Source organism: Corvus moneduloides, chromosome 2, assembly GCF_009650955.1.
Source record: "Corvus moneduloides isolate bCorMon1 chromosome 2, bCorMon1.pri, whole genome shotgun sequence".
In the NCBI taxonomy this organism is placed as follows: Eukaryota; Metazoa; Chordata; class Aves; order Passeriformes; family Corvidae; genus Corvus; species Corvus moneduloides.
In genome coordinates this window covers 118,851,501-118,916,152 of record NC_045477.1, presented here as the reverse complement: position 1 = coordinate 118,916,152, position 64,652 = coordinate 118,851,501, and the positions used below count along the sequence as shown (strand labels likewise).

Below are 64,652 nucleotides of genomic sequence, written 5' to 3'. Positions count from 1 at the left end.
CTTTCTGCTAAACTGAAATTTTAATAACTGATTTCCTGCTCTGAGGTGAAGAATTAGGAAATGTATGTCCTGTTTCAGCCATATCAGTACAATATCTCATCCCAAATGGGCCCAAACTGGTTGTTTTACTTCAACAGCAAACTGCTACTGGCTAGCAATTCTCTGCCTCAGGCTCCAGGCCCATCAATATTCATACTAAAATTCCCACAGTAGGAGAGAGCCAATTAAAACCTGACAGATATATGTAATAATCAAGGTATTGCTTTCAAATTTTCAGGGAAGAAAAGTTTCAGAGCAGCTTTATTCACCTGCAGAAAGAGAGAAAAAGACCTGTCAGTGGCATTTAGAGCCTGTACAACACTTTGTACAGCTCTGCCTTGCTCTGTACTTTTAATTTACTGTTTACATCCTTCCATTTGATTCTGGAAGCTTCTAGGAGGGTTCTGCAGCTGCTGTGTCCTGCCAGCCACTTCCTGATTGACAGGTGTTTGATTTCAAAGAAGCTGCATGTTCAGTAATTATGTGCCTGCTGATGGGGGGTGCTGGACCGGGTTTGTCTGCTCTGTAAGGACGCTTCTTCCACTGGGAGATGGGAGCAGAGCAAACAGAGCTTTTGGTAATTTCTGTGGCTGCTGGGAAATGGCAGAAACTCTCCTCCAAGCAGTGGGGCTGTGCAACACCAAGGCTGATGAACCACTGGGCCTGACCTCCAGCACCCTGGAGAAATTTCCCTTGGCATGATGGTGGTGACAGCCTAGACAGGGCTTGGCCAGGGGGATGTTGTGTCCGAGCCTCTCCCAGGGCTGTGGGCGGTGGGAGGTGTGTGGAGGTCCAAGTGCCATGTCCATGGAAGGAGGAGGTGTGCAGATTATTCCCTGTTCAGGAGGGACAATGGGATATCAGCTGGAACTCCTCAGAGGTGAGAGCCTGAACCTGAGGTGGAGGGATGTCAGGGGCTGTGCTGGGTGGAGCAGTGGAGGACACCCTTGAGGGGAGTTGCTGAAGTTCATGATTTCTGACAGCAGCAGTAATGTTCCTCGTCCCTGCTCAGACCTAAGTGCACAGTGTGTCAGCATGCAGGGCTACGTGTGAGCGTGCAGGACACTGCTGGGAGCTTTGGGTGTACTGGAGGTGCGGGAATGTCCAGAGCTGCTGGTGGTGATGGCACCAAAGAGTCCCTGGGGAAGGACTGGAGGACAAACAAATGAAGCAGAATCGCAGACTTCACAAGCAGAATTTTAATTAACCCCCTAGCAGTCAGCAATTCAGTTTGCACATCTGACAGCTTTACAACACAGACTGGAGAATTGCATCAAACTACAGATATTTACATGGCAATTGCTATGGTCATGAGTTCAGGTTTTTGGGTTGTTCAAAAAGTCAGTGATCTTGTACAGAAAGCAGGAAATGTAAAGGTGCTCCTGCCCTGAAGATTCAACTGTTCCATGTAATCACATCCAGTGGATGGATGTTGTGTTCAGACCAGAAGTTAACTTAAGAGCATCCCTCAACAGAGATGATAGAGGTTCTAATATCATCTAAAATAATCCATCCCAGGAGTGGGTGGGAAGACAGCAAGTAGAGAAAGGAGAAAGGGAGGAAGTTGCGGTGTGTTCTGTAGTGCTGCCTCTCACGATCACAGAAATAAGGGCAGCCATGGGACCATGTGCCCTCTCCATAGCTGAGCTGGGCCCATGTCTGGTTGTGAAGAAGAAAGCCCACCTGGTTTCCCAGTTGGGATGTTTATCTGTAGTAAATCTAACATCCTGAGCCTTTAAAATAATGGATATTCTAGAGACGATGAAGAGAAAGTAAAGTATATAACATGTCCCATATGCCAGTTCAGCATGGAATATTGCATCAAAATTACTTCATCCAAAAGTGACATTTCTTTACCTAAAGTGACTGTACTTCTGGACATCTGTTAGAGAATATTGTGCATTATCATTGTGGGAGGCTGCTCTTGGCCACCCAGCCAGGATGATGGCACCGACAAATGATTCTTTAAGGAACCAAGGGACACCTCCAAACCATCCGCCCTTGTCCTTGGGAGGGAATTCCACTTGCTGGCTGTTCACTGGGAACACCCCGCAGCTGGTCCAAACAGCTCCAGGAGGTTCCCCAAACACCTGGACGACAACCTCTTGGTACAGGGACTCGAGGAGCCGGCTCGGACAGGTGCCCTCTGTGATTTGTTGCTCGTTCCCAGAGAGGCTCTCGTGGCTGACGTGGGATTGTCTTGGCCACAGCAGCCGCCGGGTTTCAGATCTCTGCTGCTTTGCCTGCGCCCGTCTGGCTCCCGAGATGGGCCAGGCACAGGTGAGCATGGCTGGGAAAGCAGCATTTTTATTAATGTGTCCACGGCAAAGCTGTTGTCCCAAAAAGGATTCTTTCACCCAGTGTGCAAGAAGCCAATCCCCACACAGAGTTCAAGTATTTCCTTTATTTACTGTTCTGCACAGAAAGAGGTGCTGGGTGGCAAATGCGCAAAGCTAGCACGGCAACTATCAAACTTTTCACTATTTATACATTTTAGCAAAAACGGGATTAATGTTCATTGGCTACCAATTGTGTGGCTCTCTTATTAATTTAATACAGTATTTCTTTTTAAAATTATATTTTTATAGTATCTTGTCTAAACATTTAGATGTTACATTTATAGTATATGTAATCTGTAATGCTCCATATAATATATTACATATAGGTATTATATTATCTTACAATATTCATAATATATTATTTCTCAATATTTATTATATATTGACATTATAAATATTAAATAATACACAATATTTACATTTGTATTTTAATAGTGTTTTGTTTTGGTATGTATTAAATATTAATATAATCTTTTATCATGTTATTGACTAATATTGATCAGCAATAACATATTAATAATTAATATTAGTATCTTGACATTAATATCTTAATATTTTTCTTCTACTGGTTAAAAGATTTCCTTGCTCCTTATGCTAACTAGTCCTTCTCTGTGCTCGGTCTGTCTCTTCTTTTGAAGAGTTTCCTTTGTTCTCGCTGGGTTTCTGGGGTCACTGAGCTGGGGGTCGGTGGTCGCCGTCTCCCCGTGCCTGAAGCACTTTTATCCCCGGTCAGAGCCGATTTCAGCACAGCTGCTGAGTTGGCTTTATGAGTTTCTTCCTCATCTGGGAAGTTCTGCCGAATGTCCTTGTGGCCTGTCCCTCCTGCATCCTTGGTGTCCCCTCTGAGCAGGAGCTCCTTCTCCCCAGGCTTTGGGCACCTGCCCTTAGCTCTGACACCACTGGTGCCTGTCAAGCCCTAAGCCTCAGCCAGGAGATTCTCCCGACAAGGAACTGATGTCCCTGACACCTGGACATCAAAGGCAGCCCGTGTGGCTCCCTCAGGACGCCGGGCAGGCTCCGGGCCGGCCGCCACCTGCGGGGCCCGGCCTGGCGCGGGCAGCGGTCACTGATTGTCCGGCCGTGGCCGCAGGCAGGGGCAGCGGAGCAGCGCCCGCAGCGCCCGCAGCGCCCGCCTGAAGCGGGACGGGCGATTCTTGGGGGCCGCCGGCCGCTGCCCGAGGGCTCCCGGCGGGGGAGCTGAGGGGCCTGGGGGGCAGCAGGGGCTGTGCGGGGCAGGGCCCTGGCTCTGTGCCCCTGCTGCCCTCCCCTGCTCAGCCGAGGCCCGAGAAGCCGCGGCCTTGGCCGAGTCCTGGGGAGCAGCGTCGGGGTCCTGCAGCAGCTGTGGGTACTTGGGGTTGACCCAGATGGTGTGGATGGCGATCTGTTCCCAGTCCTCCTGCGACACCTCTGTGTCTCTCTTGTGTCCCCTTTGGGACAGCTCTGGGTCTCGTCCAACTTCGCCTTCGGACAGCTCTCGGTCAATTGAGTGTTCCCATTGGGGAAGCACTTTGTCACTGTCATTTTCTTCTTGGGACAGCTCTTGGATTCCCATGTCCAGCCACTTGAGTAACTCTTGGTGTCTCTCAAATTCCCAGTGGTACAGCTGTGGGTCTATCTCACCTTCTGATCGCGACAGGTCTCTTTTGTCTTCCCGTTTGTACAGCTCTTGGACATCCACATCTCCCCTTTGGGAAGGCTCCTGGCACCTCACATCTCTCCCGTGGGACAGCTCTTGGTCTTCCTCCACTTCCCATTGGGACACATCTTGGTATTTCTCATCTTCCCACTGCTCCAGCTCTTGGACATTCTCATTTCCCCACTGCGAAGTCTCCTGATATTTCTCATCTTCCCACTGCTCCAGCTCTTGGACATTCTCATTTCCCCACTGCGAAGGCTCCTGATATTTCTCATCTTCCCACTGCTCCAGCTCTTGGACATTCTCATTTCCCCACTGCGAAGGCTCCTGATATTTCTCGTCTTCCCACTGCTCCAGCTCTTGGACACTCTCATTTCCCCACTGGGGCAGTTCCTGGCCCATGTAGGGCTCCCACTCTCTCTCCTCCCTGGCCAAGTCCCACCCCACAGTCTGTGGCCCTGGCAGCTCTGTCCCCCCCACTGCCCCCTCCCACTGCTCCCCGAGGGCTTCCAGCCACCCAGGGCAGAGGCTGCGGGGGCAGCAGGGGCAGTGCAGGGCACGGCCCTGGCTCTGTGCCTCGGCTGGGGGGGAAGGAGGCGACTGCCTTGGCACAGCCACCAGCCCAGCCCTGGCCCCAAGGGAGCTGCCTCTGGCCCCATCCCAGCTCCGTCTTTCCCCTCTCCCTCCGGGGCTGGCCATCACCTGCGGCCTCATCCACAGGCCTGGCTACTCCATGGCAGGGGGGGAGTTGGGGTTCACCTCCTCTCTGAGCATCTCCATCACGCACTGCCACAGAGGCTCTCAGGGGAGCTGCTTCCTCGTGGCAGAGCGGCTCTCCTGGGACTGGGCACCCCAGGGCTGGGCTCTGTGCCCCTTAGATACCCCTCTGGCAGGGCAGGGCTGTGTCATGTCACAATGGCCTCTGGGCACCACCATGTCCCGCATCACCAAGGGCCCTGACACAACGCGCCTGTGTCACAAAGGGCCACCCCGGCACCCCAACAACAGCTGACCCCACTGAAGTGGCATGGAGCAGCCCCGGACTCGGGCACTTGTAGCCCCTGATGTGCCCAGGCCCCTGTGAGGGGGGCTTTCCTTAGGGACAGTGGCCCAGGAGAGGCATTCAGTGGCCCACCAATGACACCAGTGTCAAACTCAGGGGTTTTGTTGGATTTCGTACGACAAAAGCTTCCCCTTTCCTTGGTGTTACTGAGTGATGCTGTTTGCACACTAAGCAACAATTGCAAAGAGTTACGTGAACAGCCCTGCACATCATTTCATGCAATAAAGAACCCTTTTAATTCCCCTTGTGGGCACTGGGCTTTGGCTACCAATGGGCCCAGCTTTCTCCCCCAGACAAGAAAGATCACAGAATCTTTGTGTCCAGGAGGCCGAGGCCTACTTACCTGCCTTGTGGCAGAATTACAAAGCCCAGTGAACAAAATTGCCACACTTCCCCTCAATACCAAGCTAGCATTGCATGATGACACCCCTTAATGTCACCCTTGGGGCTCTGGCATCAGCCTTCATGTCCCTGTGGGAACAGCTACAGAGATCACGAGACCTTTTCCCCCACCCCAGCTTCACAGTGAAGGGTGAATGCAAGCTGCCCTTCTCCTCCTGCTGCCTCCTCTCCTGAGGATGGCAAAGTAACCAGGAGGAGACAGCCCATTCTGTGTTTCATTGTGTCTGCAGCCTGCAATATCAGTTCAGAGCGAAGTACTTTCTGAAAACCATGCTGGATGACTGTTGTTATCAGGAGGTTTGTGATAAAGGAAGGAAATTGGATAGTAAATAAAAGTTTCAGAATTCTTTATTTCTGTCCCATTCCTTTTCAGGAAGTTCCACTTTGCTTTTCAGAGTGCCACCTTCTCAGTTTAGTGCTATTTGTGTCCTCCCTCCTCTTCTGACTTTCTTTGCCTGCTCTGTTTCTTTCATAGTGTCTGTCTGTGTATCTGTGGCACCTCCCAGCCAAAGACCCTCCCCTGATTTTTTTCCCAGTCCATGTGCTAAAACAACCCTTGACTAAGTTATGAAGGCTGGTTGTGTAATGTCATTGTAAGACCTTGCTCCACTTGGCTTTCAGCCCCTTCAGAGCTTTGTCTAAAGAGCAGGAACTTCTTTTCCTTGCTGGAAACTGGAATTCCAGACCATTGCAGTGTGTGCCATGGAGCACAGAGGGCAATTCCCGAGGCTTCCGGGGCGCTGTTTCTGCCGTGCCTCGCAGGGGAGCTGTGCAGGTGCAGGTGACAAGGTCCCGAAGCTGAGTGGGCTCCCAGAGCAAACAGCAAAGGCTTCTTTGCTGGACATTCCCAAGCACAGCCCCAGCTCGAAGCAGAGGGAAGAAGAAAAGGGAAGCGAGGAGCTGGCAGAACCCGGGAATGCTTGTGGCTGGAAGGGACCCTGCGCAGGTGTTAGGATCCCATGAGGGAGAGATGCCTCTGCCCGAATGAAAGTGCAAAGGAGACCATATGAGGACAACACAGGGATTTTATTTACCAAGAAAGGGAAGGTACAGAGATAAAAAGCCAGCACAACAACTATCAAAACTTTTTCACTATTTATACATTTTAGCACTGAATTCAACACCTGATTACAGGCTACATGGAATAAAGGAAGTTGCTGTGAGACTCGGAGATTATAAAGGGTCCAAAGATACACATTCCAGACAGAACAGTGACAGAAATGTTTATTCAAAGCATCTTAACACATCCTTTTACAAACAAAAATATTGCAGGCTTACCACACTAAGTCATCTATTCCAAAATTTCAGTTTTGGGGTCTTTTCCTTTAGTTGTACCCAATTCCTCTGTTTCCTCTGGTTCATCCTCCTAAATCAGTAATTTCTGTGGATTAGAAGGAAAAACAGGGCAAAGAGATGCATTTTATTATAAAACACTGGAAAGTAATCCCAGTAATCTGAAACATAACTCTAAGATTCTGCTGTCCACCTCAGCCCTCCTCACCCACTGCCTTTCAATGGCAATACTTGAATTTAAGTTGTTTACGTCGTTTGTCAGCTGGCAGACAGACTCAGTACACACACACTGACTGCCAGCCAGCCCATGTGTAACTCTGGAACAGCCAAAGAATGTCTCCTGCTTAGATGATATCATAAGGAATGCAAAACAAGGAGGAGGGAATCTCTGTGTGAAAAAAAAAAATGATGGTAAAGGGGCAGGGAAGACCAGGCTGCAAGAAAATAGGTTTTATTACATCTGGTCGTCACAGGATGTGTATTTTCTTCAAATCATTCCTTCTTAGTATAACTTAATCTTGCTAAACATAAAGACAAGGGGAACAATATGTTGCCTCATTAATTATGGCTGGCGACCTGTGCTGAAAAATGTTTAAAATCATCCGACTCCTTGATTCTGGAAATAAAGTGTTGGAAGGAACTTTGAGAACATCTATCACTTTGCTATGTTTTCATCTGCCTCTATGCCATATCTGACAGATACCTGGGATCATTTGTTCTCAAAAACACCCTACAAAAGCCACTGGGAAACCAGAACCGCTTTGTTGCAGTGGGCCAGAAAATTTATTAGAATCAAGTTCAGTCCAAATGGTTATTTGAGTCCAAAGGTCTTTGAGACAAAGCAGGCTCAATGCACTTTCGCCAAATCCAAAGCAGTGCTATAACCTGCTGAGATTTCTGCTGGATTTGACCCAAGCCCAGAGATCCTGTAAGATGTCAGTCCTACACACCAGGTCAGCCAGCTGCCTGCTCTGCCCTGAAGCTAGCGAGCACCTTCAGAGGAGAAAATTGAGAGACTGCAAGAGCTGACCTAAATGTTTAGTGCATACCTCCAGGCATTTTCATATAGTTTAAGAGATTCTCTGATCCCTAAAGACAGTGGTTTGCTTGGATTTATTGTAAAATGGACTGACTACAAATGGATAAATTTATCTGGTATTTTCATACATCAGATAGCCAAGCTTGTAAATTTTAAGAATAAATACAAACAACACAATTGGGTGGAGGCATATAAGCTAAATATGAGTAAACATGGAGGCATCCCTGTTGCTTCTTGTAATTGTGAGTTTAAAACAGGCTTCTGAACAACCTGGAAGAAAACCTGAGCATCTGAATTCAAATCTCTTTGGTTTGTAGGAGAAAAAAACCAACTAGAGGCTATTCAAACCATAATGCATAATAACACCTAAAATTTGTTTCTTTGTATTTGTTTAGCCTGCTTTTGAACTACAATTGAGAGAATTAAGAATATACAGTTGCATTCATTACAGAAAAGTGAAGTGCTTGAAACTGCCTAAACTTCTCAGGATCTGACATATTCTCTCATTTTTGTAAAAAAAAAAAAAACAAAACACAGTTTGGAAATGCAATCTCTTACAAATTCAGCTCTGCAAGTGTTGTCAAGTGTATATGCACTAAAGTGTCACTTTTAATTTGTACTGTTGCAGTATGTGAGTTCTGCTTCTCACAGTTCACCTCTCCAGAGAGCTGCCCTCCTTATGAAAGGTACAGATTCCCATGGTCTCCCAGCAGCAGCATGGCTTCAGCTGATTGACATCCATAATTTCAAACCCTGACTATTAATTAAAGAATGAGCACACATGCCCCATTTCTTACCTTGATCCTACTGACCTTGGTTTACTTCTTCCTCTCTTCCCTCACCTTCCCCTCCATTGCTTGCTGGGTTAAAATCCTCACTGGAGGGCTCATGACCCCCACCCTCTGCAGTGACTGCAATATGAGAAATTAGAAATACCAAAGAAAATCAACTTTACAAATTTGCACTCAGCCTTTGTTTTCATGTAATGCCAGCTAACTCCTACTGAAGGCTGCAGTTGTTGTTCACATGAGAAATCCCACAAAATCGTCTCTGTTTATTACCAAGTTTATATAATAAGCCATGACATAGAGTAAAATAGCTCACAGGCTTCCCAAGACAGTTTATCTCATGCTATGTGAAATAAAACAGATACATACATACATATTGTGCAGTTTATGAATGGACTTGGAAGTTCCAAACATTCAATACATGGAAAATCATAGGAAAAACAAAATAAAACACAAAACCTCTCTCACATCACTTGGTATTAAACCTGTAAAACGATGGTCACCATAGTGAAAGCATGGAGTTTCCAGATGTTTCCAGAACAAACCTGTAACTGAAGGAATTTTCTCTTCTTCAGTTACTGCTCCTTCTGCTTCTCTGGGGGCTGGCTCTTCCTCATGGGGAGACCAGGGTGTTAATTTGGTAATTTCTGATGCTTTCCATTTTGGTTCAACAGGTAATGGTGGTTCATCCTCTTCTTCCTCCTCTTTTTCCTGGAAGAGAATTCATGAAATCCAGTATCTCATTGCTACAGACAGTAACTAAGATGATGGGTTAGTCTACTAAAACCTCCTTATCTGGGATCAAAATGGCAATGACTGGGAAGTATTTACAGGTGGAGGAACTTCAGCAGCTGCAAATCTTGGACAAAAACTACACTTTGAACCTTGATGAAGTTCAGTTGACAATTACTGATGATTGATATCTGATGCTTTGTCTGGTAGATGCTTCACTGTCTCACACAGTAACAGACTGAAAAACCAGTTGTTTCTGCCTAAATCTTTGCTTAGGGAGGACATTTGAAAGGATCTAGGAAGCAGTAAGGTAGTGCACAAAGCTTATGGTTTTGAAATGTGAAGATATTTTTTTACATTTGAAAAAATCATGCTTTTTCTACAAATATGAAGGAGTCAATAATTGAATCATTGTCTGTATTATTAGCTAATCTTTTCTCTTTTTTTTTATGGGCTTTGTTCTGCAATTACTTCAACTAAACCAAAAGGGCAAAATTTAATCTTACTTTAGTGACAGCACTGTCCCTTGCTTTACAAAGCTCATCCAAGAATTCCCAGCTGAACTAAGGAAATACACATTACTTTGGATACTCCTATCAATCTGATACTTAATTTGAGGATTTCTTGCTTTTAGCCTGAAAAAAGCAAAACAGTCTCCAAGCTTTGCAAATCTCTATCACAAGTGACAGGACTTTGATGATTTTTATTTTATCCTTCAGAAATGATTGCTGCATCAGAGAATTTTATGATGTGTAATGGCAACTAATGTCACGTAAGAGGTAGCAAACTCTAAGCTAAAATGTGGCATTTTTTCTTGAAATCAAACAGTAATATTAAAATATATTTCTTACTTCTGTAGCTATTTTTGCATCATATTAATCAGGAATGTTTCAAAACATTAATGCATAAAGGAGAAGGGAAAACACACTTTGACACCACTTTGATACTCCCTACAACTATTAGAAGCCATGGATATTAAGTTCCTAACAGGACCAAGACAACAATAGGATATATTTCCCAAACATGAATCTGCTGGAAATTACCATTTGTATGCATAGCACCAAGCAGTTCAGAAATACAGGAAATATTGTTCATTATTTTCTGATGTTCAGAAGAAAATGTCACAGAAGCTAAATATGCAGACAAATATATCTGTATTCCCCTGTGATTTGAAACTTCAAATGTTTTGGGAAGGTTCTGATTCTTTTTAAGCAGAAAGGATTCATATCTGCAAGCAGTGCAAAATCACACCTTGTAGTTTTCAAAGCTTACACAGTAGAGAACATGAAAAAAAAAGGCAAAATGAAACCTCATTTAGTTCTTAAGAATGCACAAGTTTCCACCCTTTTTTACTCATAAGATCTACTTTAACATCACTGTCTGTAAGGCATTTTACATATTCCTCAACAATAGATTTGATTTACTGAGTTCTCTGATACTCACTACAACTTGCACTATTTCTTTTACCTGCTCTGGTTCTATGTATTCACCATGCTGCTCACATCCCATATCAAAGATGAATTTGCCAGGACCTAAAGGCTGCATAAAGACATAAAAACATCAGCAGAACTGAACAGTTAATCCATTCTAAGCACGGAAATGTAAAATACCCTTTACTAAAAATTCCATGCAATAGTCAGTAACACTACAGTTTGCAAGTGATGTTGCAAAGAAACTTGGCATTGTGTCCTACAGATTAATTCAGTTTCATGTGTTACACTTATGGTACAAGAAATACTACAAAAGATCAGAAGCCTAGCTTCTTATTTTAAGAGGAAATAGGTCATATTAAGGCAATTCCATGCTAACTGTTCAGATGAATAGAAAGTGTTCCTGCACACTTACCTTACCATTGAGAAACCTGCCCTTAAATCTATGGTTTAGGTGGATAAGTTCAGCTGGTCCTTCCTGGATTCCATTTACCCAAGCACCAACATACTTAGATCCTGTGTCTTTATAGACATATGTGCCTTGCCCATGCCTAAGGAGAAAATTATTTTGTTTTATACCAGTGAGTATTAAGAATTTAGGATGTTGTTATAATTAAGGTATAAAACCAGTAATAATTAAGCAGCTGAAACTACTCTAGCTGGACTAAATTGCCAAGGTCACCCCTGGATGTCATTTGCTGCAGTCAGACATGCTCTGAAAATAATCTTTGCATTTTAATGCCACTGGGTGACTTGAAACATCCCTGTGAGAACGAAACAAACCTCTTGTTGTCAGCCCATTCTCCAGTATAAGTGTCTCCATTTGCATACAGATACTCTCCATAGCCCTGTCTCTGGTCATGCATCCAGTCTCCTTCAAGGACAAAAGGATAAAAGCAGTGTGAGACCTGGTTTATTTCTTTGTCTGATACAGTGGCCAGTTTGTAACATTATCATACAAGTATCAGAGAAGGAAAAGAAAGCTATGATACTGTTGGAATTCCTCACTATTCCTTACACCACTCCTTACTCTAGAGTCCCTTGCTCTTTTTTCATCAGTCTGTTCCTCTCCACATGTATTTATGCTGCTGCCTGACCTCCCTCTCCATTTTTCCATCATTATCTGTCTCTGTTATTACTTTCTATTACCATTATGAAAACATAACAACCCAGTCCTATCTTTAAATGGGGTAATGTATTACAGCTGCATTAGATAATGTGACTTTTCCACATAAATTTTAAAGAGGAACTACTTTGACTTATTTGGTAAAGTTGTCCTGTCAGTCATGGGGCACATATATTCAGAAGGATGCTAGATGGTGTGTCTTAATTATTCTTCTAATCAAGCTAAAAAGTAGTTAAAAAAAAAAAAATCACAGTGCTTATGTTCCTGCACGGCAAGGTCGGGCTGTGCTTTTTGCTCTCAGCTTTTAGCCCTCACAAGGTGAATGTCTTTTTTTCCCTAGCTTAGAAAGGAGGGGGGAAATATTGTCCCTTGAAACTTAACTGATCTGAGTATTTCAGGTACTCTCCAGCAAGCAGGGAAACTGTGAATGTCAACTTCTCCAAACTTCAGAGGTGTCCCAATCCCTAAATAAGGACTCTGATAAGCAGCCAATTTTTTTAACGACAGATCTAATAAATGCCCTAAACTAAATCCCCATAAATAAACCCCAAGCTTCTCAGAACTACTACTAGAAAGGGAATAAGAGGACAGTATCTTGTAGCAAATGTATCTTCTTAAAATAAGACATTCTCCAATTCACTATCTCTTTTCATTTGTGGCGGAGGAGGAGTGAGAGGGGAACGTGTCCTTTTGGCTACAGAAATCCTTGCAACTGTGTTCAGTGTTTTACCTGCATATTTTGATCCATCTGGATAAAAAAATACACCTTTTCCATGCTTCTTGTTTTCAAGGTAGTCCCCAGTGTAGAGAGCACCGTTTTTAAACCTGTAGGTCCCCTGAAACACATTTGGTACAGACGAAATACCTGTCAGCTCTCACCCTTGGTTCAATACAGTGCCCAAATAACACAACTGCAGAAGCAGAACCACGACCAGGGTCGGTGTCTTACACGTCCACTCCTCAAACCATGCTTGTATTCCCCTTCGTAGGTGTCACCATTGGGCAGCCGTGCCTTCCCAAATCCATGCCGCTCCCCTTCGGAATTGCGATCGCCTTCATATTCCTGATAAACGCGGAGGGAAAACGGTTAAAGGGCTGGGCCTGACTGAATCCAACCTCATCACACAGAGGGACTCAGGTGTTTGTGGAAAGCTGCTCCAGCTCGGCTTCAGTCAGACCCCGGCACCCCAAGCCTTCTTGCCGCACAACTGAAAAGCGTGGATGCGTGCTTTCGAACCCATGGAAAAAGCGGGGCAGGTCGCACCTGGAACGACACAGCCGCTCTCCCGAAACCCCCTGCCCGGGGAGCTGCCCCTCGGGACCTCTCCTCGGCCCGGCCCGGCGGGCACTGAGCGCCTCATCCCCGGGGACGTTCCCTTTCCCTCTGCCTTCCCCGCTGCCCGCCCGCTCCTCCCGGGCCCCCGCGCACCCCGATGTCCGCCCCGGCCTCCCCGGACTCGTCGCCCTCCTCAGAGCCCAGGTCCGACATGGCCGCGGCGTCGCCGTCGCTGTGACAACCGAGCGAGGCCGCGGCGGGGCCGCCCCTCAGCGCGGCCTGGGCCCGGCCCCGGCCCCCGAGCACAGGGAAATAAACTCTCCGACCTGTTTGTTAGAAAGTCGGCACTAAAGATTCCGTCTTGAAGGAACATGGGGATAGCTCCCCAGAACGTGCGTGTCAGTCGCCAAAACTTTTACCTAGTTATTCATTTCAGCAAAGAGATTAGTGTTCATTGGCTTACAATTTACGTAATTGTCTTCATTAATTAGTGTTCTGCCTTCTATTCGTTATTGATTTCTTGCTTCTCATGCTAATTAGTCCGCGTTTTTCAGTATTTTTATAATCTTTCTCCCAGATAGGGCACCTCTGCTTTATGTAATGTGGTTTATAAATTCTGTTCCGTTCTCAACAATAAATTCCCTTCCCAGGCTCTACTAACTTCCTTCTCGAGGTCTGAGAGCACTAAAGTATGTCAAGCCCTAAACTTTTAATTGGTTTTTCTAACACGTGGACATCACCCAGAGCTTGCCCATCAGCTGCTAACTATTTCACTGATTAAGCCTCTTCTCAACATTTTCCCCCCACTGTTGCACAGACTCATTTTAAAACAGTGCCAGGCTCTGTTCAGTGGTGCCCAGTATGAGGAGCAATGGCTGTAAAATAAAATACAAGACGTTCCACCTCAACACGAAGAAGAACTTCTTCACATTGAGGGTGGCAGAGCTCTGGAACAGCTGCCCAGGGAGGTTGTGGAGTCTCCCTCTCTGGAGACATTCCAAACCCACCTGGACGTGTTCCTGTGTCACCTGCTCTGGGTGGCCCTGCCTTGGCAGGGCGTTGGACTGGGTGATTTCCCGAAGTCACTCCAACCCTCTGCCTCTTCCCCTCAGTTTTTCCCACCAAGTGCCTTTTGTGTGTTGAAACTGGTGATGTCTTGGATGTGACCTGAGACCCCTCAGCCTTCCGAGAGCTCCCAGTAGTTAAGCTGGTCTGGCCTGAAAACAACATTTTAGATTTTAAACCTCATCCTTCAGCTAGATTCTTTTATTTTTGGGCAGTTTATTGATGTTCAGAAATACCAGTCCACTTCCTGTCTTCTCTCTTACAGGACTCCGGCGAGTCACCTCACCATCACTTTGCACAGTAATTTAATGGCCAAGGATTCACAAGGCAAGGATATGCTTTGTGAAAAGCAGTGAGCTAGACAAGCACTGGGCAGAGCAGGTGACACTTCTGAGGAAGGCAGGATTGGCAAGTAGTTGGAAAATGTGGTGGGGGTCACCTTATGCCCTAGATCAAAGCTTCTCCACCCAAACCAGAAGAAAAACAGGGTCATCGCTACACAAAGAAACACCATATTCAGGTGAGTTTTCAGAGGTAGGAATCTAAATAGCCAGTATTTAGATAATGAAAGAATACTAATAAGGTGTCACTTCTGTGGCAAGTGTCTTTTTGTCTTCACCTGGGTAAAGATGCAAAAAGAGGAGACTATTGCTAAATACCTCTGTGTTCACAGGAACCAGCTTCTGAGTTAATGTCCATAGGAACCAGCTTCCGAGTTAACGTCCAGTTACTCATTTGAGAGCACCTTCCCTTTGAAACAGTTAAGAACACTGAAATTAAATTTTGTTAGCTGGTAGAGCACTAAGAAGCTATACATTCATTGACTCCAAACTGTATGGTTATTTCTCTTTCCTGCATATTCCCAGCATTTGACTAGGGAAGCCTAATTTGCATAATGTACTGTTAATAAGCAATTGCAGAATATGCAAGCTACTGCTCTGCTGAGCTCCTGCAGAGCTGACATGAGTGCACATTCTCTGAAACACAATCTGTGCAGTTCCTTCTTTCTGACTCTTGATGATGCCTCTGTTTCTCCCTTGCACCCAAGACTGGCTAAATTCTTTTATCTACAATAAGGTAATGTCTCTAATTATAAAAGTGCTCACTTGGTCTGTGCGTGGTGTATTCATTCTAAGCAGACACTACAGCTCAGAATGATAAGGGAATTTATGTTTGGAATGCATAGGGAGGTGCTCCCTGTTAAACAAAAGTAACCAGATGTGTCTTTTGGCCTGGAAGGTGACGTGGCCCAGGGAACAGCTGTGACACAAACAGGAAGCAGCGACAAGATATCAGAGTCACTCCCCTGGATGACCACTAATAATGATCCTTAACAGCTCTTGCTTATTATTTCAGAGTTCTGAAGGAAGAAAAGGGTCTGAAGGAGCTCAGTTTTCTTGGGAAACAGCTAACTCTTTCTTTATAAAAGTTAAACTGCTTAGCACCTAGAAGTGGCAGAAAGAGCAAATGTATTTATGACAGGATCATTTCACTTAAATAAGGGAGGCATCAGGTAAAGTTTTCTATACCTAGAAACTGTCTTGTGAGAACAACTACAACTTATAAGGATATGTATAATTAATGACAAGAAGAATTTATCTTGTAGTTTCTTGTCTTCCCATTGAATTTGGGTGTATTTCAATGTCGATTAAAGTTAAGCTTCAGGTATGTCACTTTTGAAAGGAGGGCTGCTATCATCCTTATTTTCCTGTTCTTTTCCCTTTTCTGTCAAAGGACCAATATTCTTAAGGTCCTGCTGATCTTGTATACAAATTTCATTTGTCCAAAGTCCCGAGAGGGTGATTTGTGCTGATTATCTGCTCTCCCCTTGCTGCTGGCTGAGCTGGCAGCTGCCTGCACTGACTGCCAGTCACCCTGGCAGGGACAGCAGAAGCTGCTACAGCTGTGAGTGGCTCCTGGTTTGAGCCTGACAGAAGCCCCATAGGGAGCCAGAGCTCCCCTGAAACCCAAAGCCACTGCTGCCAGAGGTGCTTAAAAACAGAGAAAGACAATGACACAGGGATGGAGAAGGCTGCTGGAAACATGACCCCAGAAGGTGCCTCCTGTGGAAGAGGACAGCCCCAGATGTCCTTTTATCCTGCCTTGCAGGTCCTCACTTTGATTTTAACCAGAGAGCTCCTCTGCAGAGAGAAATGGCCAAAAAGCATTTTTAAGGCCAGTTATGCTCCTGTTTCTCCTTGGACTTTACCCTCTGTTGGGAGGGGGAGACTTTCAGCAGTGCAGGGGTTTTGCAGGGAAAATGTTGCTGTGGCACACCTGTGAAACAGCCTGAAGGCTTCCTTCCAGCACTGACCAAGTTCTGAGAACACACATCGCACAATGAACATTAGAAACGACAGGACTGTTTGTTGACCTCTACGTGTCAATCAGTGTCTTGCTTCAAAGGGGTGATTAAAATACAGCAGGGTGCACACACAGCCTCTGAGATGGTAAAGGCAGCATCCTGCTTAATTCCCACTCAGTGCACTTTGGAATTCCTGCCCTCCAGGAGCTCGCTGCTCTCTGCCTCTGTTCTACCATACATCCTTCTTCCAGGGCCACTGCCTCTGTGAGGCAGCTTTTCTCCACCCTGCCAGCAGTGTGGCCTTTTCATCTTCTGCCATCAAAATTAACAGGATGAGTGGAGATAACTTGCCTGACTCACAGGTTGGTTTCCTCACTTCACACATTACTCAATCATTCCTGACAGAGTTGGTTACTCTGGGAGGGCCAGTCCTTGGCACTCAAGTCAGTTTGAGTTTTGCTCTGGGCTCGATTGAGATGCAAGTGATCCTTCACTGCTTTTGGTAGGGCAGATCTGGGCAGGATTACGTCTTTTGACAAGACTTTAAAGAACAGAGATCTGCAAGGAAATATTTTTTTTATCTCTTAGAAGACAGTAATTTACATCTTTCTCCTTATAAAAATGTAATTCATAGCTGGTGACAGACACTAGCAAAGTGTAAACAGGAGCTGTCAGGAAAAACTTAATGAAATCAGTTCTGTTCCTCCTGAAATTTAAATGTAAACCAGATTGTTTTCAACAGCCTTTTGGAGGAAAAATGTGGGATTAGGGAATTGAAATCATATCCTAAGGGGAGTTCTTGCTTGGGAATATACATTTCAGGTCTTTTTATTATTCTGCAATATATACTATCAGACACACTCAAAGAATTCAACATATTTTCTTAGGTTATGGGAACAAACGGTGGACAAAGTGGAATTTACTGTCACTAACTTCCATATACTGGTTTTTTTTCCATCCAACTCGGAATTAAGCAAGATTCTGAAATGTCAAAATCCTTTGCAAAATGGAAACTTCTCTCTGCACAGGCCTTTTTAAGCTCTTTACTGGCAAAATGAAATCTGCTTACTCTGTGTGTATACCAAGTAAAGATAACCTCTTTCTGTGCTCATAACTAAGCCAGAAAAACAAGCAAATGACCTTTCTTGCCACTCAGTTTACAACTGCCTACTCCAAGTACAATTAACATTGTATAGCCTGAAGGCAGGATGATTCAAAAAGCTAAGTTTGTGTGAAATCCATTCTTGAAATACAGATAATGCTTTTTTTGTCTCTTGGCTAAATATGATCTTTCATTTCCCTCCTGCAGATTGTCCTAGGGAAAGTGTTCTGCTGTATTTATATCCTGCCTCCCATTTCTCTGACCTCACTGCTCAGTTTGAAGTACAGACTGCATTCCATTCTTCAGACATCTGGGAAAATTGTCAGGATTTTCCTTTTACCTAAGGGGTCTCCCTTTCCACGGAAGTGCAGTAGGGACATACAGAGGTCACTTTGGTTCCATTTAGGAAGTTGTTGCTGCTGTCTTTTCTCAAGACTTTGATGACAGTCAACATTACTAGTGATACCAAGAAAGCAGTTGGCATTCATGAGATTTAAAAAAAAATCTTATGGTCAGTATAAGACTAAAGCAGCATCAATATTACAATTTTCTCTATTTTTCTCTGGAAGTGTTTTTGGTTGGGTTTTTTTTTCATTAAATAAAACCCCAAGCCTAAGCTTCTTCATTCAGGCAGAGCTTGTAATGACATAAAGCTCAAGCAGCCCAATCTTTTTGTTTATACCCCCTGAAGTCCTAACCTGGTAATTCAGAATTAATTCAATAGACAGTAATTAAATGATTGAGGTAGATGGGACTAATTTGCTGTCTCCTCATTCCTGTCAGCTCAAATACCTTCATACTTCCTCTTCTTATTCATGACTTGCAAGGCAATTGCTTTAGTGTAAGCTCTCTGTTCTGGTCTGCTTTCTAGTTTACCATGGTTCTGGTATTTGATTTCTACTATAGTATGCCTCAGTGCTCCCTTCTCATATAACTACCCTTCAGTGATCAAGTCTGCAAGCAAGGAAAAAGGAAATCTGCTGGCAGCCTACCTGCCGGATTCACTCTGTTTACTCCTCAGCAATTGTTTCTGTAGCCATATCTTGCACCTCCACCCAGATCTCCAGGAAATTTAAGAGTAGAAATAAGGGCAAAATAACAAGAGAAACGATCCCATTTCCTGCAGGAAGCAGAATTAATTCCTCGAGATAAGTTCCTCAAAATAGATTTGTATTTTGTAATGAACGATGGTCTACATGTTTTTGTTGTATGGATGTTTTTTTTAATTCTGCATTCTCAGAACAGTCTTGTTCATTTGTCTGTGAGCAGGTGGCTGAAGGTGTGAGAGCTGGTCCAGGGAACCTCCATCCCTGCTATGGGAGCCTCTGACCCCAGGACCAACAGGTCCTGTGCAGCAGCTCTGCCCAGGACTCCCTTCAGCAGATCCCACCCCAGAAAACACCACTGCTGCTATAGCCACTTTTTAAACAGATACTTCTTTAGATAGTATGAGGTGATTTAACCATCCCACTCTCCAGCCCTCTGGAAAGCCTTGGGAAGAGCCAGAGCAGGCAGAGTCCAATAGACAACTCACAGGTTTCAAATAAATGCTGTTATTTCTATTTGTCTCCTCCAGGCTAACCAATATCTATCTTTATGTAGGTATCTTTATAGAGTTCCACATGTTATAGGGTGTTTTCTTCATAAGTTCCCTTTAGTACTCAGGTATTGCCCTGCTCTGCCTGAATAAAAGCCTGTGCTGGCTCAGTGGTTTTGTCTGCTGGTGTCTTTTCCTAAAGCTACCAGCTGGTGATTCTCACTGGCTTTCTGGCAAGATAGATGCAATGAAAGTACCAGTGTGGAAATTCTGTGGTCATACTAGTGTGGCACTGGGCCAGCACTAAAATTTCTCCTCAAGAAGAAGGACATAATGTGCTAACTCAGCTCAACAGCTTCCAGCCCCTCCAAGTGCCCATCTACTCCCAAACATACAGGCACAGCCTTCAAAGCCTCTCTTTTTTTTGGCTCTTTTATATATATATATATATTTTGTCTGCCAAAGCTTGATGGCAGGTTATATTTGGATTGCACCCAGTGCTGATGTGAATTGCATATTCAATATTCCAGCTGCTCTGTTGGGAAAACAAAGCATGTAAAACTAATAAAGGCAACAAAAGCCATGATTATATCAGTCCTGAGAATCCTGCTACTTGTGGGGAATAAAGTCTAAATATAGATTTTTAGATAGTCAAATACTATTTAACAACCCATTATTACGTAAATAAGTTATGAATTTTCTGTTCCCCTAAGACAAAGCGATCACTCCGTGGCCAAACAGATTAGTCTTTTCCATCTGTGCAATTATGAATCATAAAAGATACTTTTTTATGCAATTTCCTGGAAAGAAAATAAATATTTTAATCAGCTAAGGGATGCAATAGTTGGCATCCAGACCTCTGCTCAGCCAGCATCACCTATTCAGTGAAGGAAAGATGATGCTGACATCCACTGACTTCAAAGTGTTTTGCTTTGTGTGGTCTTGAGGAGTTAAGAGTACCACTTGTGAAAGTAAAATTTAACTATCAACTGGGAAATTAGATTATCTCTTCTGAGAGAAGCACCATCACAAACACATGAAAGCATCTGCCAACTCATACATCTTTACTTCTGTTTGCCTTTGCAGACAAGAACTCGTCCTTTTCTATTTCCTCTGATATGAACATTGCCAAGGGCTTAAAAACCCAAACTGCTGCCACACTTTCTACCCACCACAACAATTTCCTGGATGAAATCCTTAATTTGTGTTTCCTTTTGGAAAGCAACTGGAAAAGTGTGATTTCTGTTTGTTTTTCTGTGAGGTTCTAGATTACACATTATTTTAAAATGTGTGTGTGTGTCCTGTTTTTTTAACCATGTAGATCTCCTTTTAATCTCTTCCTGACCTCTGGCCCCCTGCACCAGCAGGCTGTTGTGCAACCAGCAGCACGAGCTCCTGCTGCTCTCTCTCCCTGTATTCCTACTTATTTGATGGCTTCTGGCAATTGTAGCTGCTGGTGACCCACACTGGCATAGCAGAGACAGCAGCTGTGCCAAGTGTGGCAGCCAGCAGGTTTCAGTGACGCCAGGGGAATGGATTACAGGAAACATTTATTTGAATGGGAGATGCAGTTTCTGCTGTAAGTATGAAAAATATCAGGGTTTTCTGTGGCTCTTTGGCTCATGCTTTTTGCAAGCTGCTTGTAACTGAGAATAGTAAGATAATTAAGCAAGGTTAAGATCTTTAAGGAATTTAAAAAGGGCCAAGGTGACAGCAATTAAAAAAAAAAAAAAGAGAATTTCACATGATGATAAATAGTTGTGATAATTTGGGATGGCTAACCATGTATACAAATCCACTGTGATGGGTCTGACCTTTTCTGCTGTAAAAAGACATGTTTTTTCTTGTGTGTGTGTCTGTGCACCAGTCAGAATAGACAGTGCCTGGGTTCCCTCTGGTGCTGGTGCAAAAATGCAGCCACATGGTTCATGCAAATCATCTCCTCAGAAGGTAAGATTGGTGATAATCAAGAGCAGTGCATTAGCTTTCCAATTAGGACATTTGTAGCATTTGGGGAAATGTTTTTTTTTAACCTCTGATTCACTACTTAAAAATCTCAGCAAGAAAGATAGAATCAACATGTGCCACCAACGAGCTTTAAAGCAGCAGATTTTACTGCACCCGCCTGCGCTTGCAATGATCTGGGTGCAACTCTGAGATCCTTGCAAATGTGAAAATAAGGGTGAAGGGTTCCTTTACTGACTGGGAGAAGGTGAAGGAAAGATGCCCTGGGATCATGGAGCAAAGCTGAGCATGTGTCTAAGTGTTTAACACGTGGGGCCTAAGTAACATCACACTGGGAGTCAAAGAGTTTCTTTTATTGGTATTCCCACCACAGGCAGTGCAAGATGAGAGGGAAAACAGAAAAAAATTGGACACTTCAGCGTCAGGCACGTGGTGCTCTACAAGGGACAGACTTACACAGATAAACTTAAACCTGCATGAGGTAACTTTAGCAGCTATTCAGTCTTGGATGAAGTAAATAGGGCAGGGTTTTTTGCACTGGTGAGGTGGCCATGATGAAGAAATACAGCTGCAGCAGGAAGTGTGCATTTATTTAAATAAACTGAGCTTTGATACATGGTTTCTGAAACACTGCAGGATCAGGAAACCAGGAGACAACTAAAATACATTCTTTCTTCTTTAATGAAGTCCTGCTGAATGTTTCCCTCGGCTTTCAGATGATCTGCTGCATGATCTGTGAACGTCTGGCACCAGAAATACCTTCATGTATGTCTGACAGTGCTGCAGGGAGGCACGTGTGCACACCTCCCCAGGCCAGGGGCTGCCTGCCTGGGGATCCCACTGATGGTGCTGGGCAGTGCAGAGGGGTTGGGTCACCACTCTGAAACACCTGGAGAGGAAGAGGCTGCCGGGGTGACAGATGGGGATAGCAGGCACAAGGGAGCAACTTTTCCCTCTCTGGCAGGACAGGGGTGAACTGGGGCCCTGCCAGAGGCCAGGAGCAGCAGTTCACAATCACAGAACGGTCAGGCTGGAAGGGACCACAGTGGGTCACCAGGTCCAACAAACCTGCTCCAGCAGGGCCATCCCAGAGCACAGAGAACAGGATTGTGTCCAGATAGTTCTGGAATATCTCCAGTGAAGGAGACTCCATACCCTCTCTAGACAATCTGTTCAGTGCTCGGTCACTGCACAGTGAAGAAGTTCTTCATGCTCAGGTGGAACTTTCTGGGCATCAGTTCCTGCCCGTTGCCTCTTGTCCTGCTGAAGAGCCTGGATCCATCCTCTTGGCACCCTTCTTCAGACATTTATACACGCTAATGAGGTGCTCTCTCAGTTGTCTCCTCTCGAGGCTGAACAGCCCCAGCTCCCTCAGCCTTTCCTCATCAGAGAGATGCTCCAGTCCTTTCATCTTCGTAGCCTCCACTGGACCCGTTCCAGGAGTTCCACATCTCTCTTGTCCTGAGGAGACCTGGACACAGCACCCCAGATGTGCCTCACCTGGCCTAAACAGAGGCACAGGATCACCTCCCTGACCTGCTGGCACTGCTCCTCCTAAGGCAAAGGGTTCTCACGGCAGGCTCCTCCTCCGCGGCGGGGAGGGGCCGAGGCCGCCGGGTCCCGCCGCGCAGCTCCGGCGGCGGGCGGCGATCCGCAGCCGCACCCGGCCCGGCCGCTCGGCTCGGCAAGCTGGCAGGAAGAGGAGAAGGTGGAAGGAGGGAGCAGCAGCGCCGGGAACAGCAGCCCAGGGTAGGCTGTGCGGGCGGGGGCGGCCGCGCACCTGCCGAGCCCCCGGCGGGGGCGGAGCGGGGGCGGCTCCTCGGCCGCGGGGCCGCTCGGGAGCGGCGGCCGGGCCGGGCCGGCCGGGGGTGTTGGGGAGCGGCGGCCGCGGAGCTCAGTCACGCTGCCGGCCACCAGCGCTCCGCCGCCTTTTGTCTCCTTTTCTCCCGTTTATTTTTCCACGGGCGGGCGCTGCCCGGAGCTCCCCATCCTGCCGGACGGGGAGGGTCGTTTGGAGGCGCTCCTCGGTTTCGGGGGTGGCACCGCAGGTTGGTGCCCCGGGGGCGCGGGGCTGCCGGCGGGACCCGAGACGGAGCCCGGCCCTGCCCTGCTCGACACCTGCCCTGGCTGTGGGTCCCCGGGGAAGGCGGTGCTGCCCCTTCCCCGGCTGGGCTTCCGCTGCCCTTGACCTTTGGGATGGCTGGAGCCGCTCTGGTCTGTCCTGCGGGTCCCAGAGCACCGGCTCACCGTGCGCTCACAGGGGCTGTGGTCCTATGTGGCTAAGCCACGGTGAACCCTTTTTTCCACCTGTATTAAATAGAGAGAACGCGGCTGTATAAGGCCCCAGAGTGATGGATTTGGCAGGTTCTGGTTCAGGTGCAAAGCTGCCGGGTATTAAGCACAATGTGCATTTGATGCGCGTGTGTGCGGAGGCGTTTTGAGCCCTTAAGGACACCCCGGGGAGGGTTTGGTTACCCAGTGTCTGCAGACAGAATTAATCTCAGCCCCGGGGGAGCTGCTCTGTGGCTGGGCAGGACCTTCCCGCTGCCTCTCCAGCACAGCTGATCCAGGGTTTGCCGTGTTTGCAGGGGGAAAGAGCCGCTCACCAGTGACTGTTTTCCTGAAATAGGGAGGAAGGTATGCTTCAGCCGCTGCAGCAAAGGCGCAATACCAAGTTTGAAAGGTAAATATGGTTTCAAAGTAAATGCCGGAATATGGCTTTGTACATTGCAGTGCAGCAAGGAGGAAGTGGAGGGTTGGTTTCACTGTCGACAGAAATACTTGCTGAAAATGAAAGAACATTAAACAAGTTTGTGTGATTGAATGGGTCGTTGTCCTTGGGCTTCATCAGTAAATCTGAAATACAGAAAATGTGTTGGTAAACTACTGGTTATGTGTTGTAGCCTATTAGTGTAATTTCTGAAGTGTAGCGTGGTTTTAAAATCTGTTTTAATCTACAGTAAAAGGTGATCTTTACAAACTGTTATTACAAGTTTTATTGCCACAAATTTCTTTGCTTATGGGGAGGATGTTTTTTATGTTTATTAAAATGCACGTGAATGTCGGAGGAACTTAAGGATGTGTGGAGACAGAGATAAATTGTTGACAGGCAAATGAGAGCTCAGGTGTTTCTGCCTGTGGTACATAAAATGAAATCAACCCCTGTCAGATAGAGTTAGGCTGCAGTTCTCTCTGTGCTGCTGATAGTCCAGTCATCTGTGCTGGGGAGTGACTGGGATCCTTGTGATGGGATTTATGGTAAGGATACACTGCTGGGAGGTGGTGTATGATCTGTGCAGCAAGTGCACAGATGTGCAACCTGGCGTGACCACTGAGCACTGAAACCTTTTGTAAGATGTGTGAAGTCTTTTCCTGCTTGCACTAGAGCTGTTAAATAGTAACCTGCTAAACAATTGCTTTGCTATAATGATAATTGCCCTGTCCCGTTATATTTTAAGAGAGCCGTTTAAGGAGGTGTTTGACCTCAGGTGTTGTTCTTTGCTGGCCTCTCACGTTTTTTTCCACTAGATATTTTTGTCACCTCACTTGGTATGATCAGTGAAATAATTTTGGTGTTTGGGACTACTGAGAGAGATGAGAAAAGTGGTTTGAGATCATCCTGAAATGGATCTGTTACTGCTGGAAGAAAAATTCACTCCTGGTGTGAGCTACCTATGCCAACCTCTTTTTCTCCTTATCTTTTTTCTCCCACTTGGAGCTATCTGCAGCTCATTTCAATCAAACACAGATTACTGATGAGAAATTGTTGTTTTGAAATGGAAATTTTGAAATCTAACTAACCAGCTGTGGCTGTAAGGGGCAATCTCACCTTTTAGTCCTTGTCTTTATGCTTCTGCTGCCTTGGATTCATCCTACATGGCAATTTTGTGGCCACAGAATGAGAATAGAGAATATTCTCTATTGGATCAGCTGTATTTCAGGACAGGATTTCTGATGGATCAGGCACCTGAACCATGGCTGTAGGACTACAAGGTCTGACACAACAGAGGCAGGGATCTGTATCTGGAGTTGGGAGAGGAGGGGGTGGGGTTGCACTTTCCCTAACCTCCTCAACCTCAGAGAGGAGGTAGGAAACTCGTGTTGGGTAGGAATGATTATGGGGTTTGATTAATTGCACAATCTGATTCAGGGCCAGGGAGGGGGTGGAACATGCCAAACGAGATTAGCAAGTCAAATCACTCTTAGGGTAGGGAGGTGGCAAGCTGAACCAGGACACTGTAGAAAAAATAGAGGTATGACAAAAATGTGTTAGCATAAAGGAGCAGAGCCTTGATCTTCTGGTGGGATACTCTGTTATGTAAAGAGGGAGTAGTGTTCCTCCATCCCTGGGCAGAAGGCCTGTGTGGGTGGTGAAGCTTTCAAGTTGCCAGCTTGGACATAGCAGATCCTGTTTGGTGTTGTCACTTACCTGGCTGAGGAGGAGCAGTTTGGATTTCTGTAGCAAGATGGGGCAGTGAAGATGAGAGGAGAGAGTCTCACACCTTTGCCTGTCCTGTGGCAGCCCCTAAAATTCTCAGGTGAGCACCAACCGTGGGTTTGGCAGTTGTGCTTTCTTGCTTTGGCTCACCTCCCGTTGTTTACCAGGAGAGCTGATCCTGAATCCTGCCAGCTTCCTGTCAGGAGCATGGTGCTGACATTAACCAGGGCTGCCAGGAGGGTGGCGGGGTTGTTGCAGACCCTGGAGTGTCCCCTGGCATCCTGCTGGGGTAGCTCGGTTTGTATGTGTGAGTTGTGGTCACACCTTTTGCATACAGCTCCTTTTGCCACCTGACTCAGCAGCTGCCTGAGCTGCTGCCAGGTCACAGTGCAGCCAGTTCCTGTTGCAGTACCTGTAATAAAATGTGGGGTTTTTTATTGTCGAGGGGCTTCAGCCCACGTTGGAACAAACAGGAGGAACTCTGTGACGCTTTAAACCAAACTGCCACGGTCTCGCTCTTCCCCGTGTGTTAAGGACACACATGATCCTGCCTTCTCCCTTCTGCTGGTTTAGGGAGCTTAAGTGGTAAAAAAACTTGGTTTTTTTCCTTTTCCAAGTTTTCTGGCTATGTAGAGCTTTGTGCAGTGCTGATACTGGGTCAGGGAAATGGGGTGGAAGAGGGAGTGCTGGTCAAGCCTTGCTGGCAGCATTGTTCAGCAGCACCCACTTTCAAGCTGGAGGAGTCTCTTATTCCAGGCTGGAAACACTACAGCCATTTTTGAACAAATTGCAAGCTCATGAATGTTTCTGATGTGCTCAAACAGATCTCTGTGAGCTGGGAATTGCTTATTTGTAGTCATTCAGGGACAAAAGCGGAGTGTTTTGATGTAAGCTGGCTTTGGATCAAGTTTTGAGTACATCTTCCCTTTGTGTCTCCACTGCTTTGTACTATGCCAAGCTCTCAAAATAAATTATAAATTATAAAAACCAGAGAAGGCTGCAATTTGTATAGGCTTAAAATTCTCCACTGCATTTTTGATATAAAGGTTAGTGATGTTAATTACTTGCCTCTGAAATAGATAATTGCTGATTCAAATGTTATGATTAGAAAATATCCCAATAACTCGACCACACTATTTACTTACCAGCTTCTCTTGTTTGACGATCAGCAGTAAACAAAGGCAGAGTGAAGAATTTGCCACGTCGTGACTGAAGGTAAAAGGAAAAAAAAAAAAACCTACAGGGAGATCAGCTCAGCAGCAGATATTCCACATTTGTGGCATCCAGAGGTTTTGGGGGGATCTTTGTTACGCTTCCAGAAGAAACAAATAACGCTGTCACACGTACATCATTGTGTCACCTAAAATCTGGTGCCAGCTGTGGTGTAGATGGCTCAGCTTCCTCCGGGGATTCGTTTCATCACTTCATTCTCACGAGATCAGTGGTAAGTCTTGAAGTGTTGGTGGTGATCTTTGCTGTGGACAGTGTGAGTTTGTATCTGTTGCCTTGCTCAGAATTTTTGCTTTTTCATTGCTTAATACATACAGGAAGAACATACAGTCAGTTGTATAATAAATAAATATTGCTGACATATAAAAAGTGAGGCACTTTGTTGGGAAACCCAGACAAACCCTTACTAGTCAAGTGTGCTGGAGAATAAAAGCCTTTTGTCCTTTTCTGTGCAAGGTATGTATTTGAAAGGATAAATTGCATTTTCAAGCTCCTAGGTGGGAGGAGTGCTCAAGATTAGCTTTCTTTTCTTAGCCAGAAGTGTATTTTCTCCCCAGTAATTTGATGTGTGATACAGACTTGTACAATTACAGTGTTAGTTCTTGTGATGCCATGAAGATTTTTGCCTTTTCTTTTATACCCCTGTTGTACCTTTTTACAACTTCTGTATTTTTAGTGCTTTTTGCCTACATTCTTGGACTTGTTTGTTCAGCTAGGAGACTCAACATTTTAGAAGCTTCGTAGCCAGGGATCAGTGTGCCCCAGAGCCCAAGGTCCTCTCCAGAACACATTCTGTAAACCAAGATAGAACCATCCAGGGGAAGGTTCCTTGAGGAGGGGGGCTCACTCGAGCCTCTCATTGGGGAATCTTTGATAGATCTGCTAATTAGTAAAACCTATAATGTTATACCTGATCTTTTGGGGCTGTGCGTTGTGGTGTGCATTTCGGTGCATTTGACCTGGATGTGTGCACCTGGGGCTCCTTAAAATAAATACCAAGGTAAAATCCCTTTTTTCCTTCTGTGTTTGACTCTCGGTTTTAAGACCAGGAAAAGGCATCACTTGCTACTGCAATATTAAAAAAATAAAAAGCAACAAAACTCCCCAGCAAAACCAAACAAAAATCAAATCCTCCTTGCTTTAGGAAAACTAATCCTGGAAGCTTTATGGCATGTGCTTTCTGAGATAGAATACTGAGTCAATTGTGTGTGAATAACAAAAAAATAACGAATGAAAGACCAGGCACTTTCCATCTGAGCAATTTTATCATGTGTTTTCTCTAGTTGAGCAGCAGGAGCAAAGTAATTTCAGTTTTATCCCTTGTGAGGATGTTTTCAGTCATGAGGGTGAATAACTCAGCTCATGGGATGACTCTTTTTAATGCCCCTGTGAATATGCCAGAACTATAAAACAAGACCCTGGTTATGTAAAAGTTCGTAAGGCAAAAAGTGATTGAAAAAGGTTCATTAAAAATCAGGGACTATAGCAGGCAGTGTGATATCAGATATTTGTGTGTATATATGTACTTTTACTTACAGATGTTATTTTTAAGATCGAGGCTAGAAGGAGCCAGTAGATACACTCTGGGTACTTTTAAAAGCACAAATCCACAAAACACTCTCCTTAAACATCTGAGATTGCAGGTAGAGAATAGAATAAATCAGATTAATGTCTTTGTTTAATGCTTGCAGTGACAGTGAGATTCAGATGCCCTTTTAATTTAGCTGAACAGTAGAGAAAGTCCCAAGGATGCCAGTGAGGCACAAAGGAGAATTCCTTCCCAATCCCAAAGCTGCTCACTTCTGTTCCATGTGCTCCAGTGTCAGTCCCATTTTCCATCTCTAGAAATGACTGATTTCTATTGTTAGAGGAAGGCAAAAGTAAGATCCTAAAGTAAGAAAAGAAGGAACACCCCACAATATCCAAACTGACAATTGAGAGAGCCATCACTTATGTCGTAGTAATACCACAAAACCCAGCAAGACAGGGAGGTGTGCAGTCTGATTATCAGTGTGTTTGAAGTTGAACTGATATTTTATAGCCCCCAAAGGAGGGTTGCAAACAAGGCAGGTCAGCTCTGTGGGCTCAGGGTGCTGCCACGTTGTCCTGCCTGCTCCCGTGTGCCACCAGGCTCCCTCCCAAAGCCTCATCAGAGCAGATGGGAAGGAGCATAACTGGGAGGGTGGTTCTTCAGTCTGCTGGAGAGCACAAAAAAGCTGTCTTCCAGTATTCCATATTATCAATGATTTGTGTAATGTTTTTTGTGTAACTTGGGGTTAAAAGAAAATCTAAAAAAAAAAATTTCCCGATTTTTTTTTTTTTTATATTGTAGGTATAGAGCTTTCATTTTCTCTCTTACTTTCCTGCTGTATGCCAGCTTCCATCTGTCAAGGAAACCTATCAGTATAGTGAAGGTAAGAGAGGTGGTGTCCTTGTTTAAACATCCTCCTGCTCCTGTCAGACACAGATGTCATTGTCTTTTTCAGTATTTCCTGTTGTGAAAGGCAAGGTTAAACTTTAGCTTGAAATGCCTTCAAGATGAAAGACTGATAAAGCTGGTACACAGTGATATTTGCTTGGTAAACTTTAGTGAGACCACACCTAGAATATTGCGTGTGAGTCTGGGTTTTGGGCTGGAAACAGCTGTGCCTACACTTCATTCATGTGAATTAATCTAATTAGAGATATTTGAGAGGTTTACATTCTTATGGTTGAGAAAAGTTGCTCATAGCTGATGAGTTGAACATTCCACTGGCATTTCCAAGAGTGTTCCCAGTACTGTTGAGCATCGTAATCATCGTTGTCTGTACCCTTGTGACTGTTCCCAGTAAAGCTGATGACACAAACTCTCTAATTTTGGGTTTGTTACTTTAATCTTCAGTGTTTGTAGCTTGTGCCAAACACAAACCAAATCCCCCAGTGCTGTCTTGCATAAAACTGATGAGTAACAATGGGCAGAGTACTTGATGTTACTGCAGAATTTCGAAGTTGTCACTGTCAGAAACACCAGGTTACAGTAGAATGTTTTTTCTAACCATGCCATTACTCCTTCATGGAGTGGTGGCTTCACCCAGCAAAATACCAAGCAATTAATAATGGCCAACAATTTCACTGATTTTGGTGGGTTTGACACGGGTACTTATAAATCTAGAATTGTTAAATTTCTTGCTGTAGGAGAATTATCAGTCCCCAATTTTCCATTTTCACATGTCCTTTCTGTTTCAGGGAGAGCTGCACAAGCATTGTGCTGCTTCACATGAAGTTGAGGTTGACTCCTACAAAGAATATGCTGCCCAGATCCAGCCTGTCAAAAAGCCATTTAATGCCTCTCAGTGTGGTTGGGAGCCATTTGGTAAGGCTTGGGTTTTTTTGGTTTTCTGTTTTCCTTTCCTAATAATGAGCTGATATTCGTAATTAGATTATTTGCTTCTAGCTGTTTCTTCACATATGGGGGGATGTGCATGGAAGGGGTGTTTGTTTTCCATGTCCTCACTCATTTCTCCACAGAAAGTGAAGTCGTGTCTTACCTTATGATGTCTTTGCTACTTAAAGTCACTTAAACAAATTATATTATTTTACTTGTTAAAGCTATGAGATGGTTTCAGTAGATCAGTTTTCAGTCAGAAAATGGGATTTGTCTTTAGAGTGTCTATTAAGGAAAAAAGGGTGAAGAATAAAATCAATCATTATCATTTTCTGCTTGTTTAATTCAAGGTCCAGCAATCTTTTAAGTGAAATTACTTGGTGCTTATCTAAATTGGAACTTTTCAGAGTCCTTATCTGCCTGAAGGAATATTTTCCTCTCTGTTTTAATGAAGAAAAAGGGGAGACTTTATTGCAGAAGAGACTTGTCAACTTACTGGATAGCTTATGAACCTGGCCTTTCACTTGAATAGAAGAAAAAATATTTGCCTACTGAACAATTAAAGTTTAATTTAATCGTATTTGACTTTAAATGAGACTTTGAATCATTCCTTGACACTTTTATTGCTACCAGGAACATCAGTGGAACAGATTAGTCCGTTCTGTCAAGGTGCCAGTCCACCCCAGCCTGTGTAACCATACATTCTAATAAGTCTTTAATTAGCAATTAAAAAAAAGTCCTGCTCTCTTCAAAGATAATTAAAGATCTGAGCTCTGGGGTTTCTGTGGACAAAATGCAGTGTATTAACTGCCTGCTGCAGGGTCTGCTGGAAAAATTTAATCCCCCAGGTGGGATGCAGTTAAACTTGGGGAGTGTTTCTTGTCCCTGGGCCGGGGAGTTGAGTTTGTTTGTCTGAAACATCGATTGACTTTTTTTAATGGAGACTTCTGAACCCAACTGTCCTTCTTTTTTCATGGACATTATTGCCAAGCTGCCCCTTTGGAATGGCACTCTAGACTTGTTCTTTCAGCTGTTTTTCCGGCAAAGCTGGGAGTGACACTGAAAGAAGGAATATGCTTTAGTATCTGTGACTTCATGGTCAAAGCCAATGGCAATTCTGGCGATTTATTGCAAATAAATTTACAAACTGTCTATGTGGGTATGAGCTCAGGTCCCTTGAGACTTGACTTGGTGTTTCCATCTGGGTGGAGCCCCTTCTGCTCCCTCCATCCTGTCTGCAGTTCCCTTTTAGGTGTGATTATGGTTGTTTGCTCTACAGGGCAGAACTCTGGGGTTTTTTTAAGCAAAACTTTTCTGTGCTTTGTGAATAGCTGGAAAATGAAATGCAAGAGGCTTTAACCATTTAAAAAAATATTAAGCTGATTCTTTGAAAGACTTTATAATGGAATATTTTTTTTCAGCCTTTTTGACTCCTAGGACTTCACGCTTTTGAAACTCATCTTTCCACTTTTAATCAAGGCTGTTAAATTGGATTTTGGATTTTCTTTTGCCTAAGGCCTCATAAGAAAAAGGCACCTTGCCAGTAACTGATGTTTCTTCTCTTCCAAAATGCTGTTTTGAATAAGGTAGAATTTAGGATGGGTCTACCAATACTTTCCTGATATGTTAGAGGCAGAAGGGGTTTTTTTTTGTTAAATAAAACATTGGCAAAATGTTTGCTGAAGTCTGAAAGTGCCTACTGAAAATTAAATGTCAGTGCGTGTTCACTGACATTTTTCTTGTTATGTATAGAAATGGTTGGGAGGTAATTAGTACATTTAAACTGATAATTTGTTTTGAAAATTATTCTTAGATAAGAGCAACTACAAACAGTTACTGGGAGCGCTGGATTACTCATTTTTGTGTGCATATGCAGTTGGAATGTATTTAAGGTAAAACCCCACTCTCTTTACTGTTTATTTATGAGGCTGTGTGACTTCTGAGATATTTTGCTTTCCTGCTGCAGAATTTCTGATGGAGAGTGAGAAATTGATTGCTATGGAGAAAAAGACCAACATGATTCTGAGCCCCAGTGGTCTTAATGTCTGATGTATAGAAAGTTTTTACCTGCACCAATCTTGACTGCCTTGTGCAGGAATATTTTCCAGGCTGAAGTCTAGCCTGTCTTTTTTTCATGCAGAATATAAAGGAATATGCACTGGAATATCTGTCCTCAAACTTAATCAGTCTTCAAATTGCACTGATTGGGTTAAAATGATTGTCCTGGCTTTCTTTAGAGTCAAAGAATGGAGCAGATACCTCCTAAAAATAATACCAAGCCCATCTTAAAGCGTGTAGTCTTAGCTGCTGTTTGGAGATGCTTCTTTTTATTGACTAAAGCCAGACCCTTCATGAGTAGAATTGTTAGCAAGGGAGACAAGTCTCACTTCAGATGGCTGGAGACACATAATTTGGAAAACGACTGTGTAAGTAAATGGCTTTGAATGTGCTCCAGATGAGTATCTTCTTGAAAGATGGTTGTGCAGATGTCAGAACTTAGCAATTAATGAACTTGAAATGTTTTGTTGGGGTTTTTTTTTCTCTGTCAAGTGCTAAAAATTGCTCCTTTGCTACTGCAAAGGCAAACAGCAGTTACCAGTATGGTTTCTCCTCAACCAGAATTAAACAGCACAAAATATTCTTCATTTGTGAAGGTTTTTGGGGTGTGATCTCATTTTTAATTATGGCTTTTCTCTTTATTTCCTTCCCTGTTCCAAGTGGACTCATAGGAGAGCGGCTGCCCATCCGGTACTATCTGACAGGGGGGATGCTTGCCAGTGGACTCTTCACTGCAATGTTTGGATTGGGTTATTTCTATAATGTACATAATCTCTGGTTTTACATAATGGCCCAGGTAGGCACAGTGTTAATTTAGACACTCAGAGTTCTCATGGTGCTGTTCAGGGTAATACCGGGGATGTTTCACTTGCACACAGTGATGAGTGGTTGGGTGGGAGGATGTAAATGCTGGGATATGTTGTTGATGACAGGCAGAAGTGATAGAGTGGATACCCCCGGGTATTTATTTTTGAAAAATGGTGGGGTTTTTTTGTTTTAGTGGAAGAAATCTTTGAAAGCAAATTAGTGTGTTTCACTCTGTGTCAAATCAGTGATCAAATCTTTGCAAGCTTAAATGCGGGCGAGTTTTAAAACAAGCATATTTACTTCTGTCAGTCTGCCAAGACCTGAGTGACACATCCTGGCTTTCTCTGCAGGAAAATTGCATTTATACTGCTCATGATGAGCAGGCTCCCACACTGGTGTGGCTGGGAACAAGCAGTTTATGTAACGAGATTCACTATTTGAGGTTTTTCAGAGCTCTGATCAGGTGTCACAAGAATTTTTACTGTTGGCCTGCAATGGAATTTAGGTCAGGACCAGGGTAGGGTTGGCTCTGGGGCCATTTTGGACAGGTCTGCACCTTGCACTGCTGCTTTCTGTGTTGTTGCAGTAACACTCTCACCTCTGGCACGTCTGCATGGCACTGAGCAAGGTGGCATGCAGAGATACTAACCTGGGCCCAGCACTTCTGTAACCTTGTCACCAATTAATCTGTCACTGCCCCAGCCCTCTTGGATCAGGTGTTTTCCAGGACAGGAGCTGCCTGCTTTAGGGTTGAGCTGACTGTCTCTGCCCTGTGGGATGTGGTCAGTGAGCCCTGTAATTCCAAGGGTGGTCTGACATCACCAGCCCCATTGGTTTTTGTTGGGTACAGTGAGGTTGGGTTTTGTTGCATGTTCAAATGTGAGATTTTGCATTGTGATATTTGTGTCATGGTGCATTTGTAGAGAGGGAGCTTTTTAGGAGTTGAGAGGAGTTAAAGTTCTGTGCAACGTGGAGGCTGAAATAGTTCTTACTTCATCCTGAGTATATTAAGTAAATTCGTCCTCTCTGTTTATTTGCAGGTGTCTGTTAAGCATTTTAAAGTTATCCAGTCTCCCCTAAAGTTGCCTTTTTTTTCTGCTTTATTTGATTGCAAACATGCTTTGCCATATGCTCAAGTTGAGATAAGTGTTGTGCTGCTGCTTGAGTGTGGTGAATTCACTTCTCTGCTCAGCTCAGAGCAATGTGATTTTTGGTAAGCATGTGACTGAATTACAGTATTCTGTGAATTAAATCATAAACTAATTATAGAGATGTAAGTAGAGGGAAGAATCTCTGCAAAACTTTGTAACTTGTTTATTCTTGGGGAAAAAAAATGTCTTCAAAACCCCCCACTAATTTTCTAAATTCAAAGCATTTGTGTAGACTTCCTTTTCCCAATGCAGCACTTGGCAGGAATGGCGTAGGAACCTGATTTATGGCAGGGAATGTTTATTTATTATTATTTGTATATACTTTCAGATAGCTAATGGGTTGGTGCAAACCACTGGCTGGCCGAGTGTCGTTACATGTATTGGCAACTGGTTTGGAAAAGGAAGGTAAATGATAAATAATCCAAAGTTTTGGAAGTACAGATCAATACATTCTGGGCTGTGATATTATAATCAAATGAAATATCTTTCTTTGGCTTCTGTGGGGGTTTTTTTTTTTGGGATGAAACAAGCAGGTAGAGTTTTGAGAGGCGTTTCCTTTGTTATGCTGATTAATTTATATATGAGTTTGAAACTGTCTCACTCATGTCAAAACAGTGTTCTGTGGTAGCTCTTTTTCAGATGAATTATTTCCGAATTTTATTAGAATAATTCTTGCAAATATAAACAGTCTAAAACTACTCTGAGTAAAGGCTGTTATTATGCCACTTTAATGTGGAATTTCCTGTGTTTTCATTTGTGTTTCAAAACAGTTGTCAGGGTGGAACTGTAAAAAATACCTTTGTGCAATGTCTTTTTTTCTAACACACTTACATAAACTTGAAAATTTAATTTAAAAGACAAAATACATATGGCACCTGATTTAACCTTTCTTTTATCACCTTCTTTAAATCATCTGCTTGGGGCTTTTTTTTATCTTAATCCTTCACAGAGATCACTCATGATGTTTATTTTGTCACACCATACAGTAATTTTCCATAAATTTTGCAAGAGCTGCATGCCAAATCCACTGGCTCTGATAATGGTTGATGCATGTAGCATATAATAATGGTATATAATATGGTACCATCCTTTCTATATGTAGAGTGTTATTGTCTCAGTTCCAGAGAAGGATGTACTGAAATTCAGTATTTGATTTTTATATAAACCACAGGGTAGTTAAGACTATATAGGCTCAAACTAATTTTCCATTAGGAAATGCAGAGAATGGTAGCTGTAACAATACTGAACAAAACCAGTGAGTTTGTGCAAAATAAATACATTTATTCGGGTTTTGCTTTGTGCAAAAGCAGCATCCTTTACTTTTTGGATGCCCCACAGTGGACTGGTGAGTAGGGCTCTGGTTTGAATGTCAGTGACCTGGTTTCATTCTGCTATAAATCCCATGAAGCATGAGCAGACCTCTTAGATCTTGTCTTCAGTCTGTGGAAAAGGTTTGGGTTTGTTCAAGTTAGGCTACTCCAGATAAAATCCTGCTGAGGGCAAGGCAGCTTTCCCATGACTTACAAGGGAAAAAAAATCCCTGCTGTCATGATTTCAATGGGATTTTTGTGGTTTACCTTAGCTCAGCTGGAGCTGATGTACAGCAGCTCTAATCTGGGATTTCCAGGCAGACAGGAGCCTGATGTGTGTGTTAGCCAAGCTTGTGCAGGTGTCATCTTCTACCAGAGCCCAGCAAGTCCAGAATGGGATCAGAAAATACTGAATTTGCCTCACATATCCTGTACAGTTTGATTTCTTCTACTTGATAAGTGTGACACATCCTACAAGCATCAGATTATTGGTGCAATGTGCTTGGTGTCCAGATGCTACACAACCTGAGCATACTTGTTTTAATCAAAGAAACTATCCAGAAATAGGCAAGCCCTAGTGGTGTTTTTAAATGGCAGTAAGTGCAGGATGAATTTTGTCATGCACAGAGTATTTACAACAGTTTTATTAATATTTAGGTGCCTTGAAATTGCCAGATGGGGATTGTAGCATAAATAATTGTAGCATAAATAATCAACTAAAGAACTGTAAGACTGCAAATATTTCAGTGACACCACAGATGAACAGCCATTTTGATACACTTTTATCAAGAGATTAATGATTATAATAAATGTTTGTGTGTGTTGTGTTTTTTTTTTTTTTATTTAAATGCAGGAGAGGTTTGATCATGGGAGTCTGGAATTCACACACTTCAGTGGGGAATATCTTGGGATCCTTGATTGCTGCTTACTGGGTGTCCACGTGCTGGGGTCTCTCCTTTGTGGTGCCTGGGGTCATCGTGGCTGTCATGGGGGTTGTTTGTTTCCTGTTCCTTATTGAACGTGAGTGCTTCAGTGGGACAGAACCATGGAGGGCTCATATTCCTCAAGCTGTGCCCATGCTTAGAGAACTTCTTCCCAGAACACTTGGTGGAGAAGAGCCTGTGTACCTCCAAAGAGTTTATACAGTCAGAATCACAGGATCACTGAGGTTGGAAAAGCCTTCCAAGGTTATCCAGTCCCAGCTGTGCCCGATGCCCACCTTGTCCCCAGCCCAGAGCACTGAGTGCCACCTCCAGGCCTTCCTTGGACACCTTCAGGGATGGGAACTCCAAACCTCCCTGGGCAGCCCCTTCCAGTGCTTGACCACCCTTTCCATGGAGAAACTCTTCCTGATGCCCACCCTGAGCCTCCCCTGGCCCAGCCTGAGGCCGTTCCCTCTCCTCCTGTCCCTGTTCCCTGGGAGCAGAGCCCGACCCCCCCGGCTGCCCCCTCCTGTCAGGGAATTATAGAGAGAAATAAAACACCTCTGAGCCTCCTTTTCTCCAGACTGAGCCCCCCAGCCTCCCTCAGCTGCTCTTCATCTGATTTGTGCCCCAGACCCCTCCCCAGCTCTGTTACCCAGAAGGTCCCCAGCACCCCTGACAGAATGACATTCCAGAGCTCAGTCCATTGCCCTGTCATTAGCTCTTGTGTTGATAAATGATTTCAGTGTACCTTAGCAGAACGGCCCACCTGGCTGCAGTGCATATTCTGTGCTGCCATTCAACCCATGCCATCCATCCTCTGTGCTATGAAATACAGGAGTCAGCTGATGAGCAGGTTTTGACACTTTAATTTAGAAATTAAAGAGGAATGCCCCATCCTGTCCCTGTGCAGACTCGGATGTTTTACTGTGACTGTCCTGTCTCAGGAAGAGAAGTCCTGCACATATAACTATAATTCTGTCATGAGCTGGACTGCCAGAATAGCATTTTTAATCTGTACTGTCAGTTTATTGTCAATTTTTATCTGTACTGTCAGTTTATTGTCAGTAAATTACGCTATTTGAAAGTGTTGTAGAAGAGATCTTCCTTAGGCTTGTTTTCACCATTAACTATGTGTGGTATTTTATTTCAGATCCTAGAGATGTCAGTTGCTCCTGCACACCGTCCAGTGTAAGTGAATGCATTTTCTTTTTTGATTTTTGCCTCCTAATACACACATTTATTAAGATAGTTCTGGAAATCAGATTGTCTGGGTGCCCCTTTTGTGCCAGGCTGTTATAACTGATCCTGTACTTGAGGCAAGGATTGGATTTCTGTGCTTCACTGGTAAACCAGGAGCTTATTTTCTCTCAAAGCAAGTGAATCAAGAGGTGAATTAATTTGTTTTAAATAAAGTTTTGGAACAAATGATCTTATGACAGTAAACCAAGTCAAAGCTGTTCATCTCTTCTTTTGTGTTTTATTGAGTTTTCTTACTTTTCTTCAGTCTTCCTGAGCACCTTCCTAGGGTGTTTTATGTGCTCACAATTACGTATTTTAGAAAGTTGTGTCAGCGGTGGAAAGATGTCCCTTGGAAATCCTGAGTTGCTGTGTGAGAAGATGATTCCTTTCCTGCCTCGTGTAGCTGTGACCCAAGAGGAGGGAGACAATCCAAATGGAATTGGAGAAAAGGAAAAAGCAAGGAAGGGGAACAAAGAGAGCATTAGGAAGACCAGCTGTGTTTAACTTCTCGTAACAGAATGTCATTCCTGGCCCAGTTTTGTTCAGGACTGTGCTCACAGGTTGATCTTGTTTCATGTTCCATGAGACTCTGGTCTGTGTTTGTCTCTACTGCAGCCAAACTCTAGAGCAATTCTTGCTCCAGGCTCCCAGGAACCTCTGGGCAATCAGGTCTGCCACATTTCCAAGTATTTTTTTGGGATAGTAGAGGGGATTAGCAGAGCAGGCCATGAGGTTTCCCATGTCTGAAGGCAAATCAGAGGTGTAGGTCCCAGGGGAATCCCACATGGAAATTGTCTGTACATGTGGATTCCTGTGACCTTTTCTTTGCAAATCTCACGGGTTGTACAGGGTTGATGGCTGTTTTTTTCACCACCTAATATTTTCAGATAGATGGAGTTTTGCATTTTAAGTGCTCTTGAATAGGGACTGAAGGCAACTTTTCTAGTCTGTGTTCTCTCTTCTTTACCAGTTAATGCTTTTTTTATCTTCATATGAAGCACTTCTGATAAAGCTTCTGAATGCATTTAATGCTCTGTGGAACTCCTACTCGTAGTTTATTCCTGTGAGACAAGGTGGCTCACACTGCGCTCTGTATTTTTCATTTATTTCTCTTTCATTTCTTAGAAGTAATTTCTGTAAATTTTGAGAGCATTTTAAGTGACTCTCACTGCCTGCTGTTAGGAGTCCCATATTTCCTTAGCTTTTAGGTAGTTCAGAGCATCATTTTTTCAGAATATCCAGTTAAGCCTTATGGAAGTAAGTATTTATTTGTTTCAAATACACTTTAACTGGAAAGCGTAACTAAAGAACTATGCACAGAGTGTTGCTCATATGTCTCAATGAGCTGGTGTGGAAAATTTTGACATGGAAGATCTAATTGCCATGATACTTTTAGCAAAAATTTAGCATTTTAGGAGCTATTTCCCCCAGCTGCAGAAAAGGACAAGCATTTGCCTTAATCCTCTCTAGTGCAGCAGCAAGGTCACTGCTCCGGGCTCACTCTCACTGTGTGGGATGCACTTGACCTTCTGTTTCCCTGGAAACCTCCCTCTCCAGAGCAAAGGAATCACTTCTTCCTTCTCAATTCCCATTTCACATCTGGAAATCTGGGAGGAGTTTATAACAGGGCTTCTCCACCTGCCTTGGACACTTCTCAGATTGAGATTTGCTTTGTCCTTGGGAGCTTTGTCACTGGGACTGCTCAAATGCTTCAGTCCTGAGTGGTCTGCAAGGATTCTAAACCCTTGTGGAAGGGGCTCACAGCTTCTGTTTGCTGCAAGGAGGGTGGGTTTCTAAACTAGGGAAATTAATTAGGTAAGAGTAGAAGTTCAAGATGTCCAGATGTAGATGTGGTAATGACAGTTTCTGACTGCAAAGAAAAGTGAGTGCTAATTGAAGGAAGGTTCGTGTAGTAAAAGAGGGAAAAGATATTTCTTCTGTGTTGTACAGGGGTAGAATTTGACAGGCAACAAATGCTTGCTGTCCCTTTCTTGTTCAGTCATTTCAGTGACAACCTGAACAACCTTGTGTGCTTTTGCAAATAGTTAGAAATCTTTTTTTCTAAGGCATTAAACTTGCTGTTCTCATAAGGCTCAGGTCATTTTGGCCAGATGTCCTGGGTAGGTGCAGGCAGCTCTGCTGGCTGGTGCTAAAAACTAGATCTCCTTGTGGAAGAATGAAGGCAGTTAAATTTAAGCACCATTAAAATAAATGCTCAGCACGAGGGAAGGGCTTCAGGTTTATATTAAGATTCAGAGATCAGGTTCCTCTCTGTGTGGTGTCACTGTCTTGGATGAATTTGGTCTACTGTTTATTTGCAGCGTGGTCGTGAGCCCAATATTTTTACAGAGTTTGTAGTGGTGAGTAATCTGATTTCATTGAGTTGTCCAAAACCACAGATGGAGAGTCAGGCACAGGGCCTTGAACGTGTGGTTCTTTCTCTTTGTTCTCTGGTTTCCTGGGCTGTGCTTCATTTGCCTGAGTTCATCTTGGCTCTGCTTTGCCCATCTGAAATTTGTTTCCAAATAAATGCTTGAGGACAATAAAGTGCTTTTAAATGCTGGCATTGGAGGCTTAATCTTGACTTTCTGAAGGGCTGTACCTATGACAAATGCAAGTGAGGAGTCAGTGGGCTTTATTCAGAATTGCTGCACTTCCTTCATGAAATTTAAAGAGGAGATTTAACTCTTTTTTTCCCTTCAGGCAATGTGATTTAGAACTGGTTTTATTACTTCTCATCTTTTCTCCCTTTGTCTTTTTTTCTTCCATAGTTACATCATGTTCATACAGACCTGTGTTTGTGCTCTAGAAACTTCCTTTATCTTGACTTCGCATTCCCAGAAAACTTCCCTCCCTTAAACTCCTGTTGCAAAGTGCTTGTGCATTTAAAAATTACCAGGCTGCAATTTTTATCTCCTGAAAAGGAGGAAGAAGTCCAGATATTAAATGTGCAGCCTCTCAGTCTAGTCCTTTTCCCTAGACATTTTCTCCTTACCACAGTAAATCTTATTTTTTGACAGTCAAATGAAAAAGTCATTCATTTTTCCTCTGCTGAGCTGCTGATTAAAAATGTAGATGACTTGTCTCTAGGTAATGGATTTTCTTCCCCGTGGATTATTGTAAATCACATTTTTGACAAGAGACAGATTTTCTGTAAGATGAAACTTCAAAATCTGTTTTATCAGACCCTGGGGGCCTGAGTGTTGTTGGTTTATTTTGAGGAATGCGTGTCCAAGACTGCTTGTACCTCAGCTCTGTACTGAGCTGCAGAAATACTACAATTTATCTTCAAAAGTATTTTGCCTTCTTAGAAGGATTTGACTGATGAAGGGCAGTTTGTCTAAAAAATACTGAAGTACATACTCTTGATTTTTTTGGGGGAGGGGGAAAGAATTACCCAGTGATTGATTTTTTGAGCTGGATTGTTCAGTGACCATTTGCATGCTTTTTTTTATTTGTGGTGGTGAGCTTAAGGGGGTATTATTTGGGACAGAGTTGGTGGGGGTTTTTTATTGTTTTACTTTGGTTGGTTGGTTTTTTTTAATGTGGCATCCAGTGTGTGATTAAACACTTAAACATCTCATCCCTGACAAATGCACAGTGCTTCTTTTGGACTTAGGTTGTCCATACCTGACTGCACACCTGCTTTAAAGCTGTATATTTACTTCAGCAGACAAATCTGAATGTCCCTGGTAAATCTTTTTAAACCAAAGATCTCGAAATGGTGTTTTCCAGTGAAGGCAGTTTTGGTGTGAACTGACACAAGAATGTACTTCTTAATAAGTAAGGATAAAAAGTAAGTGCATCTGGTGCCTAAAATGTAGCTTTTTTTGTCTCATGTTTTCTTCTGGAACTTGCTGGCGGTGCTCAGGATCCTCATTAACACTCCTGTCCACAAGAACACACTGCATTTCTGGGTTAAAAGTGCTAATATAAGCTAAAGGGATGAACTTTTCTCTTAAAGGGGTTAGGAAAGTGAAAAATCAAAGTTTTCATGAAACAAATCAACTTCTGTAGTTGCTGGTGGAATCATCTGCTTAAGGGCAAAAACTAAGTTTGCAATCAGTAAGTTCAGTAGAGGAAAAAGCAGCTAAAATTGTGGAGAGGGGTATGACTGTGCTCTGAATTCAGCTGCTTCTATATAAAACCTGTGTGAAAACCTTCAGATCAATTTGTGAGTGCATTTTATGTCCATTGCCAGAGCTCTGTGTAAGAACTCAGAAATCTCAAAACACACTGTCATCAAATTAAAGATGCTCCATTTGGGGTTATGTTTATGTGACAATGCACAAAACCTTGTTCCAGAGAGATGATTGACACTAATGTAATCCTTAAAAGAAACAAACAGCAAAAATATGGAGTTTGTTTTGTTTTCTTTTTTTAGAATTCTAAAACCTTCCTGAACGGCGCCTCTCGGTGCAGAATCCAGATGCCAGCCTTAAATGCTAAGGAAAATGGCAAACCCCAGGTAAAATATAAAATACTACTGTAAAATAGCATAGAAGACTTCTTAAGGCTCACATGAAACATTTACTGCTTGTAAAGATTTCTCCTGTTTTCATGATGCTGAAATCTTGCTTCCATCTTCCCACACAAATGTAACTTCAGATGAGGGAACTAAGCATTACCTGCCATAAGTAATGCAAACTGAGCTGAATGAGCTGGCAACGCTCTTTTTTTGTGATCTTGACACAATTCCAGCAAAAATAATGCACTGCAAAATACTTTAAAGACAGCCCACTTCAAATATTTAAATTATGTATATTGTGTCCCATCCTTGCAGTCTCACTTCTCTCCATTTTCTTTTGAAAGCTGTCTGTACTTAGAAGATTATATGTGGAGATGGAAAGTTCTAAATATAAGCAATTATTCACAAAAATCTTAACTTAAAACTTGTAACCATAAGGAATGTTATTTCCTACTAGAAGATGAATTCTGGACTTGCCCATTTTGTGGGCAGAAAGCTGTTTTATCTTGTGATGGACATTAACTGAAAATTTCCATTTGAAATTTTGTGTTTGTATTCAGTACACTTGGCGTGCTGTATCCTGAGAGGATAACTTTTTTTTTTTTAACTTCTTTCAGACTTTTCCAGGAAAATAGAAACTTCCTGTTCTCTTCATCCTTTGCCCATAGAATAATAATGAGCATTCACAGGATGGAATAATCAGTGTTGGTAAAAAGGTTTTGGAATTTTTGCTAAGGAAACACTTCCAATACAGCTTAAACCCCCTCTGTACTGAGTTTATTGTTTTTGTTTTGAGCTGCCCAAGAGTAGTCTCCAGCCCAGAGACGATTTGTTGGTGTTATTTCACAACCAGCTGGAAGGTAGGGGGAGATGTAAGAATACCAGCAGGTATCTTTAGACAAGCTGGAATTTACAGAAGAAATTCATCTAAATGTATGGAAGAAGGGGTGGTGAGGCACTGGAGCAAGTGGCCCAGAGAAGCTGTGGCTGCCCCATCCCTGGAAGTGTTCAAAGCCAGGCTGGATGGGGCTCTGAGCAACCTGGGATAGTGGAAGGTGTCCCTGCCCATAGCAGAGGTGAAACTTGATGATCTTTAGGTCCTTTCCAACCAATCTGGGATTCTAAATCATGATGACAAAGCTAAAAACGTACATAAATCAGCAAATCAGTAGAGATTTCTTTTTTAACTCTGCTGGTGCCTCTACTGACACCCTGTGAAGGGTCTGCTTAGCAAAGGGTGAGGAAAATGTACCCCTCTCCCACTCTGGTGTCCCTGGGGAGCAGGACAGAGGGATGACGTGGACAATGAACCTGGAGGCACTTGCTGATAATCCTGGGAATATCCCTCCCTTCTCTCTCCACCCTGCCAGCTGGGTTATGTTTGTAATACAGAGTCTTAACAAGGTTTAAAAAGAAACGAATAAAATCATTAAAAACCCTTGTTGGTCACTCTTTGGGACTTCCTGATTTTCTGCCAGTGACAGAAGAACATCTTTTTCCTGTTGGAGCCAAGCTGAACATCTTCCTTTTTTTACAGGGGTTGTGTTGCAGTTATTTGGAGCTGATTTTCACAGTCAGCTTTTGAGCCTCTACAAACAGCAGATGTTTTGTGTTTATGAGTTGGTCTCCAAGCACACTGGAATGGCAGCTTTTACTGGGTTTTCATTGACTTCTGCAGTTACTGTAAAAAGGCAGCAAATACTCAGGATCTGCAGTGATTGAAAGCAGAATGTGTTTTTGGCTGTGTGACCTGAATACCTCTGTGCTTTCATTGCTGCTTGTGTTAGGTTGGCCTCTTAAAAATCACACAAAATTGTAGGATAATGAATCCTTCCCCAGAGATCAAGAGTGTGCCATATGCTGAATCATGCTCTGAGACAAGCTGGCAAGGCTGTACAACATCATCTCTGCCAAGCACAGCCTGCTGGTTTTATGTATCCTGTAGCTATGTGCAGCATAAAAACCCCCATATCATTGACAAAAGTTTCCAGCATGACTTTAAATAAGTTATTTCGGCTTTGGTCACCTCTACTGCAATATTTACTCGCTCTTTTAAAACAGATTTGGAGCTGCTTGTCTGAGAAATGAGCAGCATTTCCTCAGACAATCCTGGGTTGGCTGTGCTAATTGTGCAGGAAATACTCAGACACCATCTAGAATCCAGTGGGGAGCTTCACTGCTTAACCCCTTATTTTTTTCCTCTTTTTCTCCTCTCTTATTTTTTAAAATTTTTTAGTAGTTTATGGTTTGAATTGCTGCTGTTAAAACAGTTCAAGTTTTGAAGTTGCTCCAGTAATTGAGAAGATAAATATTTGTTATGATGATGGAGTGGCTCCTGGGCTATGACATAGGTTTGTAGTGCCATGTCAAAGGTCCCTAGATGTTTTTTCTGTCTTCTAGTTAATGCTTTATCATCTGAGCCCAGACACTGGACTCCTGTAAGTCCTGCATCCCATCTAACAATCATGTCTAGGATTTTGGATGCTGCATGGTGGCTTCTGAAACTATGCTGGGTGTCTGGGCTCAGGTGTCCAGATGGTTCCCTGGTGCCCTCTCCTAAATGATGTTCTTTAAAAATGGAATTTATTTAGAATCACTGAGTGTAAAATAGCAGAATTGAATTTTTCCAGCACTTTTTTTTTTTTTTTCCTTCCTCCATCAGCTTAGCAAATATTAATCAAAGTTTTCATCTTTGCAATAAGCACTGGAAATGGAGCAGCCTGCTGTTACATCCTTTCTAGCCTACAGTCAAATATATATTTGAGGCTTAATTCTTCACTGAGGCTTTGTTCAAAGGCTGAAGAATTAGGAGAAAGAAGACAGTGTGCAGAATATGTAAGTAGGAGAAGTACACAGCTTGGTAAAGCTCTCAGCAGGCAGGTGAAAGTGAGGATAGCTACATCCCATCCTTTTTCTAAGTTGGAAGAGGAGTACTGAGGTCTATTTATACCTGATTTTTTTTTTTTTTTCCTGTGTGCAGCTGTAAGATGTAAATTTCCAGCTCTATTCTGAGAGTTCATTTCAGTCTGGTGGAGGAATAAAAATAACATAAACCCTCATGGCTACACTGGGATGGCTTGTTCTTGTGGAGTGGTAACTTGCTCCACAAGTATTCTTAGCAGCCAGTGGAATTCTCGGAATAAGATCCTTCCTAGTACTAGAAGAGAACTCAGAATTCTCAGCTTAGGCAATGCTGGTAAAATCCAGGCTTTTATAATTCAGGGATTGCAATGCTCAAATGGAACAGATTCGAAAAAGTAAGTGATTGCTTAACATAAAGCACTCACTGTCCATAATTTAATTCAGTTGGAAAGATAGCCTGTATTTAGATCAGTGAGGAAGATGATGTTACAGAGTCTGAAAAATGGGCTAAATATTTGTACAGAAAGGAGATAATGCATGGTTTTACACAGAAATGTATTCTTTCAGAAATGTCTTGTATACAATGTTGTAGGACTCAGTAGATTGATTGTCAGCTTTAAGTAGACCACATTTATGTGGTGGGGTGAGGGAAGATTGGAAACTGTTCTATTCCACTGAATGTACTCAATATGTGGGGGTTTTGCCACTTGAAATTGTTCCTCAATAGAACAGAAACTTGATTCTATTACAGACTCTGTGCACTCAGACAGAACAACCAGATACCGCTGGATATTCTGAATATAGTCTCTGCTCTCTCTGTGTACTCCGGGTATCCAAGCCAAGACGTTTTTAAAAACCATAATTTTCTGTGATAAAATAGATACTTGTTTTTAGAAATTATTTTGGAACTATTTGATTTCTTGATACATATTTTGTTTCTTTGTTCTTTTCTCTCTCTCATCTATTGCTGGGGGACGCTGCAGGATCCAGAGATGCAGCATTTACTCACTGACAGTGAGAACTGCAGCGTGTCACTGAGCTCCAGCACCGTGGCCACTGGGGAAGGAAGGCATGGGACATCAGCCATTAGCTTCCTTGGGGCCCTGAGGATACCTGTGAGTGCCTGTGCTGCTCTTAAGAATTAAATTTTGCCTCAGAATTCATATTTCCATGAAGTTCTGGGTGGAGTGGTAGAGAGTATTAACTTTGCATCACAATCTTGGAATGCTGAGGACTTTGGGCTTGGTTTATTTGGAGGAAAGGAGGCTGAGAGGGGACCTCATTGCTCCCTGCAGCTTCCTGAGGAGGGCAAGTGGAGAGAGAGCTGCTGATCTCTCTTTGACAGTGTTCAAGAGGCATTTGGATAATGACTTTATCAGAGTGTTTCATTCAACTTGTGTCAGCCCTGAAGGGGTCAGGCAGCTGGACTGGGTGGTTGCTGTAGGTCCTGACTGAAACAGTTTATTCCATCCTAAAGTCCATTCTAAAAGTTAACTGAACCTGATGACATGTAGGTGTTAAGGATGGAATAGCAAACTGAGTCCATAAGCACATCTCTGTGTCAGAACTTCCTTCTATGGCTCCCCTTTTTACATTGCTCAGCATTTTTAAAAGCTTTAGTCTTAAAATCTCATCTGAGAAGTTTCAGGACTTTCAGCCCAAACATTTGGACTGCTGCTAAAGGAAAGGAGGTTTCCTTGAGGTCAGAACCTGTCATTTTTGATTGTCCTCTCAACCTGAAGCCTAAATGCAGAAGTAGGATTATTTGGATCATGTGTAGAGTAAAAAAAAAAATCCTGCACCCACCTACTGTATTCCTGCGACCTCTCGTGTTTAGTCTGGTCCTCAACTGTTTTTCCTGTGGCAAAGTGAAAATCGTGGGTGAAAAATTGCTGCTGTTGCCACCTGGAGTCTCTGAAACCCTGTGGTATTTGTCCTGCTTGTTCCTGGGAAGGTCACGGCTGAGTGTGGAGTGTGTGTGCTGCTCCTCAGGATAACTGCAGCCCTCCATACCAGGGATTTAAGAAATCTGGTTTCAAACAAAAAGTTATCTGATGGTGAGGGGAATGAAGATGGGTTAATTTGGCAGTTTAGTTGCATGTCTGTACAGTAAGTAGACTTTTATGTGCCCAGAAGGAAAGAGGATGGAGCAAGTTAGAGCTTTAAACAGGTCATTGCCCAGTCTGTGGTGTGCTCTTTCCACATTCTGATCTGAGCTGTGTCAGACTGGTTTAGTGGCTTTTTATAAAGAGCTGAACAATAAGGGAGAAATCTTGGACCCATCTGAAGGAAGGAGATAAAGAGCACAAAAAGATGCCAGTTGCTCTGGAACACGCTCCAAACCTGCTATAAGGCTGTATTACAACTTTATTCGAGGGAAATAAGTGATGCAGGTGTCCCAAACGGTATAAAATCCTTCACATTTCATTTCAGTGCTCTCTGCTCAGGTTATTCAGTACCATTTTAATGTTCTCTCTTCAGGCAGTTCAGTACAATTGAAAGAAAATATGTAAGTAAAATACCACAGTCTGCTCAGAGTGCAAGCTTTGTGCTCTCAGGGGAAGAATGCTTCTTGGGAAATCATGAGAGAAAAAGAAAAGCCTAAATGCTTCCTAGAAACCATTCTCGTAATGGTCTGTGAAAGCAAATAGCTCTGTTAAGATACTGACTCCCTGTTTTCTTTATTCTCTCAGGGAGTTGTGGAGTTCTCCCTTTGTCTCCTGTTTGCAAAGCTGGTGAGCTACACTTTCCTCTTCTGGCTTCCCCTCTACATCACAAATGTCGGTGAGTATCACATGAAAGGGATACAGAATTGTGGCTACAAAGTGTCTGCAAATAGGAGCTCGGAATAAATAAGAAAATAAACATTACTGCTTCTGAAAGAGGCTTTCTCTGCTGCAGTAGCAGGGGAGTTATAAGTCACCAAGCAGCATATTTCTCAGGTTTATGAATTCAGTGTTATGAGAGGGCATTTTCAAAACAAACAAAAGTGTCTGGCTTATCTTCAGTAATTCCAGGCATAAATACCTTGTCTTTGGCTCTTGCAAACAAATCAAAAAGTCTTACTTACTAACAATGTTGTTCATGATTGAAATGCCCTATTAAAACCTATACAAAATAATGTAAATGAGCTTCTTTATCTGTTCAGGACTGCTTTTTTGGTGTTTTTTTATGCTTCAGAGTGCAAGATGGACCAACTTTTTAGGGTCTGTTGTGATAGGAAAAGGGGCAATGATTTTAAACTAAAAGAGGGCAGATTTAGACTAGATATAAAGAAGAAATTTTTCACAATGAGGGTGGTGAAGTGCTGCAGCAGGTTGCCCAGAGAAGCTGTGGATGCCCCATCCATGGCAACATTCAAGCTTAGGTTGGATGGAACTCTGAGCAGCCTGATCTAGTTGAAGATGTCCCTGCTCATGGCAAGTTGGACTGGATGACCTTTAAAGATCCCTTCCACCCAGACCATTCTGTAATTGTGTGATTATAAAACTGGTAAAATGTCTCTTGCAGTGAGAGTAATTGCATTCAAAAGTCTGCATTGCTGAATGCCTACTTATGTTCTTATTTCTTTACACAGTGTCACCTTACTGTGGCTTATTCTGGTGAATAAACAACTCTGCTGTAAGGTGCCTTTGCCCTGGCATTACAAGACTGCTGAGATTTCCATATTTTATAGTCTAGAAATGAAACAAGTGTTTTGTTTCTCTCACCAGAGCATCTTGATGCCAAAAGAGCTGGGGACCTTTCCACACTGTTTGATGTGGGTGGGATTTTTGGTAAGTTTTAATATTATTTCACACTCTTAATCAGGAAAGGCTCTGGTACACACAGCTTACATATTTTATAGTTCATATGCATGATTTCCACTGAAGAAGAGTGGCAGTAAAGGTAATGAGCTGAGAGCAGTGTTGAAAAGTGAAAATCTAGTAAAATATCTTTACAGCCAGTGATACTGTCCAGTGCAGATGGGAAGAGTCAAATTACAGAATCTTTCAGCTCCATCAGCTCTGGCCCATGAGTCTTGGTCACCACCCATCAAAATATCTTCCTTTTGTCACTCTAACTTAAGAGAACTGTCCCAGTTTGTACAGTTGTGTGGGTTTTGTGGGCACAAAGGTGAATGGCCACAGGTGTCTTGGTTTGGTTTTTTTTCTTGATAAAATTGGGTGATCATAATAAGGACCAGGCTATTCCTTTCTCATTTGTAAGGTGACCATTGAATAAATTTTGATGCAGTGCAGACAGCTGAACTCATAATAAAGCAAACATCATCATCCTGAAGCACAGCTGACTTACCCCAACCACACATCCCCTCTCCACTTCCCCCATTTCCCTTCTGGAAATAAGCCCTGTATCAGTCCTTTGGAAAATAAGGCTCATGATGGAGAAGTTTCCCTGGATCAAGAGCTGTGTAGCTCAAGGTGTTGGTGTCAGGGTGTGTTGCAGTTATTGTTCTGTTTTTTCCTGGGCGTGACTTCTGCTTATTTCATCCCAGAGAGCTCAAAGCCAGACTCAGCAGTACCTTGGAGAGGTGGGTGACATCTTCCAGCAGCATCTTATTCTGCTGTGAATACAGGCTGAACAGTGTGTCAGTGCTGCTTGGATGTCTGGTGTTTATATTTAAATTCAAGTAGGATGGGAGCAATTTGGAGATGGGCAGCTGGGAAGGGAGGGGCAGGCCCAGCAGTATTTAGGAATCTGGAGAATCCAGAGAGTTTCCTTTCCTTCTCCTTGTGCAAGTTCCCTTAATACGATCTTGACAGAGCCTTCCCTCAGCCCTTTCAGTCCCCTCCAGCCACACCCTCAGATCAGTTCTTCTGTTGTTGGAAAACACAAGAAGCAGAGGGAAATTCAAGAGCCTGGGTTAACTACCTGGAGAGAAAACCAAGGATTTCATTTGCCCCAAGATCTAAAATAGCCCATTTCCCCTGGTTGTAGTATGACAGGGACAGAGAACCAAGTTTTCTGTTGCGTGTGAGGTTTTAAGAGACCAGTGAGTGGATTGCAGAACTGCAGCAGTGGGGCCATGTGGCACCTGGGAAAAGGCTTTTTGCCTTGGACATTTGGTTGGAATAAACAATGAGGAGGAGCAACTGTCTGCTTCTGTTACCTTCAGGTCAAAACTGGTTGGGTTAATGAGGATATTGCTGTGTGAATTATGTGTAACTGTGCTGTAAAAGTCATTGGGTTGTGTTTCATTAAATAAAACTGATGTCTTTTGTGCAAAGCACGCACTGAATGTTTTCCTCACTCCCCTGTGTGTTTTTTCAGGTGGGATTTTGGCAGGTCTCATTTCAGACAGGCTGGAGAAGAGGGCATCAACCTGCGGAATGATGTTGCTGCTTGCAGCACCCACAGTAAGAGCCTGCCCCTCTCTCACAGCCGTGGCTGAGGCTGTGATGCCATTCCCTGGACAGTTCTTCAGGCAGCATCTCCTAACCTGGATGTAAAGAGTCCAGGCCAGTTTAAAAACTGGCATGAGAAGTTGAGCAAGTATAGATATTGGGGCTAAACAAGCTAACAAGCTTGTCTACTAAACAAGCAAGCAAGTCTAATGTATTTTTGTTTACAGAATGTATGGAAAGTTTCACTCCCTTGTAAAGTTTGATGTTCAGTTGTTAGAATTTTAGCTGCTCAAAGGGTAAAATTTCTGAGCTGTAACTGTTGGAAAACCAGCAGATGGACATGGGAGATACATTTTTATTTGATCTTTTTATGATCTGTGTTCTGTGTTGAAGCTGCAGTTGGAGAGTTTAAAACTGAGTGGCCTCATAACACAACCCTTCTGAAAGGGCGTAGGGGAATGGGATCCTACCCCTTATCTCCCTCCTGTGTCCAATCAAACAATCATTCTGCTGTGGTCTAAAATGGTTTAGTAAAACCTGGAACTTTCATGTAATACCAGCTAAGATAGCATGTAGTTAACATGAGGAACCCGGGATTAGTCCATATGTTGGTATTCTGAGTGCTTATTTATTATCTTTACAGCTATACATGTTCTCTGCAGTCAGTAAAATGGGCCTTGAGGCTACTGTAGGTGAGTATTTTTAAATTATTCTGCCTAGCTTTCTGTGAACTTTGCATTTATGATCTTCGATGCCCCTTCCTTTTTTTTTGGGGTTTTTTTTCTATTTCGTCTTTTCCCTTAGAGGAGGAACTATGGCATCAAATTCCTTAGATTTGGTCTTGCAGGCTTTTTACAGGGTAAAGGGGGGAGATAGGAAACGAGTAAGGGGTGGCAAGAAAACAGATTTAGTTAATATCCTTAGTCTTTATGGAGCTTTTTGTGTCAGCACAGACTTTTTTATATCCCTTGTGCCCAATACCAGAGGTGTTTAAAGATTGCCTGTAGTACTTCTGACAGCAGTGTTAACTTTACTTGAATAGGCTGAATTCACCTGTGGCTTTCTGTTACCTCACACCAGAAGTGGAAACACAAGTGCTGACAGTGATGTCTCACCTACCTAAAGGCCTTGTTAGCTTTTAGGGTGCTCTGTAAGCAGAGAAGGGATTTATGGGTGTATCTTGTGAGCAACCCCTGCCCTCATGGTCAGTTTGGTCAAATATTCCCCATTCTCTGACCTACCAGGATCGATAAAGACCCTGGGAAGTGCTTTTTGTCTTAGCCCCATCTTCTGGTATGTTTGAGAATTCACATCATGGAGTGAGCATGGAAAAGAGAGAAAAGTGGATGTTGGTTTTCTTCCTTTCCCAATTCTGTGTTGGGTCAGGGGAGCCAAGGAAGGATTAAGCCATTTGGGAACCATAGGCTGTGATGTCTCCTGTTGTTATAGCAAACAGTTGTTCATGCAACTCACATTTTCCTTTTTTTTTAACTTGGAACAGTGATGCTGCTTATCAGTGGTGCCCTGGTGAATGGCCCTTATGCCCTGATCACCACTGCTGTCTCTGCTGACTTGGTGAGTTTGGCTTCCCCTGTGACATTTGGCCTCCAGAGAGAGCCCTTGGACATCTTCAGGGTCACCAGGGAAGGGGTTGCATTGTACCAAAGCAAAGGAATAAGGAGCTGGAAAGGCAGTGCTGAACTCAGCCACTGAGGTGGTTCTAGTGTGAATGAGTGCCGTGCCTGTGAGAGGCTTCTAAATTATTCTTGACCACTCACAAGACGGACCAAATCTTGTGGGTGACAGCCCAGAGTGAGTCTGAAGGTTGCATGCAAAGCCAGGCCTCTGTACAGGTGCCTTGCCCCTTTTATACTTTGCATTTTTAAATGATTGGAGGAGCTGTACCTGTGTGAGAGATGAGCTGGTGATTTAATTCCCATCAGTGCAAAAGCTATACCTGGCACAGACCTTTACAGAAGTAAAGGTATGTGAAAATAAAAAGTCCAGCAGGATCAGCTCAGCCAAGTCACAAATGCCACATGGAAACATGAACACTGCTCATGAGAGAGACTTTGGAAGTTTGCTTTGTAATGTGTTGGTTCCTTAAGGCACTAAGCAAGATGCAAAAGCCCTCTAACAAATGTGCTAAGTACAGGAAAAGGAGTATCTGGCAGAAATCTCCAGACATCCTCTGGAGCCCTGTCCTTGGCCTGGAGGTGTTGGCAAGACCAAGGTGACCACCAGGCAATGCTCATTTCATCCTTGGCCTTGTTGAAGGGGCTTGCACTGCAAGGTGCTTAGGGCATCTCTGCAACACAGATCTGATGTGGAGGGGTGTGAGATAGATGATGTTATCAGGGCTTTTTCAGAGCTCAGCTCAGCATGGGTCCAAGCCATCTCTGTCCCTCCAGGGTACCCATAAAAGCCTGAAAGGGAACGCCAGAGCCTTGTCCACAGTGACGGCGATCATCGACGGGACGGGATCTGTGGGTAAGCCAAGGCCACCTGCCTCACCTGTGACAGGTTAAAACAAAGCATTTTTGAGAAACTAGGCTCTTCAGGTCACATTTTACCAGGACTCAGAACAGTTTGGGAAATGAGGAATAGCACAAATTTAGCCTGAAACCTCCAGTGGTCCCACACCTGAGGGTGGGAGGAAGAGGGAGGATCACTGATACTGGGCACAGACAGCAAAAGGAGATGTCACTGGACTGTTCTGGGATCAGGGATATTTTATTTATGCCCTCCATGTGGAAGGGAAAACAGTATAAAATTCAGCTCAGTACTGGATGGGCATTTTGTTGAGCCAAAGGCAGATGTTTATCACACATCCAGTTTTCCAGCTTCCCTGTGTTAGGTTTCCCACTGGCTTCCCATCTGTAGCAGTAATGTTTTGCACTTCCCAGGACTTTTTAATACATCAGGTAATACTGAGTTAACATAGTGGAAAAACAGATACTCTTAATTCAGAATAACTACATTTCAGTACAGTAAATCTTACACAGTTCTGACAGTATATTATATAAAATACCAAAATACAATACCAATATTATATTTTAGGTGCAGCTTTGGGGCCTCTCTTGGCTGGCCTTATTTCCCCATCTGGTTGGAACAACGTGTTTTACATGCTCATGGTGGCAGATGCATGTGCCTTGCTAGTAAGTGTAAAAACACTATTTGGTTGCTGTGTATTTCCTTTGTGCCAAATGATCCCAAAATGCAAATTGTCCTTTTGCCACTTCAGTATTCTGTGTTGTATTAGACTTCCAGTGGTGTAGGAGAATTTCAGTCTTAACAGCAAATTTGCTTGTTTTGAAATTCTCATCTAATTTTAATCAAAAGTGCAGATCAGTTCTGCTGCACTTCAGTTCCTGAGCAAATACCCAGCTGTTAATTGCTGGCTGAGCAGCTTAGAGCAGGCATAATTGCAAGTAAAGCTTCATATTTAGACCTAGAAGTTGTCTCAGATTCCACTCACGGAAGAATCACTTCTGGTTTCTTTAAAGCCAGTCTAGCAAAGCTGCAACAAATGTTTTCCTACATTGCTGTATCAACAAAATCACCCTGATAATGTTGAAAGTTAATACATCACATTTTCCAGATGGGCCCTGAAAGTGCTGTACTAAGTTAGATGAAGAAATGGCAATCCTGGCTTTTGACAGTAACCAGGAGCAGATGTTTGGGAAAAAAAGAGCACACAGGTGGTGGCTTGGTGCAAAGCACTGAGCTCTGGGCTCGTGCAGAGGAGCTGAGTGTCATTCCCTTCCTGACACAAGAAAATCAGAAACCCTTTGAGTTACAATGGAGGCTTTTTTTTCTAAATTCAAATTAAACCCCAAATGTAAAAGTAATTTTTTCACGTTTAAGAGTTAATCTCTGGAAATTAAATAAATACATTAGATAAGTTAATAGCTGAAGTGTGTTGCCACTGGTAGCCAGCTGCTTTATAAATCCTGGTTTGTGCTGGTTTCAGTGTTTGGTATTTCATGCTGCAGAGTGAGGGCTGGGATGCTGTCATATTTTTCCTAGATAAAGTTCTCAGTGTTTTTCTCTTACAGTTATTGATTAAAATGAAAAAACGCCACATTTCTTTGCAGAATCAATTAAAACGCCTTTGCAAAGCTCTGGTTTTGAGAGGTTTGACTCTGCAGTTGTAATAAATCCTTTTTTGCATAACTGTTCTGCTTGTCCTGGTTTTTGCAGTGCAGCATATGGATGCCTGTGTTCAAATGTTATTTCTCCAAGGATACCTGGAGGGGTGTAGCCTCTTATGTGGTGTTCAGTTCTCTCACTCTTGGCCATTTCTGTGCCTCTGAAAAATAAGGTTTAACTTCTTAAAACAGTTAAACAAACTTACATTTATAATAGTGAGATTCTGAGGATAACATAACCTGAAAGAGTGAGGAGCCCTGAAAGCTCCAATTCTGTCTTTCACGTGCATGAGAACCATCAAATCGTATTTGTAAAATCACTTTTCCTGCTACTCTCTCAATAATCCTTTTAAAGTGCACTTGGAAGCCCTGGTGCTGCACAGACAAGCAAACGTGACTGTCTGTACTCACCCTGACTAATTGTGGTATTAAAGCTTTTCACACACACAGTTGTTCTTGCAAATAGCAGATAAAATACTTCTATGCTCCAAAATTCCTTTCTGACACGTTTTCTTGCAGCCTCGGGGTCCCTCTGCTGGTTTCTTTACACATCTGCTGGTAAAATAACCAGAAAACCATTCTGGTTTTTATGAAGAAATTGACCTCTCAGATGCAGAAAGGAAATTATTTTCCTCTTGCCTGTCTATTGTGAAAGCTTCTCTTCCAAACATTACTGAGCATCTGTAAATCTTTATTTTTTTTTTAAACTGAGTTCAGCATTACAGGGTTATGTTTCAAATGAAAAACACTCCAAATAACAATGAATAATTCTGTTTCTTACCTTGTTTATCTGTGTGATACTAACAGAGATCCTGTGATTGTTTTTGCAGCTCTTACTCCGTCTTATCCAGAAGGAACTTCAGTGTCATGCAGATCACAGCCTGTAAGTGTTTTGCATGGCTGCTGCTCTTTAGTAACACTTCCTAAGCACATTAGTAAGCCTTCCATTTATGATCATATATGATCATTAAGGCTGGAGAAGACCTCCAAGATCAATGCCAACCTTTGCCCCATAACACCTAGATGTAGACTGGACATGTTAAGGTTTGTGTATATCCATTTCTGTCTGTTTTAATTCAGCTTCAAAAGAGTAACCTCAGTTTGATGTTTTCAAACCATGGACACTTCCCTTCTTTTGAAAAAATACCTGAAAACACATCTCTGTCACAATCTCTTGTTTGTGGGGGTTTTTTTTCCCAAATATTTGATCCTCATGGGTTTGGATGCCTTAGGATTTCGGCTTTTATATTTTTCAGATCCTGTACTGCTTTAGAGTGTAACTCTAAAACTCCATAGCCTGCTAGCTACTGTTCTCCCATCCTGGTTAGACATAACAAATCCTCTCTAGGCCTGGGACTCAAGGACACCCTGTTGTCTCAGGCCCTGAAATATGTAAACTAAGCCTCTAAAAAGGGGGAACAAATTTGGGGTAATGGCATCATTGCCTGAAATTGTATTTGGAAGATTAACCCTGGTATGCAAATGGACCCAACTTAAAAAAGTATGAAAAACTGGTGACCAGTGGTCCATTTTGGGTGTAGCCCTAGGGCTCTGTACCCACAGTGTACCTCAGTGAAGGTCCTTCAATAAATACCTGCTTTTATCCTCTTAATTCTGGCTAGCCTCTGTTTTCACTCAGCCCCAGCAAGGCATCAGTTTCATCGTGCAGGTGGGGAATTTCCTGCCCTGTCTTTAATAATGGTTCAAAATGTAACTTTTTCCAAAAGTTCTCCTTAAAGAAAAGGGTGACTCTGAATTTACAGTGTTTTGTAGTGAAAAAAAACCCAAAAAACATCCACAGAATCAATACACAAAATCTAAATTGAGCCCCTTGGTTGTAGAATTTTGGAGGAGTAAAATGGAGAGAATATAAAAATGCGTGGCAGGGGCTGGATCCTGCCTTTTGGTGTCACACCTCAGCTTTTCCTGCCTGGTTGCTGTTCTTCCCCAGGTTTAAAGAGCACTGAGCTACAAGACCAGAGCTGGGATAAGGAGTGTGCCAGTGGCTGGAGCTCTTCCCTGAAAACCAAATTCCGTGGGACACCTTATCCTGTATTTGAGTTTCTGTGTGGTGAAGAGCTTTGTACGTTTGCTGGGAGCAGTGTGAGACATGCAGCTGGTAAATCCCTGAAGCTCTGATTTTTGCACATGAATAAGTACCTCAGGATGGCACCTGTTCATCAGATGAAGAGATGGGGACTTTGGGAAGGTTTCAGCAGCACGCCTCAACTGAGCCAAAGAGAAATACCAAGTGCCTTTTTTATTTCTTTTGATAGGATGTTTTTAATTAAAACTATGGACTGTGTATTTGCCAAAAATCAAGGGAAAGCTAGAGCAGGAGGAAGTTGAAATTTTAACAGTCTGCAAGTGACTGTCCCAGTGTCAGTGAGCAAAGGATGTGTCTTTTATGTCATCTTGTGTACACTGAGAGCATCACTTTCTAGAGGACAATATCAGCTGGTTATTAAGATGTGCTGCTATTAGTACTTGAAGCTGCTCAGACAATAATCACCCCACTGTATTATTAGATTTTAGCTACAGCACTACTTCCCAAGGACATCATCTGGCCTTTTGGTAGGTTATAAAATAGAATTTACTCTTGCTGTGTACTGCAGTTAGCAGTTTTCACAGATTCTCTGGATGGATGTTAGTCCTCCATTAGGACTGTGCAGAAGAAAAGGAGTCCTAAGCAACAAAAAGCAGTTCATGAGTCAGAATTTCCAGTGGGGGCTCTAATGATTTTTCAGGGCATTATAAACTGGTGGTGCAAATGTCACGGAATTGTGCTGCTCTGCTAGGCTGGGCTGACATGAGAGGTGGTTTCTTCAGGGTGGCAGAGAGCTGTGAACTGTCCTGTGCTTCAGCACCACAGGACTGAGCAGATGGAGCTGCGTTGGTGCCCACTGGCTCGGGGATCTCTGCTGGGTTTCAGTGCTGGTGTGTGCACATGGAAGTCACCGTCAGATCTGGGCCTTAATATCCAGAAATCTCTCTCTAGTGGCTACTTTCAAGTGGCTCTGGGTTTCACATTTGGAGCCAAAATATCAGAGAAGAAAAATTACCTGTGTGGGTGGTAGTTTAGAAGAGAACATTTGAGTAACTAGTGCTACCCAGCAAAATAGATGGTTTAATGTCTTCAGAACATATCATTTCTTTGTACAGCTGTCTGCTTTGCAAACAGAATGTTTCTGTGATTTTTTTTTTTTTTTTAAGATGTACAAAGTGAAAAGAAATCTTCTTTTGTATGGGATGTTTATACTTAGATCACAAAGATTAGGTAATTTAAACTGTGTGTTGTCCTTAACTATATTTATTAAAGCTCTAGGCCTTTGTCTTGCTCTTAAGTTTTGTGAGACAGTGCAGTAGTCTTTACACTTTGATTAGCAAAACACTCTAAAAGCCCTGCAAAATATTCAAGAATGTCCCATCAGCTGCTGGTGTTGTGTTTCACGTGCTGGCACAACACTTAATTTCCAGGGCTGTTTTGTACCTGCTCAGTCTTTGAGTTGCTTCTCTGGTTTGATCCAGCACGTGCTTTGTGCTTGACTGGAGCAGTGTCAGAACGGGCTCATTTTTAACTGTTTTGCTGAGCAGAGCTGCAGGAATGACCTCAGACCCACAGGGACTCAGGCAAGGTGCCAGGTCCTTGCAGGGAGCTCTAGGAGGGTCCTGTCCCTGCACTTCGCTGGATGGAAGGTTGACCTCACATTTTGGGTAAACCAGGGGGGATACTCAACATATGAGCGAGCTCAAAAATCTGTGCTGTGCTTGGGCTGTGGTTAAATGTGACAGAATTGTGCAGCAATGTTACTTGAAAGGATTTCCATCCTCCTGGAATGGGAAACTGCTCCTGGAATGTCAAACTGCTCCTCGTTCAGCCAGGCTGAAACAGCTTGATGGGGCAAAAATGACATTGCAACCCCAAAACAGCAGTCCTGGCACAACTTCAGTGTATCTGTGGGGAGGGAGGGATGGATGGAGGACTATATTAGCTGAAGATTCCAATCCCTTTCCCCAAAAATACATACAGAGCTTATCCTAGTTTATTGAAACAGTTCAAACTCTGCTGCGCTCAGATTTTGAGAAGTTGTTCCCTGTTGGCTGAAGTCTGAGGTTAAAAAGCTTTTGGTTGTATTTCTAAAGATATTTAACTGTGTTTTGGGTTTTACTTGTTGGGGCTGCTGCTGTTATTTATTTATTTATTTGAATAGCTTTTGCACTGCAGTGACTCGGGTATGGGGTAATGACAGATTGCATTTCAGTTCCTCCCAGCTACAAATTTGTTGGACAAAAAGGTTAAAGATTTGTTTTTCTTGTTTTAGAAACCCTAAAGGTCCCCCAGATAGTGAATAAACTGTGTGTTTTGTTAGTATCAGGTGTCTATATCCATTAATCTGGAAATGGGCAAGACTGACAAAATTTTGTATGTAAAAATGTGAATGACCAGTAGGTACAGCCAAATTTAAATGCAACTGCAGGGTTGGTTTGTTGTTTTTTAATGTTGATTATTGTGAATTTTATCCATTCATCATCCTGTGTTGAATAAAAATAGATTCTATTCTAAACAGAGAAGTGTTGAGAACTTTATCTTTTACATCTCCACGAAGAAATGTTCCATTTATTGGTTGGAAGGACAGACATCCCTGCTGGGACATTTGCCTGAGTCAAGGGCTGAGTCTGGCTCCTCTGATGTAGTTTTAAGGTGACTTTTTTTGTTGTCTGCTTTGCTTGCTCTTCAGTTTATATGGAATTGATATGGAAAAGCTTCATCCTTTCTCTCTAGCTCTGATCATCTCGAATTATTGTCTTGATTCTGTTACAGTGTTTGATGGGGTTTTTGTGCCTCTGCCTGACATGCAATGTCCAAAACACAGATGTGCTGGGGAAAAACTGATTGAAAAGGAAAGCAACTTCTAGTTACAGAATTTCTGATCAAAATGTGCCTGAAGTACCTCCCAGGGATAGGCAAATAATAGCTGGGGTGTCTTACAAAAGAAGGGAGACTCAAATCCCAGTTTCTATTCTGCCTGATGGGGAGAAGGAGCCTCCCTTGTGAAAATCTTTGTGAAAACCCTGGTTGTCACTGGACATGCTGCAGGGGGGTTTGTCTCTGTGTGTAGGAAGGGTTTATAGGCTGGGAAGAAGGTAAATAAGTAGCAGGGATAGCAGTGTCGTGTTCCCAAGTCACTTTGAGTCTCCTTTTACCTGTTAAGTTAAACTGTGAACCCACTCCATGCACCGAGACTCAATCCTGTATGTTTTGCTAGTTAGGGAAATTCCAGAAAGGATTCTGCCATTTGTTTCAGGAGGTTATTGCATGTGCTTCTGGCGTAACATCCTTAGAATAACAGTGGGAATCCTCCACGTGTGTTTGTGCCAGTGCTGTGCTGCCTCAGACTTTGGCTGAACTCGTCGTGTTTAGGCCCGGGGTTCTTTGGTTGCTGCCGGAAGGTTTCTGTAGTGACTGGTGCCTGGGTGTGAGAACTGCTGCTCAGAGTTAGGCAGGTATAAGATGGTGTAAATGAAATCAGAGGGTGTTTAGAGCTGTTGGAGGCTACTGGTTTTCATATGGAATTAATTTGGGGAAGAATGATTACAATTCCATCAAATGACGAGGCCCGGGGTCGGTAATGTTGGCGTTCTCTGGTCTGAACTAAATTTATGACCTGTGTATTATATAGGTGGTTAGATTAGATTATTTCATGGTTTATCCCAACCTCTGATAGGATGTTCTGATTGCTGACCTATGCACTTTTCACCTTGGAGCAAGGCTGGTTTGGTTTTGTTTTGCTCTCTGCTGAACCAGCCAGGGGATGGTGGGGACACGTCCTGCCCTGCTGTCACAGCCTGCAGGGGCTGGGGAGGGACTGCAGACCCTGCTGGGGGCTGTGTCTGCTGCTCTGGGGCTTTGGGAACCTTGAACTACATTTGCTGCCGTGCTGAGTTAAAAATGTGCCTGCCATCCTTATGGCTGGGGAGAGGGAAGGAGAGGATTTAACTGCTGGTGTAATTCAGCCTCACGTCCAGTGACCTTGAATGCTGGGTTATGTGTCTCGCTGCATAAGAGTTTAGTAAACTGGGTTGTTGTAAAGTGTTAGTTGTTTCCTTCTTTGTCTCCCTTCTTTTGGGTATTTTCCAGTTTGGAGCAAGGAGATAATTAGTTGATGCTTGGGTTTTTGGTTTGGTTTGGTTTGTTGTTTTTTTTCTTTTTTTTTTGGGGGGGGGGGTGTTGTTTGTTTGTTTGTTTTTTGAGGTTTTTTCCTCCCTCTGTAATTCCTTTGTCTACCAGTTACCCTTTGGCTGCAGTGAAGCATTGACTGCTCTGTAAACTGGGAATACAAGAGCCAAACTTTCTTTAGCATACTTTGTATTTCATCTCCTCCATCAGATCAGCTGTAAAAATGTGTGCCAAGTCTCTTGATGCTGTACTTACCTAGAGGGTTTTAAGGATGTATCCTTCACCTCATGATGATACTGGGGTAGGGTTTCTCTCCCTCCTTCTCTTACAAAGCAGCTGACAAATACCCACATTTCCACAGTATCCCCTTCGGTCCAGTTGTTTCTTTCAGCAGAGGAGGACACTAAACTGACTTGACATGTACTGCCATGTAAGAATGAACTTTGGAACGCTATTACAAGGCTGGAGTTATTTTCAGTTTATCTGGTACCTAAATCCTGAACAGGTGGTCTGAATTTCGTGGGTTATTCAGAAACCAGCAGCTGCTTCCAGCGTTGGGGCCAGAACTGGAAGCAGCAGCCTGAGTTGGTATGTTGGAACAAAGTGATCAATAATATCTGAGTTCTCCTCTTCCCTGTGATGTGAAGGCTGGTTGGTGTGGGCAGCCCATCACAGCTGAATGACACAGGCAAAATCTTGGAAGGGGTGAGTTCCCTCTGAATCTTCCACCAAACACACTGTTGTTATTTCTGCTGCAAGGACAGAGTATTATATTCGAGTCTGAGTCACCCAATTTCACCACAGGCCACATGAGGCTTCAGCTGACTAAGTACAGCAGGTTCTGAGTTTTATTCTTGTATTACTCAGATCATCTGGTTGGAAGCAGCTGAATGTTGTGTCCTTCTGTGACAGAATCTGCAGGTTTAGTTTTATACTGAGAGGTAACAATGGGATTCAATTTAGCCATTGCTGTTGAAAGTCTTTATAAATCTTCCTCCCCCTCTCCCTCTGGCTGCAGCTTTTCAGTGACGTGAAAGGAAGACAATATGGTAACAAAGAACAAAATAGGTCACAAAAATGTCTCAAAAGCATACTCTCTTCCAAATTTTGCTCACTTGCTTGGCACCGAGGGAGATCCACTATCACAGCTGGATTGCATGTCTGCCTGTAAATCTGTGCAGTTGCTGAAAGCAGAGAAAAATAGAAACCTTCAAGTTTCCTTGCTCTGATTTTTACAGTGACAGTTCTCAAAATAGATGTCACCAGCCCAAAAAGGCAGAACCAGCGTGACTGAAAAATCTGGGGTGCAGGCAGGGAAGCCCAAGGATGTTTGGTTTGGGACTGATACCTGTGTTAGAGCTGCATTAGACAGATTAAATTCCCACACAAATCCCTGTCAGGCATATCATGAGGCTCTAAACTTACCCCAGGTGTCAGCAAATAATCTTTTGAGGAGAGTGAAATCCATCACCATCAGAGCACCTAGAAATGGTGCTAGGATGGATAAAATCCCATGAACATCTGAAGCAGAACTAACACATGCATTTCTCAGAACAATTTTCACTGTCATTTGAAATGAGACCTCCTGGTAGGAAGGTTGCAGATGATGTAAGCCTTACAGTAACAGGGAAAACAAAGCTCCTGTGTTGGCCTGCTTGAAATCCTCTAATAAAATAATGCATCTGTCAAAGCAGCATCTAAATGTCATTCCTCTGTGTCATCAAGAGGGAAATGTTGTTTCCAAACACAGACTGGTTCCTATGCACAGTTTTTTTTCAGGCTTCCCAGACCTGTAAAAGCAGTCAAAAGGGATGATTAGCAGCTCTGGTACATTCACCTTATGCAGCTCTGTAAACATCAGGAGCTGCCTTCTGCATTGTTTTTGCTGTCTCTGTTTTTCAAGCACAGTTGAAATTGTCCATATAAATGGGTTCTGCTTGGAACAACAGGAAAAAACACCCCCATGATAAACTGCCTTGCTGGTCTTATTTTTTAGGCCATGGAAAAAAAAAAAAAAATGGATGTAGTGCTGCGTGACTTCCCTGCAAGTTTAGTATTCTGTGGTGTGAGTCTGTTTTCAAGCAACTTTGTCCAAGCAATTACTTTGTGAATTACAGTTCAATTCACCCAGAGTCAAATGCTGGGTTGTTTTGGAGCAGCCTTTGCTGGGCTCTGCCTGTGCAGGTGTCTGAGCTGCCTTGCAGCAGCTCGTGCTTGTGCTGGAGGCTGGGCTGGGATGCCAAGGGCGGGATGCTTTCACTGAGTGATCCTGAGTGATGGGGTTTGTGTCTCAGGAGGACTTGATCAAGTTTAAACCTCCTCACCTTTAGCATGAGAGGCAGAGCTGGCTTCTGAAGCCAGCAGGTTCCCAAGGGATCATGGCCAAAGAATCACAGAGCAGATGCACCCAGGGAGCAGCAGAGGCAGCACTGGGGAGAAATTGGACCCCAAAGGCACAAGGAGAGCATGGGGCTCCTCTTGGGTACTGTTGGGATGTCTTAATCTTGTTGGAGGTTTGTGTATCCTTGCAGAGGCCTCAGTGGAAATTCCTGAAGTTAATATTCAGCAGGAACAGCTAATAATGGTGATGTTTGTCACAATGTGATGCTGTAACCCTCCAGCAATATTGAATTCATGGAGCCACCACGTCTCACTGGTGGGTGTGTGTGTGTTTGAGGGGGAAGGAAGCACATTCATAGCACAGGTCATGCCTTAAAGCTTTACAGAGACTCTCCTAGACCTGGGTGTGCTCACAGAGCTGCACACAAACCAGGCACTCCACTGAACAGCAGCTCCTCTTCTTCAAACATTACTCCAGCCGCAGTCACTCGCCCTGGGAATGCGACGTGTTTGGGTGGGAGGAGGGGAGAGCAGTGTGGAGAAATAAAACAGACCAAAAGCGCCATTTTATTAAGAGAAACAAAGTGAAGTGTTGCCTTTGGCTTCCTCCCTAGCGCCAGGGTCAGGCGCTCACAAGCTCCAAAGTAAGCAGGGCTTGGGCTCCTCTGCAGGAATCCTGTTTGGCTGGTGAGTGATTCTGGCTCTGGGGTTTTGCTGCTGCTCCTGGGCACAATTCCTTGGGCAGAGGGAGGCAGAGAGCTGGTTGTTCTGCTGGCAGAAGGGCTGGATGGCAAACTGAAGGGAGATTGCAGCCCTCAGATGGAGTGGGGCGGGGGAAGAGCGTGGAGCCCCTTCACCCTGGCAGGTGAAGACAGCAAGGGAGAAAGTGGGGAGCAGAGCACTGGCCAGAGGAGATGATGGTGATGATGAAACAGCAGCAGGGAAAAACAAATGAATAAAAGTGCAGGAAAAGGTGTGGGGTTGGAGAAAGGAGCTGGGTGCAACGTTGGGCCCTTTTTAGTGGAGGGCTCCTGTGTTTTTATTTCTGTGTGTTTATTTCTGTGTGTCCTTGATCTCACTTTCTTGTTCCTGATCTCAGTTTCTTGTCTGAGAACGTCTTTCCTGCCTACTGGAAGCTTTTAGGCAGGGGCTAAGGTCCAAGGAGAGGGAAACCTTCACATCCAGTGTCCAGGTTGTGTGGAAGCAGCTGAAGGTGAGAGGATTTAGGGGAAAAAAAAAAAATCTGTGTGAATCCAGTGAAATCCACTTGAGGGAGAAGAAGAAAGAGGAGGATGAAGGACCAGGAGGGAGACATGGCTTCAGCTGTGTCAGAGTATGATTGGAAAGAGTCCAGTCTCTAACAAAGCCCCTCTGGAAGAAGCTTCTCACTAAAAGTTTTGCCTGGGGCCACCTCTAAGAAAAGGAGGGTGCAGGAGGGAAGGGGAGGCATGGGCTGAAACCCATCACTGGGATGAAAACCTGGACTGTGTCCAATCAAATGGAGGCTGGAGAAAGGAGAGTGAAAGGTAATCGAAAAATAAAATTCAAGTTCTGTACGAGGTAATCCCTCCCCCCATAAGCTACTTCCATTTCATTTTCTGCATTACTTCAGCGCTGCCCTCTCTCCTGACCATACCATTAATCCATG

General features: G+C 43.4%; 2 protein-coding genes across 8 annotated transcripts; one reads left to right on the top strand and one right to left on the bottom strand.

The window, feature by feature from the left end:
- Positions 1–6,486: 6,486 nt before the first annotated feature.
- RSPH1 (radial spoke head component 1) lies at positions 6,487–13,425 on the bottom strand. Of its 2 annotated transcripts, none has more exons than XM_032101058.1 (9): positions 13,317–13,425; positions 12,837–12,950; positions 12,618–12,723; positions 11,545–11,635; positions 11,177–11,312; positions 10,799–10,870; positions 9,145–9,310; positions 8,609–8,722; positions 6,487–6,860 (listed from the first exon to the last, which is right to left on the bottom strand). In XM_032101058.1, exons 1-8 carry the CDS (start codon positions 13,374–13,376, stop codon positions 8,616–8,618), a joined length of 852 nt encoding a protein of 283 aa, XP_031956949.1. In that variant the 5' UTR covers positions 13,377–13,425; the 3' UTR covers positions 6,487–6,860; positions 8,609–8,615. The 2 variants fall into 2 exon arrangements, with proteins under 2 accessions (XP_031956949.1, XP_031956948.1); XM_032101057.1 differs by having other exon boundaries at positions 8,624–8,722.
- A 9,321-nt stretch (positions 13,426–22,746) lies between these two features.
- Positions 22,747–59,053, top strand: SLC37A1 (solute carrier family 37 member 1). 6 transcript variants are annotated; one of them, XM_032101053.1, is made up of 21 exons: positions 22,748–22,886; positions 23,726–23,820; positions 26,748–27,019; positions 29,138–29,219; positions 30,031–30,157; positions 31,983–32,061; positions 32,888–33,023; positions 34,075–34,247; positions 36,349–36,515; positions 37,572–37,609; positions 42,045–42,128; positions 45,974–46,105; positions 47,684–47,774; positions 48,704–48,766; positions 50,262–50,347; positions 50,979–51,027; positions 51,837–51,910; positions 52,747–52,825; positions 53,396–53,493; positions 55,317–55,369; positions 56,438–59,053. In XM_032101053.1, exons 3-21 carry the CDS (start codon positions 26,964–26,966, stop codon positions 56,451–56,453), a joined length of 1,683 nt encoding a protein of 560 aa, XP_031956944.1. In that variant the 5' UTR covers positions 22,748–22,886; positions 23,726–23,820; positions 26,748–26,963; the 3' UTR covers positions 56,454–59,053. The 6 variants fall into 6 exon arrangements, with proteins under 6 accessions (XP_031956947.1, XP_031956944.1, XP_031956942.1 ...); XM_032101051.1 differs by having other exon boundaries at positions 26,745–27,019; XM_032101054.1 differs by having other exon boundaries at positions 26,724–27,019.
- The last annotated feature ends 5,599 nt before the right edge of the window (positions 59,054–64,652 follow it).

Bases quoted from the DNA above. Each gene is read 5' to 3' on its own strand.
- SLC37A1 (XM_032101053.1), top strand. From the start codon at position 26,964: ATGGCTCAGCTTCCTCCGGGGATTCGTTTCATCACTTCATTCTCACGA. The intron at 36,516-37,571 runs GTGAGTGCTTCA...ATTTTATTTCAG, and splicing joins TTTCCTGTTCCTTATTGAAC to ATCCTAGAGATGTCAGTTGC. The intron at 51,911-52,746 runs GTGAGTTTGGCT...CTGTCCCTCCAG, and splicing joins CTGCTGTCTCTGCTGACTTG to GGTACCCATAAAAGCCTGAA.
- RSPH1 (XM_032101057.1), bottom strand. From the start codon at position 13,376: ATGTCGGACCTGGGCTCTGAGGAGGGCGACGAGTCCGGGGAGGCCGGG. The intron at 11,313-11,544 runs GTTTGTTTCGTT...TTTTCTCCTTAG, and splicing joins GAATGGGCTGACAACAAGAG to GCATGGGCAAGGCACATATG. The intron at 6,861-8,623 runs GTCAGTAGGATC...TCTAATCCACAG, and splicing joins AGAGGAAGAAGTAAACCAAG to AAATTACTGATTTAGGAGGA.